The following is a 71,783-nucleotide window of genomic DNA, read 5'->3' as shown; positions in this document are numbered from 1 at the left end:
GAAAGTAAATACATATTTTCCCCACTTTACAGATGAACAAACTACTGTTGCAGTCACACTGAGTCACAAGCCACTGTAAAATCTCAGTGGCACATAGCCAGAAGCATTTATTTCTCGCTCAGGCACCTGTAGGTTGGCTGTGGTTCAGCTGATCTAGGCTGGACTCAGCTGGACCTGTTTGCAGGCTCTGGGGCACGTCCGGGCATGCTCAATTTGTCAATCTCATGGCAAAAGGCTCAAAAATCCAACTGTGCCAGCATATTTAAGGCTTTCATTCATATCATTTCTCCTAACTTCCCATTGGCTAAAGCAAGTCACATGGGTAAGCCATGTGGGCAGAGAAGCCAATGCTTCCTGCGGAGGAGGGTGGGGCATTACTTTGAACTTCTACTTGTCTGCTGCCAAAGCTAGAGAAGCTTTCTTGCAGCCTTTGTTAACCGCTCCCTCCTATGAATTCGTAGGTTTGTTGTCTTTACCACTCAACAAAGCAATTAATTGCATACTTTTGTCCTATCGTTCGGGTATTTGTTCTTTGACATTTGCCTTTGTCTCCCCAGGGGGATTGTTGAGGGGACCCAGGGACGCTTCTGGGTCGCCCCAGCCCTGCACAATGCTGATATATAGAAGGAGCACGGTAAGTAATTACAGAAGGACTGGTCAGGTACATCATTGTACCAAGAAGCCTGCAGTGAGTACCCCTTTGAGTATTCTGGCAGATTACATGAAAACAAGCCCAAAAGAGCCTGGTGTGTAACTGCAGCCCCCCAGTGCTGGGAGAATTTGACAACCCTTTGCTATTTCTGGGGATCTGCGATCAGCAGGTACCGCTGGATTAATCAGCACTGTGTCCTCCTTGCAGACTTAATTAGCAGCTCTTGTCGAAACCCAGCTTCTTGTTAAAACCAGACTTTAAAAAAGAAACTGTTCCAAGCTTATATCCTTACTTTCAGTTACGTGTCATCCAGATATGAGACTAAAATCTCGCTTTTTTAAAACTGAGTTATAATTGACACGTAACGTTGTGAAGTTTAAAGTATACAACGTGTTGATTTGATACACTTCTATGTTGCTATGTGATAGCTACCACGGTGTTAGCTAACACTTCCATCATATCACATAATTATCATTTCTTTTCTGTGGTGAGAACAAGTAAGATCTAGTCTCTTAGTCACTTCCAAGTATGTAATACAGTATTACTGAAAATTAACAATACAATATAATTTAAAATTAAAAACAGACCTACCGTATGATCCAGCAATCTCACTTCTGGGTATATATCCAAAGGAAGTGGAAATAGGATATAGAAAAGATGTCTGAACTCCCATGTTTATTGCAGCATTATTCACAATAGCCAAGATATAGAAACAATGTAAGTGTCCCTCAATGGGATGGATGAAGACATTGTGTGTGTGTGTGTGTGTGTGTGTGTGTGTGTATACATTCATAATGGAATATTATTCAGCCATGAGAAAGAAGGACATACAGCCATTTGCATCAGTATGGATAGACCTTGCAGGCATTATGCTGAGTGAGATACATCAGATAGACAAAAACAAAGAGTGTATGATATCACTTATATGTAGAATCTAAAAAGTCTGAACTCCGGGGCCCCTGGGTGGCTCAGTTGGTTAAGTATCCAACTCTTGGTTTCAACTCAGGTCATGATCTTACAGTTCGTGAGTTTGAGCCCCACATTGGGCTCTGCGCTGAGAGTGCAGAGCCTGCTTGGGATTCGCTCTCTCTGCCCCCCTCCACGCCCCCTCAAAATAAATAAATAAACTTAAAAAAAAAAAAAAAGACTGAACTCCTAGAAACAAAGAGTAGAAGAGTGATTACCAGGTACTTGCAGGTGGAGGAATTTGGGACGTGGGTCAAAGGACACAAATCTGCAGTTCAAAAATGTATATGTTCTGGGAATCTAATGCACACAATCTCATTTTCTTTTTTTTAACATTTTTTTTTTTAATTTTAGAAAGAGAGAGAGAGAGAGAGAGCACAATTGGGGGAGGGGGCAGAGGGAGAGAGAAGATCTTAAGCAGGCTCCATGATCATCGTGGATCCCATAACGGTGAGATCATGACCTGTGTGGAAATCAGGAGTTGGATGTTTAACCAACCGAGCCACCCAGGCACCCCTACAAAATTTCATTTTCAAAAGAGAGTCAGTTATTCAAGAATGCCCTTGCCCTAGTCAAATGGAGATGGTGATAATGTGAGTTAACACTTAACTAAGCACTTACTATGCACAAGGATCACGTATTTATCCCCTTGTTCAATCTTCATCTTACTTAATCTAATAGCTATTGTACTTATCCCTTATAGCTATCGTAATTATCCCTTATAACTATTATAATTATATAATTATTATAATTATCCCCCATTTTGCAGCTGGGTGAAACGAAGTTTAAAGAGATAATGGGACTTGCCCAGGGTCCCGGTGCTTACAAACAGTAGTGCTGGGAAATAAAACACTGACCAGAAAAAAAATCTGTGTTCTTTCATACTCACCACTAAATCCCTACTACATTCTTGTTTATGTTCATGAATTATTTCAAACATTATAAAAGTATAGGAAATAACACTAGTATACCTACCAACAAGTTTTGTAAAATGTTACCTTTTTCTTGTTTCTTTCAGTGATTTTTTTAAGTTTATTTATTTTGAAAGAGAGAGAGAGCAGGGCTCCTGGGTGGCTCCGTCGGTTAAGCGTCCAACTTCAGCTCAGGTCATGATCTCACAGTTCGTGGGTTTGAGCCCTGCGTCGGGCTCTGTGCTGACAGCTCAGAGTCTGGAGCCTGCTTCGAATTCTGTGTCTCCCTCTCTCTCTCTGCCCCTCACCTGCTCATTCTCCGTCTCTGTCTCTCAAAAAGAAATAAACATTAAAAAATATTTTTTAAATAAAAAGAGAGAGAGAGAAAGAGAGAGGGAAAGAGCACGTGAATAAGGGAGGAGTAGAGAGAAAGGGAGAGAGACAGAATCCCAAGCAGGCTCTGCACTGTCAGCACAGAGCCCAATGCAGGGCTAGAACCCATGAACTGTGAGATCATGACCTGAGCCTACATTAAGAGCCAGAATATGACCTACAAGCATCCCTCCTCTATACTCAGGGGTAACCATTACTTGAATTTAGTATTTTCAATTCCAGTGTATTTTTAATGTTTACTATATATATAAATACACACAAACATTATATAGAATTACTGTGAATTTTTAAAATTTTATTTACATAATATCCTTCCAAAATTTGCTTTTCATCCCACCTGATGTGTTTGAGCTTTATCCGTGTTGATACACATAGGAATATTGCAATATATTTTATTGTGTAATTATACCATTAGTTATCCATTTCCCTGTTAATTTTTGTTAGTGCAAACAGTACATCAATGGATATTTCCTGTCCATATTTCTTCATGCACATTTGCCAGAACTTTTCTGTGAAAAGTACCAAAAAGTGCGACTACTGTGTCGAAGGGTGTGCGTACTTTCTGTGTTGATTGCTGTGCGGTTCTCCAGTGTGGTGATACCCACTTAAACTGCCACCAGCGGGAGATGAGAGTTCCCCATATCTTAAATTCTCACCCACACTTGGGATTGTTAGAATTTTCCAACCTACTAGCGGTAAAATGGTAGCTCATTTTAATGTATAGTTTTCTGATTGTTAGAAGCGAATGTTAATATTCAATTGAGCAGGCCTGTTTCTTCTTCTGTTTTGGTGTCCATTTTCATATTGAATTGGTTGTCTTTTTCTTATTGACTTGGAACTCTGGATCCCAATCTTTAGGCAGTTACATGTGTTGAAAATATATTCATTCCTCCAGTATATGACTTATCTTTTCGCCTTTTTAATGATGCCTTTAATTGTATAGAAATTTTAAATTTTGGAGTGCCTGGGAGACTCAGTCGGTTGAGTGTCCAACTCTTGATTTCGGCTCAGGTCATGATCTCACAGTTCCTGGGATCGAGCCCTGTGTCAGGCCCCGTGCTGACAGCAAGGAGCCTGCTTGGGATTCTCTCTCTCCCTCTCTCTCTCTGCCCCTCCCCTGCTCTCTCTCTCTCTCTCTCTCAAAATAAATAAATCAACTTAAAAAATATTTTTGAATCTCAATGTACTTAATTTGGTAAATTTTAAATATATTAATCTTTTTTTAGGATAGTAATAATAATTATTATTTCATTATTTTTTTCTTCAAATTTTTATTTAAATTCTAGTTAGTTAACATATAAGTGTGGGACGCCTGGGTGGTTCAGTCGGTTGAGCATCCGACTTCGGCTCAGGTCAGGATCTCACGGTACGTGGGTTGGAGCCCAGCGTTGGTCTCTGTGCTGACAGCTCAGAGCCTGGAGCCTGAATTCTGTGTCTCCCTCTCTCTCTGCCCCTCCCCTGCTCATGCTCTGTCTCTCTCTGTCTCAAAAATAAATAAACATTAAAAAATTTCTTAAACAAAAAACTTAGAAGTGGAACAGTGGTGTCAGGAGTAGAATTTAGTGATCCATCACTTATATTTGATACCCCGTACTCATCCCAACAAGTGCCCTCCTCAGTGCCCACCACCAGTTAGCCCACCCCCCCACCTCTCTCCTTCAACCCTCAATTTGTTCTCTATCATTAAGAGCCTCTTATAGTTTGCTTCCCTCTCCTTTTTTTCCCCTTTCCCATATGTTCATCTGTTTTGTTCCTCAGATTCCACATAAATATATTAATATTTTACCTGAAAGACAATACATACATACAGCTTAAAATTCAAGAAGTACAAAGGGCCTATAGTGACAAGCCGCCTCTTGCTTTCTCAGTCACCCTGTTTCCCTTGGCATCCTTCCAAAATTATTTATGCACATAAAAGCAAAGTATAAACATTTTCACCTTTGAACCCCAATATCAACATACTGTATACACTGTTGTATGTGGTGGTTTTAAGGTTTTTTCACCCTTTATCTATACCTTGAAGATTATTCTGTATCAGCACTAAAGAGTTTACACTTTACAGCTCCAGTATTCCATAGAAAGAATGTACTATAATTAACATTTAACCAGTTCCTGATGAATATTTGGTAGTTTGCCAACTTTTGTGAATACAAACAATGTTGCACTGAGTAACCTTGTTCTTTTATCATTATTCACATGAGTGTATATATGTCTAGGGAACAAATCCTTAGATATGGAAATGCATGGTCGAAGGGTATATGCAACTGTACTTTTGACAGATATTGCCAAATTCCTTCCATAGGGTTGTAAAAATTTGCTCTCCACAGCCCTGTAAGAGGGTCTGTTTTCTAGACCACAGATGATATCATAAATCAGACTTCTGGATTTTTACCAACCTGATAGGTACAAAATACGATCTCAGTGTAGTAATGAAAATGTTGCCATTTACGTCTCCATTGCTGTTAGTGAGGTTGACATTTAAAAGTGTAGACTTTTTAAAGACCACTTGTATAAATTTTTCTGTGATCTGTTTGTTCATATCAAATTATTGGGACCGCATTGATTTGCAAGAAGGCTTATATTTCTTAGTGAAATTAGCTCTTTGTGATGTAAGCTATAAATTTTTTTTCCAGAAGGTTCCTTAATTTTTTGACTATAGTCATGGTTTTTGTCAGTTTGTTTGCTTTTAAGTAATCTATACACCCAACATGGAGCTTGGGCTTGAATTTAAAACCCAGAGATCAAGAGATCATGAGTCACACACTCTGCTGACTGAGCCACCTGGTGTGTGTATATATACACACGTATCACTTATTGAATAATCCTTTCTGTCCCAATAGATTAGTAATGGCACTCTTGAAGATAATAAAATTTCCATGTATATGAGGATCTATGTGAGCTCTTTCTAGTCTGCTTGTCTATTCCAGTGCTTCATAATCTTTTCACAACATGAATACATAAAAAAAGGTCATCTTTGATTTGCACATTGGTGGTCCCTCCCAGGGCTTCAGCGGCTCCAGGCCACCCCAGGCCTCCCCAGACCACCCCAAGAGTTGAGAGGATCAATATCCCAGGACATTTTTAACACCACGGAAGAGAGTCAAGTCTATTTATCTCATAGTCAAGCTGCTTTATGTCTATAATTACAGTTGACTCTTAAACAACACAGGTTTGAACGGTGCAAGTCCACTTATACATGGATTTTTTTTGATACAGTAGAGTATTGCACATGTATTTTCTCTTCATTATGATTTTCTTAATAACATTTTCTTTTCTGTAGATTTTTTTCTTCAAAATTGTCTTAAGTGACCCATTTCTGTCCCTTGCTTTTCTAAAAGAATTTTTAAAGGAGATAATTTACAGATTGGAGATCTTGAAATTTTGGAGACTTGAAATGGAGACTCGAAATACAAATTTATGCCAGTCAGTCTCCCTCTCCATGAACATGGTATACATCATTTATTCGTTATCATCTTCCTTTCAATGAAGGTTTATAATTTTTATTCAAAAGTTTTAGCAAATCTTTTGTTAGATCTCTTCTTTGGTATATTATTGTTTTGTGGATATTGTGTGTAAATTGTGCCTTTTTTCTCTTGCTTAAAGTATGAGGAGAATATGATAATGATAACAATAATATTAATACTACTACTACTTATACAGTAGTATATACCTCCTATATAGACAAGCATTATTCTAAGGACTTTACATATTTTAACTTACTCGGTCTTCAGAAAAGCCCTATTAAGTACTTTTACTATTATTCCCATTTTATAAATGAAGGGACCGAGGCATTGACAAATTATTTAACTTGCCCAAAGTCATCCAGTTGGTGGATGGCAGTCTTGCTTTGGGGGATGAATTTTGAAAGATTTGAAGACACCACACATTTACTTAAAACAAAGCCTCTGAGAGAGGTCAGGAGGGAAGGAGACATTTAAAAAACAAATGCTCTGAGACAGAGATTGGGGCACATGTTTTCCATCTCCCAGTAATCCTGTAAAATGCAGACACCAAGACCCAGATAGATGAATAATTCACCCAAGATCATCTCATCTTTTAGGTTGGACACAGAGCATAATATAAGTGTGCATCTGCCCGCCTCCAGACCCCCTGTTGTATGGTTGCTGTTTTCACATACTAGGGAGCCAATAGTGTCATGAGCTTTCAGGAGTAGGAGGCTTCATAACCCCAAGTCAGTGCCAGCTCCCTAATGCCAAGTATGAATATAAACGAAGCATAAAGAAAGAAAATGCCTCATCTTTATGAGTGCTTTCAAAGTATCATCAGACCTTCACTACTTGAAGCAGTTAATAAAAGTGGGGAGGTTATCAATAGATCTCCTTCCTGGTTATCAGAGGGACCTCTACAGGGGGTCAAGATGCTCTGTCAGTCAATGAACAAACATATAATAAATGGGAATTCTGTGCAAGGCACTAGATCCTTCCTACACGCACTGAGATGGCTGGTACCTGCTCTTTAGCTACTTAGGGGACATACCAACCACAAGAGCCTGATTCCATAGCAGGTAGCGGTCCTCAGAAAAGGAATGTCACAGCCAGAATACCATCCGCTCTCAGCTATCTAGACTGATGAGTGAGATAAACTAAATATATTTTTAAAATCACAAGTCTCATCCTCTGGAAAGCAAATTCTATTAGAGTAATGAGATCTTATGTTTTTCTCCAAACAAAGCTCTGAGATTCTGGCTCTATTTTAATTTTTGTTTAAATATATACTTTTTGGACCAATTACAAAAGTAACATGTAAACTACAAAAAAAAAAAAATCTGGAGAATATGAGAAAGTACAAAAATCTCCATAATTTCCTTAGCTGAGGACTCCCATTGTTAATAGGGCTTATATTTCGAGGCTTTGGAGGTAGATAGATGACAGCTAGATTAGCAGTCAGCACTGCTTTGTAAACCTTTTTGACTTAATTCTTGTTTTCACTTAACAAGACATTATTTTTCTCTACCATATTTTTAATGGCTGAATTGTATTACATTACGTGGATATATTGTATTTGGCTTATCCAATGCTGCCATATGGGATATTTAGGTCATCTCTGATTTTTGGTTATTACAAAAATTCTGAGAAAAAAAGTCCTTGTAGTCAAATCTGTAGCTTCCATGCTAATTTCCTTGGGGTAAATTCACAGAAGTAGAATTGTTAGATCATTGAGAGTATACAGTTTAAAACTTGCTGTCTACATCTGTCTCTGTTCGGCATCTCAGGTTGGGGCTGGCATGACCACTCTGCTTAAGATGTTTGGATTTCCAGCAGAAGTCACAGCAACTCTAGCCTCCGGGGTTAAAGCTGCACTGGAGAGCTCAGCAGCTGGCTTCTCACTGCTGGCCTGCTGTACTGGGACCCTTGGTAACCACTCTTCCCCCTGTGGTTCTGGCCCTGAAGAATTAACATCAGAAGCACACATGGTATCCTCTGAACTCTAGAGGTTCAGAACCTAAAACTTGGTAGAATCTAGAACTTCTAGAACTTGGAGTGAGAACTGTCAGCTCAAGGTTAGAAACAGCTCTGAAAATCTCTTGGGGATCTGGTCAGGGTTAGAAGGAAGATAAAACTGCCTTTTGACCTTGATTTTAGATAAAGGAGTCAAGTGACTCTCCAACAAGCACTGGAATTCTATAAAATAGAGTTCTGCTATAGTTTACTAAAGGCCCAAGTGATATTTCAGTTCCAGTGGCTAAAACATACGGAGGCAAACGAAGCTCCAGCTTATACTAATTGAGTCATTTTTAACTTGTTTTTATTTTTCATTGCAATTGAATTAAACTTTGTTTCCACTCTTTAAAAGAGAGTGTGTGGACTTTGAAGCCAGATGATCTGGGCTAAAATCCTGGCTTTTACATTTCTTAGAGATCTGCCTTGAGCAAGAGACCTAATTTCTTTTTGCCTCAGTTTTCACATTGGTAAAATGGGCATCAGAATAGCTACTTCATAGGCTATTGCAAGGATTAAATGAGAAGGCAAAGGTTGTGTGCATGAGTGCACTAGCATACAGAAAATACTTAGGAAACATGAATCCTATTTCCTTCTAAATTCCACAGGAGATCTGGTGTGGCATATACATTATAAATGAGTCCTTCTTCAGTGGTTTTATTTACAATTTCACATTCATTGACTATCTCAAATCAGAAGGAGGTCTTATTTCAGTCAAGCATTCGCTTACAATAACCAAGAGGTAGAAACAGCCCAAATCTCCATTGGCGGAGGAAAGGGTAAGCAATTTGTGGTATGTACGTACAGTGGAGGGTTATTCAGTCATAAGAAGGTAGTGTTACATATCACAATGTGGATGAACCTTGAAAACATGATACTAAGTGAAAAAAGTCAGCAACAAAAAGTCACATATTCCCCGAAGTTGTGGGAATGTTCTGGAACTAGATCGAGGCAGGTACTAAATGCCACTGAATTGTTCATTTTAAAATGGTTAATTTTATGTGATAGGAATTTCACCTGAATGAATTATTTTTAAAAAATCACGAGAAGACCAAAGCCATTCTTTAATGGACAAAGGAACAATCCAGCAGGAATAAAGAGCACACTCTCTAGAGGATGTGGGCACCTCTTCTCGTTTGTAAGGTAAGGATGACAGTAGTCTCTAACTCAGAGGGACTGGTGGGTAAGTAGATGAGGTAGTCCATGCAAAGAACTTAGAACAGGTCCATGCACACAGTGAACGCTCCATGTATGTTGTCCATCACCATTATTATTAATTCTTGCCCAAGAACCCACTAGAAAGCTTCCTCAAAAAGTCCTAACACAAGCCACTTTCTCCTTCATTCCTATTAAGATGACAAAAAATAAACTATGGACTCCACAACTGAAGACACTCACAGGTCTTGGTGCCTGGCCCAGCTTCTTTCAAAATGCTGTTCATGAAATTCGCTGCAAGCTCAGCTTTGACGGTGATCATTCCACGCTCCCAAGTGCATACAGGTTGGTCGAAGTGAACACCAGTTTTGATGCTGTGTTGCTCTGAACATTGAAATGGCCGTCAAGACCAAAGGTGTGGATGAGATCACCATTGTCAACATTTTGACCAGCTGCAGCAGTTAACAGAGATAGGATACTACCTTCACCTACCAGAGAAGGACCAAAAAGGAACTTGCATTTGCACTGAAGTCAGCCTTGTCTGGCCACCTGGAGACCATGATTTGGGGCCTATTGGAAACACCTGCTCAGTATGATGCTTCTGACTTGAAAGCCTTCATGTAGGGGCTGGGGACTGAGGAGGCCTCCTTTATTGAGATCATCTGCTCAAGGACCAACCAAGAGCTTCAAGAAATTAGCAAAGTCTACAAGGAAACGTACAAGACTGATCTGGAGAAGGACATCATTTCTGACACATCTGGTGACTTCTGCAAGCTGATGGTTGCCCTTGCAAAAGGTTGAAGAGCAGAGGATGGCTCTGTCATTGACTATGAACTGATTGACCAAGATGCCCAGGATCGCTATGATGCTGGAGTGAAGAGGAAAGGAACCGATGCGCCCGAGTGGATCAGTGTCATGACGGAGCAGAGTGTGTCCTCTCCAGAAAGTATTTGACAGGTACAGGAGCTACAGCCCTTATGACACGTTGGAGAGCCTCAAGAAGGAGGTCAAAGGAGAAACCTGGAAACTGCTTTTCTGAACCTGGTCCAGCGTATTTAGAACAAGCCCCTCTATTTTGCTGACCGACTGTACGACTCCATGAAGGGCAAGGGAACTCGCGAGAGAGTCCTGACTGGAATCATGGTCTCTCGAAGTGAAGTGGACGGTGTTGAAAACCAGGTCCTGTTTCAAGAAGTATGGCAAGTCCCTGTACTACTGCGACCAGCAAGACGCAAAGGGCAACTACCAGAAAGTGCTGCTGTCCCTGTGTGGTAGGGATGACTGAGCCCCAGGAGGGGTGCGACTTTGTTTCCAGCTGACAGTTCTAGAAAATAGCTTGTGACTAACAGTCCCCTTATGCCCATCCCTGAGAGGATGACGTTAGCATTGTCCCCTCCCATCCTTATTTCAGTTGCCAAACATTGCCTGCCTCTCGTGTCTACTCTCTCCTTTGAGCCAAAGAAATGAACATTCCAAGGAGTTGGAAGTGAAATCTATGATGTGAAACACTTTGCCTCTTATTCATACCCAGATGAATAAACTGAATATTTGCTTTATAAACAAAAAAATAAATAAATAAGCTGTGACTCATTTGAAAAAAAAAAAAGTGAGACAGAATTAACTTGAGTGTAACAAGTATCAGTGGAATCTCCCGTCAGGCGCTTTGCAAACACTAACACATTTATCCTTGCATCTTCTGGATACGTCAACATGGTCCCCACGTTGCAGCTGGGGAAACTGAGATTCAAAGAGGTTAAGTGACTTGACCAATACCTCATAGGTGATCAGTGGTAAATCCAGAATTCAAACCCGGTCTAGCATTTCCCCCAAGCTCATAAGCTCCTAGTCTACTGCGTAGCTTTCCTTCTGCAAAGTCACTCTCTGGGCCAAGCTCTTGAGAGGGACAAGGGTGAGAGGTAAAAGTTGTTGGTCAGTTGGTGGGGGGAGGGAGAAGAAGAGCCTCAGGGCAGATAGAAAGTCCTTGGGGTGTGAAATCCCTGCTGACTATTATCCCCACCACCACTGACTTTCTAATTGGTCTCTGGCCACATTCTTGATTTCTTTCATGATACATTAATCCCAAGCACCAGTCTGGGACCAGCCTGATGTGGCCTCGCTGTGCTACATTAACCCGCTGATTTGAAAGGAGTTCTAAAATACTGGCCAGGAAAGATGCATGGGAAATCTGAGACCTGTCTCTGCTCTCTTCCTCCACCCCACTCCCACTCCATACCCACTCTATCATCCAGTGCTGTAAGAGAAGCTTCTACTCATGCTGGAGGTGAGGGTTTCGTGTCAGAGGTTTCTGCCCCAATCACGCCCTGGTAGGATAATGCCTTATCCCTGCCCTCTGCCACCCTCCCAAACCCCAATATCCCACTCAGTGGATCCATGGTTGCCTGTGTAATCGGCGATCTATAGCTACTCAGGACATGGAGAATGCCCACAGCTAATCAGCACATATTTTAGTAGTTTAGGGCCAGGGCTAACCAAGAAGTCAAAGAGGGGGATTTCTCCCTTGCTGGAAGCTTGAGCTGGGGGTGGGAAAAGTATAGATCCACATTTTAATCCTGAAAGGCTGTGTGTTAGCCAGCCTGTGTCGACTCAGGGTTGATGACAGATCTCTGCACGCAGAGGACAGACTCCCACGGACTCTATCCAAGAGGCCGATGACTAATACCAGGCCCATTTATTCATTTATAGAGTTTGGGTATCTTAGGCAGTCGTAGATTACAGAAGGGAGGTGGAGAGAGGGTTGTAATAATACCAAACCCTTATTGAATTTCTACCACGCGCCGTGGAGTAAAGCAAAATGCTTCACTCAGTATCTCACGTAATCTCGGCTACAACCCCTTGAGGCAGATGTCTGAATGCGTTGTCTCCAGAGGAGGAAATAAGGACTTAGTAAGAGTAAAGGATTTGCTTGGGACCCCGTAGATTACCTACATTTAAGAATCCAGGTGTGACCAGTGGGGAGACCCGTGCAGTGCTCACTCCAGAGACCTGAGGCCAGAGATGCAAACAGTTTGAACTGCAAGGACAGAGGGAGCCGAGAAGGGACGAGATTTGATCAGTATTGGAAAGGGGAAACTGACAGGTCTGTCGCCCCTGGTTGTGGAGGGTGCATGGAGAAAGGGTTAGTTGCAGACAGCTCCCGGTTTCCTGGCTTTCACCATCAGGTAAGTGAAGGACCACTGACAGCCATAGCTTTTCAGGACAGTAGAAGCTGATAGCGGAAACAAAGTGCTCATTTCTGCCGAAATAAACTAACAGCTGCCATATGGGCTGCATTGTTTGAAAGCGCCCATGAGTGAATGAAGGCATGGGAGGGTGAGAGGTATTTTTGCAGATTTATCAGGCAACCTTGGTGCACCCAGCCTGTGGAGGCCCCTGCGCTGAGCCACCCTGAACGTTCTCGGAGATCTTCTTGGGCTGGAAATGGGAACGCGTGACTTCTCAGCAAGTTTCCTTATAGCCATCAGGATCAAGTCCAAACTCCTCAGAGAGCATGCACGTCCTCCTGTATCTTTATCTGAGCTGCCTTATCTATCTCTCCAGGCTCATCTTTTACAGCAGGCCAGCAGCAATTCCTTGAAGTTCTAAGGTCCCATTCTGATCCTGGCCTTTGTTCCCTTTTCCTGGAAAGCACCTCCCTTTCCTCCTCCCCCTTTCCTCAAGCCCTCTCTTGCTGTCCGTGTCCTGTGGCGGAGGGCTCAGCCTTTAGTGCTATTTCAGATATCACCCTGTTCTCTCCCCCACGCCCCACCTCCAAGACACGGGGTCCTCTCACCTCCTCAGAGTCCACAGAATTGTGTACGTTTAAGCCTTACTGCGCACCAAGCAACGTGCTAGAGGCTTTAATTATGAAGCTCAATATTGTCCTAAGTGTAGTATTTGTATCCCTGGGGGCACAGGAAATGTTTCTGACCCACAGGAACTTTAAAAATGTTAACAGCTGTGCATTTGCTTTTTCTTTTTTTACTTTTTTTTTTACTCTTAATTTTTTTTTTAAATATGAAATTTATCGTCAAATTGGTTTCCATACAACACCCAGTGCTCATCCCAACAGGTGCCCTCCTCAATGCCCATCACCCACTTTCCCCTCCCTCCCACCCCCCATCAACCCTCAGTTTGTTCTCAGTTTTTAGGAGTCTCTTATGCTTTGGGTCCCTCCCTCTCTAACTTTTTTTTCCTTCCCCTCCCCCATGGTCTTCTGTTAAATTTCTCAGGATCCACGTAAGAGTGAAAACATATGGTATCTGTCTTTCTCTGTATGACTTACTTCACTTAGCATCACACTCTCCAGCTCCATCCACGTTGCTACAAAAGGCCATATTTCGTTCTTTCTCATCGCCACCCTTGTGTATATAAACCACAATTTCTTTATCCATTCATCAGTTGATGGACATTTAGGCTCTTTCCATAATTTGGCTATTGTTGAGAGTGCTGCTATCAACATTGGGGTACAAGTGCCCCTATGCATCAGCACTCCTGTATCCCTCGGGTAAATTCCTAGCAGTGTTATTGCTGGGTCATAGGGTAGGTCTATTTTTAATCTTCTGAGGAACCTCCACACTGTTTTCCAGAGTGGCTGCACCAATTTGCATTCCCACCAACAGTGCGAGAGGGTTCCCGTTTCTCCACATCCTCGCCAGCATCTGTCGTCTCCTGATTTGTTCACTTTGGCCACTCTGACTGGCGTGAGGTGATATCTGAGTGTGGTTTTGATTTGTATTTCCCTGACGAGGAGCGACATAGAGCATCTTTTCCTGTGCCTGTTGGCCGTGTGCATTTGCTTTAGTGTCCATTAGGAAACCAAAAAATAGGACTCACACACCAAACCCGAGATTTCACAGATACTGCCACTTAGGAGGAAGCGAAAGTGGGTGGCGATGTGAATGAACTGACTGCCCAGGTTGCAGGGAGATGAAGCAAACATTTTAAAGGGGAGATGCCAATACCCGAGGTTTGGGGAAATCTCCTTTAATCCTTACAACAACCCTGTGAAAATGGCATCTTCCCATTCCTGAGATAGAAGCCCGTGGGTCACCACGGTTAAATAACTTGCCTCTGGTCACAGAGCCCTGAAGGAGGGGACAGGGTTAGCTCTCAGTCTGGACTGGCTCCTGCCGTAGCAAAGCTTCCGCGCTGACTTCGTCTCCCTCTCTGGATGGTTGAAGCTTCTTGGAAGTAGGAACACACGCCTGTCGGCTGCGCATCGGGTGCCCAAGGCGCCTCCCGATGCAGCAGAATTTCCTAAGGTTCTGTGGAAGGAAGAAATGACTGCCTGAACGACTGGCATATGGTTTGCAAGATACAGCATTTTCATTCACTTCTCCCAACGCTCCTGTGAAGAAAGGTTTATTAGCCCCCTTTCCTGCTTCCCAGGTGAGGGCACCATGATCAGAGTCACGCCTTCAAGCTGGAGTATCGGAGAGGGACCACACTCACCAGGGTGCCACAGAGGCCCCAGGCGCCCAGCGGGGCAAGAAGGTGGGAGGTGGAGAGGGAAAGAGGAAAAAAATGATCTAGGTCCTACCCTGCACATCCGAGGCAGGTGACCTCTCGCCTTGAGCACTTTTTCCCCTTTTCAAGCTCAGAGCTCAGCAGACCAGAGTCATAAGAACTTCCTGTCCTCGGTCAGCACTGACAGTCACTTGGGACTTAGATAAGGTATTAAGAGACGAAGCCTTGTGCTTGAGCAAGGGGACACTCCTGGGGCAAATTCAGTTTCCCAGTTGACACACTTCCCGGGGGTCATTTGAGGTTTCCTTTCGTTTATTGCATTTTCTTACTCGTGACCAAACAATGTAAATTTAAGGTCAAAAATTAGGCGGAGGGATAAATATACATGTATTTTATCGTGTTAACAAATTCTTATATGTGACTATATACTTATAAATACATAATAGAAATAAATATATAGCATATATAATTGCATATAATTTTCTTTATCTATATTTCTTTTCACCCAGAAATGACTAACATTGGTGTGTGTAGACAACGGAAGGAGGAGGAGGAAGAGGAGAGGAGGGAAGGGAGGGAGTGAAGGAAGGAAGATGAGAAGGTCTGGCAAGTTGTGTTAAAAAAGAGTCTTTATTTTTACACTTTGCTGGGGGCAGAGCTCTTATAAACTTTTTTTTTAAGTTTATTTATTTTGAGAGAGAGAGAGAGTACAAGCAGGGGAGAGGCAGAGAGAGAGAGAGAGAGAGAGAAGGAGGGAGGGAGAGAATCCCAAGCAGGCTCTGCACTGTCAGCACAGAGCCCGACGCGGGGCTTGAACGCGCAGACTGTGAGATCACGACCTGGGCCGAAATCAAGAGTCGGACTCTTAACTGACTGAGCCACCCAGGTCCCCCCGGCAGAGGTCTTATAAATATGATTTGAGGATCATCTGCAGAGTTACTTGGGGGATTTTCTAAACATGCAGATTCCAGGACTTCACCCCCACTGAATTGTCATCACGGGGATGGGGTCTGGCGCTATTTGGACTGGTCCTGCAGAGTTGAAAACATTCCTGCAGTAAGCAACCCACAGAAGTCATCCAAGAAATAGGGGACTGCAGGGGACCGCTTTCTGTGGAGAACAACATTATGTTTATGCCAAGGCCTAGCCTGGATACTGCAATGTTGAAAAAAGAGCTGCACCATTCTGCCCGGCGAAGGTCGAGCGTGCCCGCCTTGGCTTGCTAAGGTGTTCATTGATGGGGGGCTTCCTCTATGGACACCGGGGGCAGAGGGAGTTGGAGGTCCCTGGGTTTAGGGGGAAGGAGAGATGAATGGAGACTGAGATCTGCGAGGAAGGAGCTGGCTGAGCCCCAGGGGGGTAAGCCAAGGAGAAAGCCGGACCAGAAGGCCCTCCGGATGATCCCATGTGGTTCAGGGACTGAGTTGAGATTAAAGTTTTTCTTCTTTCACTGTCCACTCAGTGACATTTTCACATTTTCAGGAAAGTCTGGGACCTTAAACAGCTGGTCTTGGCGCTTTGGAGACATAAATGAAAGGGTAAGGTGGCACCAAATAAGTAAGCAGCGATGCGCTGACCAGGAGCTTTGGATAGGAGACAGAAGGTGCAGTTCAGGGAAAGACAAGGACGACCCATCACGACCAGAAGGTGCAAGCGCTCCAAGAGACCCTCGGAAGTTAACAGGAGCGGGGCGCCTAGGTGGCTCAGTCAGTGAAGCGTCCTACTCTTGATTTCAGCTCAGGGTACGATCTCATAGTTCGTGAGTTCAAGCCCTGCATCGGGCCGTGCACTGACAGTGCACAGCCTGCTTGGGATTCTCTTTCTCCCTCTCTCTCTTTGCCCCTCCCCCACTTGCACTCCTTCTTTCTCTCTCTGAAAATAAATAAACATTAAAAAAAAGAAAGAAGAAGAAGTTAACGGGAGTGAGCGAGAGTTCCTGTTACCCTAGACAGAGGGTGAATTTTATTCCATGGAAGTGAGACCCAAAAAAACCTTCCATGCTGTTCCGCCATCTGGGCTCCTCCCCCCAAAAGAGGGTGAATTTTAAAGGAAATGTCTGGAAAATGTAGTGACTTTTTGTATACACTCACACGCAAACGCACACACACACACACACACACACACACACACACACAAAATCTCTTTTTCCCTCTCTCCAAATTGACACTAGGAAACCAGAAGTAAAAAATAAAGTTGGCCAGAAGAGACTCATTCTTGCCCTGGGCTGGGACCAGGTGTCACTGAGAAAAGCTGGGCCATGAGAAGGCTTAGGGCCCAGAAGCCCATCGTCATGCTTTCTGGGATTGAGGACTTCACCCAGTTGGGAAAAATGTTATCGCACCGCATGCTGTCCTCTGCTTTTATAGCCGTCTAATTGCTGGTAGGTTTCAGCCTGACTCACTGAGGAATTTGATCTGCAATATACTGAGACACAGTCACATTCATCTCTGGATGAACAGAGACATATTCCAGGAAGTAGGATTTCCTAAGAACTCCTTGAAAGAGGAGGGTGTGCACCTTGGTTTCAAGTCATTCCTTTCCCAACATTCCCCTCCCGACACCACAAACTTCCCACAGTTCCTTCTCGGGCCCGCTCTCTCTCTCTCTAGGAACTTTTATCTTTGTGGTTATTTACCTTTTCCTGATTGTAAAATTTAGCTGCTGCTAAATCGAAAAGTTTAAGAAAATATTTAAAAAGTTGCTCACTGTCTCTACTAAAATTTAGTAAAGATTATATGGTATATATAATTTTGATTCCCGGGGCACCTGAGTGGCTCAGCCGATTAGGTGACCAACTCCAGGTCAGGTGATGATCTCGCAGTGCGTGGGTTCCAGCCCGCGTTGGGCTCTGTGCTGACAGCTCAGAGCCTGGAGCCTGCTTTGGATTCTGTATCTCCCAATCTCTCTGTCCCTCCCCTGCTCAGGTGCGCTGTCTCTCTACCTCTCTCTCTCTCAAAAATAAATAAACATTAATTTTGATTCCTTCTCTTTTCACATTTCTTCCTAGGTTTATTCCTGGATAGCTAGGAACGTTGGTACCATTATAAATGGGAATTTTTTCCTCTTGCATTATTTAGGAATGGCTAAAACTTCTGGAATAATGGTAAATGATTGTGGCAGTAACATGAATCTTTGTCTTTCTCCTGATTTTAATGGGAGTGTCTTTACTGTGTCACTTTTAAGTATGATGTCGACTCTTGTTTATACCAGTCAGATGTTGGGTGTTGAGACAGGGTTTTTACCATGAAAAAGAAAGCATATTGCTTTAATTTATTTTTTTTTAATTTTCTGACCATTTTAGGTTTTCCTTTTCTTTTCTTTTTAACTTACATCCAAATTAGTTAGCATATAGTGCAATAATGATTTCAGGAGTAGATTCCTTAGTGCCCCTTACCCATTTAGCCCATCCCCCCTCCCACAACCCCTCCAGTAACCCTCAGTTTGTTCTCCATATTTATGAGTCTCCTCTGTTTTGCCCCCCGCCCTGTTTTTGTATTATTTTTGTTTCCCTTCCCTTATGTTTATCTGTTTTGTCTCTTCAAGTCCTCATATGAGTGAAGTCATATGATTTTTGTTTTTCTCTGACTGACTAATTTCACTTAGCATAATACCCTCCAGTTCCATCCACATAGTTGCAAATGGCCAGATTTCATTCTTTTTGATTGCCGAGTAATACTCCATTGAATATATATACCACATCTTCTTTCTCCATTCATCCATCGATGGACATTTGGGCTCTTTCCATACTTTGGCTATTGTTGATAGTGCTGCTATAAACATGGGGGTGCATGTGTCCCTTCGAAACAGCACACCTGTATCGCTTGGATACATGCCTAGTAGTGCAATTCCTGGGTCGTAGGGTAGTTCTATTTTCAGTTTTTTGAGGAACCTCCATACTGCTTTCCAGAGTGGCTGCACCAGCTTGCATTCCCAAGAAAGCATATTTTTTAAAATCAAAGTTTACTATTCAAAAATAAATCAGAAATGGACATTGAAATCTATCAAATTTTTCAACAGTATCTTTCAAGAGGACAGATAGTGATGTGAATTTTATGAGTAGATTTTTCATATAAAACCTTCCTTATATTTCTGATGTAACATCACTTGATACTTCATTTACTACTGGGCTTATTTACTGGAATTTTTGTTTAAAATTTTTGTTTTAATAGACATAAGTAAAAGGCATCTATACTTTTTTTTTTTAACTTTGTTTCTGTAAGCCTTATAAGCTGAATTGTGACGCATATCCATAGTTGCCGGTCCCTTGTCCTAGAATAAGCTCTTTATCATGAGAATTATTCCTTGAAAGTCTTTTTTTAAAAGAGTTTTCTCTTGTAATCACAGCCCAGCATTTTTGTGAAGGCAATCAACTTTTCCTTCCTGGTTATTGGATTGTTTAGATTATTATCCATTTTTTAAAAGAATAAAAACATTATTGTCCATTTCTTGATTCAAGTTTGGTAATTTACATTTTACTGGAGAATCATAATTTTTGTAAGGATTTTCAAATGTGTTGCTGAGTTGCACACAGAATTTAAAAATTTTTGTATCTGTAATTTTCTCCACTTCTCAGTACAAATGGAGAAATTTAAAATGGCAGGACCTAAGGTCCAGTGGACCTGGGTTCAAATCTCCATTTTCCCTATGAGGAGCTTCCTTAGATAAGTTGTTGGCTCCTGACATGGAGAAAATGAAAAATAGAGATAATAGAACTTTGTACCTCACAAGGAAACAGGGAGGTGAAAGAGGGCAGGTAAGGTGCTTAGCATAATGGCTAGAACATGGAAATACTCAGTGAATGTGGGCTGTTTTTTTATGTATCTAATACTGGATGTTTGTGGGGTTTTTTCACATTTTTTCTTTATATTAGCAAAACATTACCTATTTTATTGTTTTTTAAAAATCTAAGACTGTTGGGGCACCTGGGTGGCTTAGTCAGTTGAGCGCCAACTTCGGCTCAGGTCATGATCTCACACTCCATGAGTTCGAGCCCTGCATCGGGCTCTGTGCTGACAGCTCAGAGACTGGAGCCTGCTTCAGATCCTGTGTCTCCCTCTCTGCCCCTTTCCCACTTGTGCTCTCTCTCTCTCTCTCTCTCTCTCTCTCAAAAATAAAAAAAATAATAATAATAAATAAAAATCTAAGACTGTTTACTTCTACTTTGCAATGAAAAAAATTTTTTCTGTTATTTTCATAGGGCTGAGTCTTGTTGATTATAGTTGTGGTATTAAATTAGAGAGTGCTCTGAATAATTTGTGCTTTGGGGAATTTATTGAAATTTTCTTTGTTGAACAATATATAATCACTTTCAAAGTGACCTATAAGTCCTAGAAAAGTGTTATGTTTGTAGAAAAAGGGAATACAATATTAATCTATTAAATTGACTTTATTGATTATATCATTCAGACTTTCTATCTCAATGCTATTCAATAGAAATATACTGCAGAAAACACATGGGATTTAAAATTTTCTAGTAGCCATGTTCAAAAGTAAAAAGAAATAGGTGAAATTAATTTTAATTAGCATATTTACGTAACTCCCTATATCCAAAATATTATCATTTCAGCATGTAGCCAATATAAAGTATCTTAATGAAATATTTTATATTTTTCTCGACTCAGTCTTCAAGTCAATGTATTTTTATATTTACGGCACATCTCAATTCAGATGCTAAGCTGTCATCAGGAACACTTGATCTATATTTAGATTCCATAAAATTTACAGTTGAAAAGGTAGATTCACATACTTGTGTTGTTCTCAACATCCTTAAAAATTTGCCAATACTGAATCAAGTATCATTTTTAAAAGTTACATTACAATTAAGTAAAATTAAATCCAATTAAAAATTCAGTTTCCCAGTTCCACTAGCCGCATTTCAAATACTCAGCAGCCACACACAGTTACATCTCTGCGATTCTGGGCAATGCAGTTTTATATCTTCATTCATTTCTGCCTGCTAGACCTGTCCAATAAAAATGTATTAAAATGTCCAACTACTTTTAAGGAATTCTTGTTAATTTTTTTTTTACATGTGATAATGGTATTTGGGTATTTTTTTTTTTTTAATTTTATTGAGATATAACTAACATAACATTATATCAGCTTCAGGTATACAACTTAATGATTTGCTAATGTATGTATTGTGAAACTATGATCACTATAAATCTGTTAACATTTGTCACCATGTGAGGATTTTTAAAATGGCTCTTAAATGTTTATTTTCGAGACAGAGAGAGACAGAGCATGAGCGGGGGAGGGGTAGAGAGACACAGAGAGACCCAGAATCCGAAGCAGGCTCCAGGCTCTGAGCTGTCAGCACAGAGCCCGATGTGGGGCTCAAACTCACGAGCCATGAGATCATGACATGAGCTGAAGCCGGACGCTCAACCGACCGAGCCACGCAGGCACCCCTTCCATGTGACTGTTTTTTAAAGCGTTCCTATCTTTTACAAAGACACGTTGAAATATTTAGAGAAGGCAGAAGTAGGTTTTGCTGTAAGTGAAAAACTGCTGGCCCTGAGTTGATAACTGTCGAAACTTAGGTGCACGGGTACATGGGGATTCATTATGCTTTTCTGTTTACTTTTTTATATGTTTGAAATTTTTCATAATAAAAAGATAAAATTCTTTTAAAATTTGGATGACACCGTTTCCACTTATCAATTCCTTCTATCAAAATTTCCAGTATGTTGTTTTATGTATTTCAATCCTATTATTTTGTTATTCTTATAACTGAAAAATTGAATTTATATGACTAGTTATATATAAACAGTATGCGACTTTATTTCTTTTCTCTCTGTTCTGTTTTTTTTTTTTTTAAATGTTTATTTTTGAGACAGAGGGAGACAGAGCATGAGCAGGGGAGGGGCAGAGAGAGAGAGAGGAAGGCACAGAATACGAAACAGGCCCCAGGCTCTGAGCTGTCAGCACAGAGCCCGATGCGGGGCTCAAACCCACGAACCGTGAGATCATGACCTGAGCCGAAGTTAGAAGCTTAACCGACTGTGCCGCCCGGGCGCCCCTTCTCTCTGGTCTATTAAAGTTTTTCAATGGGAAGTTATTTGCTTCCTCATAAAAACTCAGAATTTTTCTAGTCACTCTCAGGTGAAAAAAAAAAAAAAAAAAAAGCCTTAGGGTCACTTTAAGTCACAAATTTAGTGTGGTGGTTAAAGATGGCTACAAATTCTCTGCCATTCTTCCTGTGGAATGGCGGAGTCTATTCGTCCCCCCTTAATTGGGACGGCCCTTGCTTTGACCAATGGAATGTGGCAAACGTGATGCTGTGTAACTTAAGCTAAGCTTCAAGAGCCTCGCAGCCTCCTTCTCACTCTTGGTACACTCCCTTTTTTAATCCAGTCGCCATGCCCTGTGAAGCCTAAACTGCACGGAGAGGCCACATGAAAGAGAACCAAGGCGCCTGGTCGACAGCTCCAGCTGGGTTCCCAGCCGGCAGCTGTGTGAAGGGGCCATCTTGGACATCATTCAACTGGCTGTCAGAGTGGAGTGGACTTGTTTCTCAAATGCAGCCTTTTTCTCTGCTGCCACCGCCACTTTTTCTGAGACACAAGTCAGGTAGCACCTGATCATGTCCCCAGTTGCAGAGTACTCCCGTCTCACTCTCTGAGGGGCTCGTTGACGCTTCCTCACTAGACCTGAGTAAGAGAGGCAGCATGCCCACGTTGGATTGATGTTGAGACAGAAACAGGTTGAAGTGGCGGGGAGCAGGAGCCAACGGTCACAGCCAACATTCCATAGCATCAGCCTGGTCTGTCACCAACTAAGCCTGCTTCTGCCCAAACTTCCTGCTCTGTTTTGTTTGTTTGTTTTTAAAGAAAAGATGTCTTCCTTCCACCACACCTAGATTCTTAGTATCTTCCTTTTATCTTGGGGAGCAAAAGTGAGGGTGTTAGGAAGATCAAGGGCGGAACAAGCTTCCCTCTTTCCAGACAGAACGGCGGAGGCCACGGGTAAGATCACGGCAAGGGGTGCAAACGGTTCTCTGAGTAAAGCTTCCCTATTGGCTACTCGGGACTAAAACTTCAGAGGGAAGAAAAGTGAGACTTTCTCCCCCCCACCAGTAAATCTCAAGGTTCTCACCTGGTTCTGAAGTGGCGTGTGGTGAGAACATGTTGCTCTTTTTCCCTCGGCCCTGGATGTTTGGGCAGTGACTTGTTGGCTTTGATTTGCATTGTGTCCCACACATACTTCACTGGGTGGTGGGGAGCCAAACCCAGGGCACCTGTGAGGACGAGGGAGTTTGGCCTTGGGAGGTTGATACAGAAAGTGGTACATATTCAGCACATGTTTATCACACTGGATAAGACTTGAGTCTTATCCCCTTTATTCCTTGTCCCTAGACTGTCCCACCTCCTCTCTCTAAGCTTCTTCATTCCACAATGCCTTGATACTTCAACTCCAATATAACTATAACCTGTCTTATAATCTGGAGATCAGTGAGTCACAAGGCAGCATGGTTCATCAGATGGGACACTGGGGTCTGTATTCAAACCTATCATCCTGAACCACCAGCTAAGTTCTCTGAATCTGCTTCATTAAATGTCCACAAATAACTCTTGTCTCTTAAGGCTCCAGTGACAGTCAATGAGGTGATGCATAGGAAAACACCTATCTAGGGGTCTCAAGCGCTGTTAGTTGTGGAAGGTCGCCTTCCAACTCCATCTATGGTGTTAGTGGGGACCCTCAACTGCCCTGGAACCTCCATGGCAGTCACAATCTGGGCCTCCCAGTTATCTGATGGGTAAGTCTGGGAGAAGAAATGGACCATGCTCAGCTTTGGAACACACAGGGTCCCATTCAGTTTGGTCAGCTGTGGTAGTAATCTCAGGGCTCTCTTTGCCACATTGGGGAGGCCTGCAGTATTCTGCCTGTGATTGGCTAAGCAATTGGTTTAATTCAATAGTGGAATGTTAAGAAGCTTTCTCCCACCCCTGAAGAGATAAAAGCCTCCCTAGTAATAAAATGGATATTTTCACCTCCATTAGTTAGTCTTCTATGTCTTATTTTTCAATCGATTCCAAATTTTTCAATTGATTCCAAATTCTGTAAGGAAATTAAAAAATGTTATTTTATTATTTACTGACTCCCTAAGACTTCAGTCAAGCCTTCTTTAGAATGTAAAACTACAACCTCAACACGACCAGCAGATCCCAGATCCCCTTTGGAGCTTATGTAATTAAATTGAGCCAAATGCAAAGGCGTAATTTTACTAGCTGACAGGTGTAATTTATACTCTATTCACAGGCCGTACATTAGCCAGTACCTGAGGATGATTTTTTTCTGCTAATATGACACACCAGTGACATTAAGCTGAAACTAAAAATTAAATAATGCACCCTGGCGGACCTGTAGATCTGCTCCGACCACTCTAGGCAAGAGGAGATTTATTCTCTCAAGGAATTAAGCCAACGAAGTGATGATCAGAAGGACAGGTGGTAGGAAATGTGGTGCAGGAGAAAACATTAGACTTAAGTAAAATGCTGTGCTTTGAACAGTTGGTTCTGTATCAGTTATCTAGTGCTGTGTAACAAACAACATCAAAACTTAGTGCCTCATAAATGACCACCATTTTATTGCTCACACTATAGCCCAGTAATTTGGTATGGGCTTTCTTGGGCTGTGAGGATAAAGTAAACTTCCAAACATGCATGGACACAAAAATTTCATTTCCTTTGTACCCTTTCACGGGTAATTCATGCAAACTAGAGAGTAAAATAATAAAATATGAACTTGAGAAAACAGGGTTTCCATCCAAGGAGCATGGCAAACCAAAGATGACAGATAACTATTCAAAAAGCAGACAAAACGCTCTTCTATACTGGATCAAGAGGATAAGGGTTAAAAAAAAAAAATGAAAAAAAAAAAAGATAAAGATAAAGAAAGAAACCAAAAGGTTGTCACACGCTTTGAAGCAACTGGGAAAAAAATATTTATGACATCACTGATGAAAGAAATTAAAGAAAGAAAATAATGTTCTGCATCATCATAATACTGTAAATCATATTAATCGTAATAACATGAATATGGACTACTGATTTTGACAACAGGTGGTGGTGGGGGGAGTGTTAGATAAACATCATTTACTAAAGAACAGGTGAATAGATACATAAAGAAAACCCATTACAATCATCTGATGGTTATGGACCAAAATACCAGAAGAGAGCGTCTAAGGAGTGGGAAAGGTTGTTTCTGGAAAACCAGACGGGAGGAGTATGGGGAGGGCTGGAGCCAATGACAAGGGCAACTTGTGAACTCTTTACACCTATTGCATATTTAACATTAGACAAAAATAACATCAAACCCTTTTTAAAACGATGCTTGTCTCTGCATCCTAGGTTGGGACTAGGAAGGGAGCCTCTCCTTAGAAAACAGCAAACGGTTTCCGAAATGCTAAGTGCTCTTTGCATCCTGTCTCCTGGCTGCAGACTCTTAGTGTAGTCTTCCAAGTGGCTCAGGTCCATTCGGAAGTGAGTCACATGACACCTGTCCACCTCATCCTGATGATGAATCCAAGGCCCCTTCTGGCCTCTGTGTCTTGGGTCGATAGCAGCTTTGGGGGCTTGGCATTTCACTGTGGAAATACTCAGAGGAGGAAAATGCACACAAGCATCAGAAGTGGATCTGGTACAGCTATCATGTTACGTCCCTTATAGTTGGAGGCATGACTGTATATACCAAACACGGTAACCAACCCTGGGCTAAATGTTTACATACATTACCTAGTTTTAATCATCTTAAGAAGCCATGCGTTACCATCCCCATGGTCCGAGTGAGGACATTGACATTGAGGAATGTTCACAGTTTAGCTAGTAAATGACGTAGACAGGAGTGGGACCCAGCTCCCCACGCACTCCCAACCCTGAATTTATTGTCACTCTCTAGCACCAACTCAGCCCTCTGCCCGTGCTCCAGCTGTCCTAGAGAGATGCTACCAATTTATAGTCCTTCTGCACACATTTCTTAATTTAAATCAACTTTTTCCGAACACCGTGACTGGCACGGGGTGGTGAGCATGGCCAGCTTTGCGAGCATGCAGTCACACGGCACCCCACACTGAGAAGGGAAATACTCTGCCATCAGGGTCCTGAAAATCTTAATCTACATTTTGTAAGCGAAGTCCTATGGGGCAATGGAGCGCGGGAGTGAGCAGGATGGGCAGGACACGTGTCCACGGTCCCCCGCACCCCACTCACACAGAGTATTGGCCGTGCCCCAGGAAGACAGAATTCTGGCAGATCCACAACAAGCCTAAGGGCAGCAAGGCTCACTGTCAGCTACAGGTGCGTGATATCTGCAACCGAGTGCCCGGGGGTACTGACAGCCTCAGGAGGACCTGCTTCCCATTCAAACCAGAACTTTTCTTCGAACACAGCAAAAGAAAGGACTGAGGAACCCCATCTCCACCTTTTTCACTCGTGTTACTTGCCTGTGTTAGCCGCCCACTTAGGCTGGAGTGATGAGATAGAAGGAAAGGTCAGCCCCTCGTACCTCTCTTCTTTTCACTGCCTCCTTACTCATCAGTAAGGTACGGTATTGGCAGACTGTCCATCTGTCAAGAAGAGACAGGAAAAATGAGTTTTATGCATCATTCTTGCTGTTGTGGCAGGACAAACGATACGTGTATGTGCTACAAAATAGGAGTTGGGTAATTTCAGCAGTCCCACATGTGAGTTAGAAGCTCTTATGTTTACATTTAAAACTGACATTGCATAACGTAAAGATGAACCATAAAATTGATGCTAATAATTTAAATTTATTTAAACTCTAACTTAGCATAGCACTACACGAAACAGAACAAACTGAGGGTTGATGCGGTGGGGGGCAGGGGAGAGGCGAAAACGGGTGATGGGCATTGAGGAGGGCACTTGTTGGGATGAGCACTGGGTGTTGCATGTAAGTGATGAATCATGGGAATCTACCCCCAAGACCAAGAGCATGCTGTATACAATGTATGTTAGCCAACTTGACAATAAATTACATTAAAAAAAAAAAGGGAAGGAAATTCTGACATATGCTACAACATGGATGAACTTGAGGGCATTATGCTAAGTGAAATAAAGCAATTGCAAAAAGAAAAAAAAATAGCACTACACAGCAACATTTTTAAAAGCCCTAAGTCAAGAGAGAGACCACTGAAGGAAAGCTTTATATTTAGTACCTTATAATGGCACTTTCCCTCTGCTTCTTGAACAAGGGACCCTACAAATTACCTGGTGATGGGGAGGTGGGTAGTGATGTTAACTGAGGAAAGAGACCCCACATTTTCAGGAACTAGATCCAGGAAGCCTCTGTTTCTCTGTAATTGAAAACAGCGCACTCCTTTGGGGTTTGATTGTCTCCTTTATTGCTCTCTTCCCACAACCAGTAAAAAAAAAAAAATACAAATCAAGGCTGGTACAAGGATCCAATTAAAAAAAAAAAAAAATCGGTGTGCAAAGAGGGCCACAGCCCTGCCCAGGTTTAACTTACATATTTACAGGGGGTGTGGCATGGGCGCAGCTACAGAAACACGTTGAAAAGACGGCGGTACAAAATATACAAAGGTGCTCTTTCTTTATATTTCATAGTAGAACCCGGCCTCATTTCCCAGTGAGAGCACTATAAAACACAAATCACACTACTACCTATATAACTTATGAAAAATGCTGTGCACCTGTGCGACTATAAATATAGAGTATAAATGGTTCTGTCTCGGAACCAGTATCTACACGGGTAAGGGTCAGGGGAGGGCTCAGTCTGGTATCCCAACCTGCTAAGAGAAGGATAAGCCAAGATGGGGGCGAACCGGGTCTTGGAGTGTGGCTGCACTGAATCCCCTTCCCCAGACTCCGTTGAAGCTCTCTCCCTCTCCGGGGTGGCCTAGGATGTTTCAGGGTGAGAAGCAGCAGAGGGAGGAGGTATAAACACGAGAGGCCGCTCTGGAAGGCACAGAGAAGAGGCAAGAGAGAGGACACCCCTTGGACCCACAGCCACGCACGGACCTCTACCTCTACTTGATGACCACTGTTCTGTGGGAAGTCCAGCCACGCCCTGGTTTCTGCCCTCTGAGAAAAGTGGGGATCTCCACAGGCAGGGAGAGAGGGCAGAAAAGTCAAAGCTCACCTATCTATGGGAACGTGAGAGAAGTTTTGGAAAGTGTTTCTGGCTTGGATGGATGAATGGACTCAGGGACGAAGAGGGGCTGCCTTATCTTCCTCCAAAAGACTCATCAGGGATGATTTTATCGGACCAAGAGAGCGGCGCTAGGCTTTGGCCACAACTGTCAATTTGGCTTCCAAAGTAGCCAAATCAAGAAGAGCCCTAGGTCCTTTTAGCAGACAAACTGTCTCCCCACCCCAGCCCCTCCAGGTCTCGCCATTCCCTGGCTCATCCTCCAACTGCTCGGCTCAGGAACAGAACACTCTCTTCTCAGAAAGGGGGAGCCAACAGGTGGGCCAAAGTGCACCCCGAAGCTCTCTCTCGATAGCTCAGATGCGGCTCCCGCCCTAAAAACTCGGACAAGGACACAGCAGGGAAGCTCAGATCGGCCAGAACTGCCCAGGTGAGGTCCCCCTAACAAGGAGTTTGGGGAGCTCCGCGAAGGGGAAAGACCCACCCCTGTGGTCTTCAAGTCTCCAAACAATGACACTATTTCCCCCTCCAAATGGGTCCGGTCTGGGGCAAGGACCCCCGGGGGCGGCTGATCTTGGTTGAAGCAAGTCTTTGGTAAAAGAGAGAGCTGTCTGAGCTTTATCGCAATAACATACACTTAACATAGGCATCTTTGAGAACCTTCCGTCAATCCCTTCCCTCGAGGCTCTTCCTTTGGAAGAAGATGGTTTGAGTCTGAAAGTAGGTCGTGTGGACCCACCCTGCTGTTGCAGGGGGTGGGTGAGCGTGACCGTCTCCAGCCATTGTCTTTCATCGTCTTTTGGGGTTGCTCTGCCAGTTCCCGCGAGCGGGAGCCCAGTTTGGGGGGAGGCAGGTGCGGTGGGGAGGGCGGGAGGGGGGCGGACTGAGATGAAGCCACTGTGCGGGCTGATACACCGGGACAAAGGGGGTCAGGGTAGGGGCTGATGTCAACTCCACTTCTCAGCAGGGAAGGCGTCCCGGCCGGGCAGAGAAGGGCCCGCGGAGCCAGCGGGGAGGTGGCCCCCCTTCCCACCTCCGGGAAGCCCCTACAAGGCTGTGCTGCTGGAGGTGACCTCTGTGTCCGGGCCATCCACCTGAGACCTGGGGACCCCGTCCTGGGCCTCTGTGCTCATGGCCATGTTATCAAAGGCCTTGGGGGCCTTGATGGGCGTATCCTGCTCCTCCTCCAGGATCCGGCAGCACCCGCTGCAGCGGCAGCAGGCCGGGCAGCCGCACAGCAGGCAGCAGGCGCGGCAGCAGACCCGGCAGCAGAAGCAGCAGCGCGTCTGGCAACAGCCAGTGAGCAGGAAGATCAGTTCGTCCCAGGGCTTCAGCGAGTGCATCCACAGCGGCAGGAAGTCCCAGCTCTGGAGCTTTCTGGGCAGGATGCGCGGGTAGCGGGACTGCAGGAACCTGAGGACCACCACCAGGAGGATCACGAGGATGATGGGCGCCCCCACGCCCACCAGCACCGGCCAGCCCGCCAGCGAGAGGCCGAACACGGCCAGCGGGGTCAGGAAGAAGAAGAAGATCAGGTAGAAGATGGCAAACCAGCGGTACTCGGCAGAGATGTTGCCCAGCCCCTTGGCCAGGCGGATGGGCAGGCGGGTGAATGGGATTGGGTACCACAGCAGGATGCCCGAGATGTTGAAGAAAAAGTGGCACAGGGCGATCTGAAACACAAGAGGTTGGACAGGTGCATGAGTGTGGAGCACGGTGGAGTCGGGGGGGGGGGGTGGGGAGGGTCATCTAGCAGCCATCCTGAGTCAGGGGTCTTCCCTGTCTTCACAGGGCTATTCAGAAAGGGGCCGGCATTACCTGAGGACCGTGTGTGTGTGTGTGTGTGTGTGTGTGTGTGTGTGTGTGTGTCGGGGGAGCGCAAGGGAGGTGACCAAATGAATCAGTTTTCAGGACCTAAACTCCTGAAGGCCAAATCTAATAATGAACTTCATTAATATGCCTGCCGCTACCCAAGGTCTTGACCCTGCTGTTTCCAGCTGAGCAGGTAAGAGCTGGTGCGGCCAAAGGAGAGGCTTGCTGGAGAGCTGGCTTCCTTGGCTCAATGGCCCCATTCTATGGAGGGGAGAGAGATGATTACAGTTAATAAAAATAATAGCACCAGCAGCTGATTTTAGTGCCTCCTAAATGTAGGAGGCAACCGTTCTAAGCACTTGATGTGGATTACCACAATCCTCAAAAAAATAGCCTATGACATGGTAAATCATCATTATCTCTATTTGATGGAGGAGGCGATTGAGGAAGAGCTTTGACTCTTCCCAAAGTCACACAGGTAAGAGGTGGTAGACGTGGGATTCAAACCCAAGTAGCCTGGCTCCAGAGGCCACACACACTTGGCCACTTTCCTGTGTGCCCAGGCATCACACTAGGGGCTTCGGACCTGCCTGTCCAATACGTTAGCCACCAGCCACGTGTGGCAAATGAGCACTGGAGATGTGGCTCGCCCACGTTGAGATGTGCTGTGTGAAATACAGAGTTGATTTCAAAATCTTAATCAAAAAATATAAAACATCACTGATTTTTAAATCAATTACATGTGAAATGATAAGGAGTTAAATCAAATGTATTATTAACATTGATCTCCCCGTTTTACTTTTTAAAAATGCGGCCACTAAAAATTTCAAATTACGTGGGCAGCTCAAATTTATATTCTACACTCAGATTTCTGTTGGACAGCCTGGCTTTAGACAGAGCCTCATCATATCCTTAGAATCATCCTAGTGAGATCTGGTTCACAGTTTTCAGATGAGGGAATTGATGTTCAAAGTTCAGGTCACCTGTCTAAGGTCATTCAGCGTGTAAAGGCGGGACAAGAATTCAAATGCCAAAGGTCTTCTTGCCCAAGATCACTTAGTCGATCTGGGCAAGGCAGGTCCTCCTGATTCTTCTCAATTCCAGGTCCAGAACAGAGGTTACCTCCTAATATCCAGGCAGAGTCCCCCAAGAGGGGGGCGAGGAGATGGGAAGTGGTGTCTCTATGCTCCTTGAATACTCTTTCCATCTCCATCAAAGTGGTTACCGTGCCTCTGTTTAACAAGCACCAGTGATGGGGGTCTCTCACTGCCTCTCTCAGGAACAGAGAGACACTTCTCAGATCTGTCTTCCTGTGGCTTCTCCTCACATCACAGTTTTGAACACAGAGAAAAACTTGGCTCTTGTTCACAAACCGTCTGCTTGCAAGACCACGAATGGGGCTGCATCTCACCAGAGCCCCTGCCCCACAGAACATTTCCTAACCTGCAGTGAGCTCCTGAGAGTATTGCCTGGGCTGGCTAAGGCGGCCAGAATGGCGGTGGTGGTGGTGCCGATGTTGGACCCCAGCGTGAGTGGATACGCCCTCTCAATGGTGATCACACCAATACCTGGCAGGAAAATACAAAAACTATAGTATCAGCCTCAGGGGATGATGGGAGACGGTAATAGGGGAAAAGCCAGGGAGAAACTCACCAATCAGTGGGGTCATAGCAGATGTGAACACAGAGCTGCTCTGCACGATGAAAGTCATACCTGCCCCCACAAGGATGGCCAGGTAGCCAGTCAGCCAGGCAAAAGGAAAGGGAAAATCTAGAAGACAGAAGGAAAAGAGATCTGTCACAGGCCTGCTACAGAAGGCAGGGGCTGGAGGCCCAGCTGGCACCTCCACAGGACCTGGGGTGGGGGGAGGGGATGGTCTGAGCTAGCCTCCTCACCCCACACCACGGTCGGAAATTACAAACTGGATTATCGGAATCCTTTCACCTTGCATATTCGGATGGTGGAACCAAGGATGTTGGCATGTGTCACAGAAAAAACAAGCAAACACATATTCACTGAAATCCAGAAGTAGAAATGCTGAACCCACATGTTATGGAGTGGATGTCTTGTTTCCCCAAAATTAATGTTGAAACAGAAACCCCCAGTGTGAGTGTATTAGGAACGGGAGCCTTTGGGAGGTAATTGGATCATCAGGGTGGAGTCCTTGTGAATGACACTTAGTGCCCTTACACAAGAAGAGGGAGCATGTTTCCTCTGTACTCTTTCCGTGTGAGGGCACAGCGGCCACCCGAAAATCAGGGAGTGGGACGTCACCAAAGCCCAACTATGCTGGCATCCTAACGCCGGACTTCCCAGCCCCCAGGACTGTGAGATATAAATGTCTCTTGTTTAAGCCACCCCAGTCTAGGATAATTTGTTAGAGCAGCAGAACTAAGACACCGCCCAAACAACCACCTTCCTCCCACAAAGCATTTGAGCCTCCTTCCTTCTGCCTGTCCTGGTCTCCCCCAGGCTGCGGATCCTCCACCTTTGTGGCATGGCCTGGAGGCCGTGCCGCGGCTCAGAAGTCCCACACACCGGTCCCTCGGCACAGGATCAAGACCTGCACATCCAGCAGGCACCCAGAGTCACCCAGCTCGGCCGCATGACAACCTTGTGACAACCCTGCGAGGCAGACCGTCCTCGGCCCCATTTCCCTGAGGTTTCATGGGGAGGCAGCGTCCTCAGCTTTGCGCCCTCCCGGTGGCCAGGATGCCATCAGCAAGAGAACCGGCTGCCTCAAGATGCTGATGCATTATCCAGACCCACATTTTCTTCCCAAGAGTGGAGAGAAGTAGGGAGCAGGGAGGGCATCTGTTACCCTTTTCCTATGGGATCCTGACAAGACCCGAGAGTCCTGGGCATAGGAAACCTGCCAGGAAGGAAGGCCTATCTCACAGATCGCTGCATTTGAGCCGGCTCTTCCTCAGGACCTTGCAACTATGTGATAGAGGCTTGTCCCCAGCCTCCACCCAAGACACCAAGGGAGATTTCAAGGGCAAAGGCATCTTAACTTCTTCAGCTTGTCAGACCCAAGAGAGAAACTCCATGCAGGAGTTTATTTAACAAGAGGCCATTGCTAAATAAAAATATAAAGGAGCCCCCCCGCCCCGGGATGGCCACAGTGATGCCACACCCTAGAAAGCCCAGAATGAGGGGCAGCGTGCCTACCAGTGTTGAGGGTCTTCTTGATGACAACGGCTACCTGTCCCCGGAGCACGGAGCCCAGGAGCTTGACGATCATGATCAGGCAGCCACAGAGGACCAGCAGGGAGGCTAACAGCAGGATTATGCCAACAGCAACATCTGGGAGGCTGGAATTCACAAAGATGTGCTGGCCTGAAGAGACAATGGAAAGCCTTTGTTAGGAGGAAAATGGGTGCCCCTCCCCCCAAGGCCACAGACTGTTATTCATTCCCCAACATCTTTCTGTATCACAGTAACAGAATCTTGGTTGTTAGCTCGACGTATTGCAACCCGGAATAAAGACCACACTTCCCAGCTTCCCTTGCAGCTAAGTGTAAGCCTGAGGCTATGTTTTGGCCAGTGGGACCTCACGAAGCTAGAACATGATGATGTGAAATCATTACAGTCACAGAGCTAGTCAGGGGCTTCCTTCTACCTCTAAATCCCAGGCTGTGTTTTACTCACGATATTGAGGATACTTACAACGAAGAGTTTGAGGAGCCAAGTGGCATAGGATGGGTAAGTCAGAGTAGGAACTATTGCTAATTATAAACCTCCTTGTTTTTTAGAAGTCCCTGTGTGGTCCCATGATTATATGGTTTTGTTGATGGATGAAAAGCACCTAGAACATGGGAGGTGGCAAACTCATTGATTCTGTGAGGTAAACCACACTTGACTATTTTCTGCTCAGAATTAATGTGGGTGGTATGGAGAGGATGAAGAGAAGCAGAAATACACACATGGCTATATAAAGAATAGTTAGCAGAGTTAAGGATGTCTGGGCTGGAAGAGATTCCTGGGGCAACAGTCTAGCTTCTTAAAGACAGGGAGCATCATGTAGGCTCACTGCATTGTTTAGTGCTATAGCTCCAGGCCCTTGAATGGGGCCTGCCGTATAGCAGGGACTCGTGGCTTCAGGGTGAATGCATTTGTTCTGTTCTGTGTGGGACCCGCATCTCCTGCAAATATGGCTGGCATCTCCCTGGAGCCCAAGGGATACCAAAGCATATGGAGGGAGCACTCTGGAATCTGTTGACGAGTTCTGATGCAGTATGGAACTGCCAGAGAAGCTGGGCTTCAAGTCCTACTTCCTCCCCTTACCGGGGGACCTTGGGCATAGCACCTGTTCCTCTGCTGTGAAAGTTCATACTCAGTACTGGGTATGATACCAGTGCTCTGTGAATCCTAGTGCCCTTCTTTCCCTCACTTACTGAGCCTCACACAGATAATGAATGCCAACTGCAACCCCCAGACAGCCCAACCTGGTGGGCTGATGTTCTTTCGAGTTCCACTCACACTTGGCAATGTTCTCCTTGTAGGTCACGTTCTTGATGGTCCAGGTGTAGGAACCGTCCGACCAACAAAGGGAAGGGGAGGTGCAGTTCTCAGGCGAGGGGACAGTGACATTCATCTGAGTCTGGATGACAAACATTGGGAAATGGGATGCATAGTCCATAATACTCACTTTTGGTGGCACTGGCAGGCAATGTGGCAAGTAGGAGGGAGACACGCATGAATGTGTGTGTCTGTAAGGGTAATGCACTGTTTCCACAGGTCTCTCCATAAATGGGAACACAGGCAGCCAGAGGTGAGCCAAGAGGCATGAAAATAACGAGCCAGGAATAACATATCCATGGTGTGGAATGAAGCAAAATGGGGTCAGTCTGTCCTACTGCATTGTCTGTCCATCTGGCATTCAGAGACTTGCTTTCTTAATTTCTTAATTGGCTCACGGGCCAATTTTTCCTTCTCTGTACCCTTCATTTGCCCACAATGAATTAAAGGTTTTGCTTAAGGCACGGATGCTGGAGTCTGCCAACCCAGCAACATTCTTAGAAACTTACCACGTTGGTAAAAGTTTCACACCAAATCTTGATCAGACTCTTGTTTTTGGCTGCTTCATCATTCATTGCAATTTGGTTGATAACTTTCTTATCCAGCTGAGGAAAGCAACAGACAGGAGAGAGTCAGCACGTCCTCAGCACTGATGAGGGATGGACCGTAGGAGGTGCTGTTAAGGGGCTTCAAGAACTTGAACCCAACTGGGAGCTCCTGCAGGAGTGAGTCAGGACTCACTCCATCTGTACTCCCAGGATGGAGCACAGCACCTGGATGTTACTTAGCAGGTGCTTGACAAATAAACAAATGATTGTATAAACAACGGGCTGGTAACTAGGAAGCATGCAGTAGATAGTCATTGAGTGATAGTAAAAACCAGAAGATGAAGGTAATAAAGGACAAGGTCCAAGTTGACCCATTCTACCTAAGGTAAGAACCCCAAAACCTTTTTTCATTTATTTCAATAATATGGACAGACCCTAGTGAGCAGAGGGCTGAGATGGAAGGAAAGACAGTAACCTTCTTCTTTGGCTACAGGCAGGATAATATTTTATTAGTGAGCCCAAGGATGCTGAGGTCAGTGGGGGGAATACAATGGCTCCAAGCATCCAATGAAGTCTTTGAGTCTTGAGAAGCACTTGCCATTCCCTTGCTCCCACCCCAATAAAGAGGACACATGTTGAAGCCAAGGAAACAAAAAAAAGCCAATTGCTCTATCAGGTGTCCCTGAAGTCTTGCCTCCCTTGGCCTTTTTCAAAGGCAACCAAAGAACAGTGTTTATAGACCATCATCTTTCACCATCTCTTCCCAGTTGGGTGGGGTGTGGGGGGAAAGGGGAAGGAGTTAGTTCCTTCCTTTCCCTCTCTGAAGGAAGATGGGTTACCTGGATAATGAGTTTCGTGAAGGGATCTGTGATAACTTTCAGAAGTGCCGGGGCGTCTTCTCCATTCTTGAAGTTAAAGGTCTCTACCACCAAGTTGGTCAGGATCTCCAGGTAATGGGTAGCTGCCTCCAGGGGCAAGAGCACCAACACAGAGAGCCAGTTGAAGAAGTCATGGACAGTAGCCCCCGCAAAAGCCCTATAAGAAGGTAATCCCACCCCAAGCCAACAGTAAGATTGGTCAACAAGCAAGTGGGCACCAGTCTAGGCTGGTCATTGATTGCATTGGCTGCAAGGGAGTCACCTATCTATGCCCACACGTGTACAATCTCATTTACATGCTCACAGCAATGCCCAAGTGGGTGGGATTAATATCCCCATTTGATAGCTGAGGAAATTGGGGGCCACCAAACAGAGGGGAATTGACTGAAGACCACTGCATGGGTGTTGGGTCCAGGACCCTTGTCTCCCACTGCCCAGCAGAGCCTTTCCCACCAAGCCAGACAGCACTCAGTTCTTTCTGCTGAGCAAAAGGGAGGTAGACAGGTTATGGCTACAATAATTAGCTCAAGGACCACTGTTTGGAAGAATTGAATCAAGGCTACTTTTGAATCATGCACATTGAAGACAACCTTCCTTTGGAAAGGTGGAGGCCAGTAGTCTGATGGTAATCAAACCCCAGAACTGAATTCTTAACTTTTTGTGTTAAGATCTCGGGACTCTGATAAAACATCTGAACAACCTGCACAGAAAACAAGGCCAATATACACCACAGTTTATATCTGATAAGGTTTGCAGTTTCTCCTGAATTCCATCCTATCTCCACACTATGACACTTGAGATTTCTTTTTTGCTCAATGAAAAAGATTTTTCTTCAAAACACATCTGCATGGGGTTCTTGGGTGGCTCAGTCGGTTAAGTGTCAGACTCTTAGTTTCGGCTCATGGCTTGTGAGTTCAAGCCCCGAGTCGGGCTCTGAGCTGACAGTGTGGAACCTGCTTGGGATTCTCTCTCTCTCCCTCTCTCTCTCTCTGACCCTCCCTTGCTGGAGCGCTTGCTCTCTCTCTCTCTCTCTCTCTCTCTCAAAATAAATAAACTTTAAAAAAGTTCCCAGGTGATCCTAAAAAAATTAAAAATAATTAAAAAAAAAATCTGCATGTCAAAAAACACCTAAAACCCAAAGGGACATGGATAGAAGCTAATATACTTGTGGAGAAAATGCTTAACTTCACTTCACTACAGTTAAGGAAACTTATTTATAATTTATTTACTTGCAAGTACAAATTTTCACCTATGATATTAGCCAATGTTTTTTAAAGTAACTTATTTTTCCTAAAGAGAGTAATTTAAGACATCTTCATACACTTCTGATGTAAAGTGATGTAAATATTTCTTAGTAGTTTGGCAAAATGTTTTAGGAGCCTTATAGGGGTTGGATATAGTCATTATTTTCCTAGAAATCTAAGGAGGTATTCCAAATCACCAGGAAAGAATGATACACATCTCCAAAGATGTGACTGAAAGCAATCTATTTAAATAATCTGAACAAGGGGTGAGCTATATACTGCTATGTGCAGGCACTTTCATAGATCATGTTTATATTTCACAGGTAGCAGTGAAAAGAACCCAGAATCTGGAAGAAACCTAGATTGAGTCCAAGCTACGCCCCTGGGTGAAGTTACTTAACCTCTTTGTGCTTCTATATTAATAAAATGAGGCAAAGAAAGTCTACTCAGCTTCTTGAGAAGATCAAATTAACAACCTTCCCCCTGGATCATGTGTATTATTATTGCAAACCTCAGGACATTTCATCAGGGACCAAGGAAGGTTAGCCATGTCTGAGTGGAAATGAGCAGCTCTGAGGCCCTCTGCCACCTGCCAGTTCACCCACAGAAGAGGGATGACATTTGCTGACTCCCCAGCCAGCCTGTTTAATGCTGTCTGCCTGACCCACATGGTGATTACATCATGCAGACAAACTGCCTTCTCTATTTTATGAACTTCTGGGAAAAGCCCATCAGTTAGAAGACAGGCCAGAGAACGTGGTTAATTTTCACATTAACCTTTGCCTGTTTTAACCTGTCCCGTTTTCAGATCTTATGCATCCACAAAAGCTACAGTGTGCCTTTTACCGGCAAGTGAAGAACAAAGGAAAGGTAACTGGGGTTGAGCTCACCCAAAGAGGAAGCTTTAGGAGGTTATAATTATTTCTGACTAAGCGGGATGGTAAATCCTATCCTAACTGGCCTTGTTTTAACTACACCACACAGCAAGTAAGCTTCTAGCTAGGGCTTGCATTTAGGGAGCTCTGGTTATGTGCCAGGTACCTTGCTAAGCATTTACCTGTTTGGCTGGGTTTACTCCTTTGGACAACAGTGGTGATAGACACAATTATCCTGGCTTTGCATACCAGGGAGCTGAGTTAAATCAACTGGTAAGTATGTGATTCCAACCCCCAGCTGTACTCCACAATGGCTACTTCAAACTGCTCTAGGAATGACCAGAAGGTTCTCATTGGCTAGTTTAAGGTAGTTATGACAACCTGGCCGAAACCGATGAGCCTCATGGCAGCAAAGGCTGATTCTGGGCCTCCTACCTTCTGAACTCACTCCGGTCTCCTGCCTGCATGAGCGCCACAATGGTGTTGGTGACCGAGGTCCCAATGTTGGCCCCCATGATGATGGGGATGGCGGCACGCACAGTCAGCACTGGGGGGTGGAAAAGAGAAAGTTGGTGAGAGTTGGCAAGTTTAGGAAGGCAGCCTGGCCATGTTCCCGATGTGGCCCAAGGCAGGCAGACCTCATTCAAGCTGGTAAGTAACAAAGCAACATTTCCTAACCCATTTTGGGGTCTGCACCAGGCTATGAATCTGATTCAAGCTAGGATAGCCCACCACAGAAATATGCACATGTACCAAGCAAAAAGTCCCGGCACATAATTTCAGGGAATCCACACGCTCCATGAAGAAGCCCTTCTGTGGATTCCAGTTTCAAAGTGCCTTTCTAAATTTCTCTGTCCTCCATATTACAGATGCAAGGCCAGCTTACGGGAGAACAGGAAACAATGTGTAAGGACTTGCGTATTTATTATGGCAAATTCCCAGCAGTATAATTTCTCTAACAAAATTAGTACACTGCCACAGTGTTCTAACATGTGAAAGTAATTTTAAGGACTATCTTTTTCTAATTTAGCCCAAGAAAGTTCTAGTTAACTTTGCTAACATGCTGGTTTGTACTGAAAATTAATCTGTTCAATTTGGTCGCCCTTGGAGTATCTGTCCTGATTCAGCCAGAGCAAATATCAGCAGGTTCATGTTTGGAATGCCAGCTTCCCAAGCTTGGTTGTCCCCAAGCCAATGTGTGGATTTATTTATAATTTATTCTTAGTACTGAGCAGTGATGGAAATGTTCTTGAAAGGACCATGTAGATACGTGGCCCAATATGGCAGCCACAGGCCACGTGTGACTATTGATCCCCTGAAATACAGTCAGCGAAACCAAGCAACTAATTTTTATATGTTAAGTGAAAATAAATTAAGGTTAAATAAAATTAAATAGCCACATGGCTAGTGCCTGATGGACTGGGCAACACAGTTCTAGAGAATTCAGAGCTGGGTCTTCAAGCATCGGGGACGATTTTCAGACCCAGCCATGGCAATGGAAACAGGAGACTGCCTGGGATAAAGCAGAGCACATCACAGCTGCACAAGATAGGAAGACAATGGTGACAAGCCTGGACACATTCAGAGTAAATCCTGGGTTCCTCAGCCGGGCAGGGAAATGCGTGGAATGTCTGGGCCCACGGGTGCCTGGACTCACACGAGGAGGCCACCATGCTGACGATGATGGACGAGGAGGTGCTGGAACTCTGCACAAGGACAGTCACCAGCACTCCGATCACCAGCCCAGCCACGGGGTTGGACATAATAGAGTTGTTGCTGAAAAACTGCCCGGCCACCTTTCCTGAAAAACAAGCCCACAGCCACCAGATGGAAAGTTAGGTGGGCAACTGAATACACAGACATCTCGTCTCCAGCCACAACCAGCTGGCTGTGGGTCAGGGAGGCCAGCCTCCAGCCCAGCTGGTACCCCTGGGATCTTCCCAGTGCATCTGCCACGTGCTTCTTCCCAGTGCTGCCCTGGGGCCATGTCTCCACTTCTGTGACCTCGCTCCCCACTCATGCCGCACCCCTTGTTCCTCTTGTCCCTTCACCCTACAGCCTCCATACTACCACTACTCCTTCATCAGCAAGCCCTCCCCCAGCCTTCTCTGACCGCCAACCTGGCCTCAATTCCACACTTGGCCCAATAGGGGTTGGTGAGTCTCCAGATGCGTTAATTCCTGTCTCTGGGGATATATTCCTGACTCAGAAAATTTCCCCCCCAAGAATGGATATTCTCATTCTTCTCTATCACTCCTACCCAACCCCCATTCTCTAGGTCCAGCCTAGCCTCAGATGCCTGAGACCATCAATCCATTCCCCAACCCATTCACTGAAGATGACCAAGGCCCAAGAGGGTGGAAGCAATTCATCTGAGACACTTGGAGAGCAAAATCCCTTGCTTAGGCTGGGATTCCTGGGGGTGGCTTCCAGGAAGTCAGTCTGCCCTTCATACACCCTCACAAGTGCCCCCTCTCCCAATTCTCCCAGGTCACAACGATGAGTTCCCAAGAAGGCACCCAGGGGAATAGAAATCCATGGTCTTCTGTGTCTCTGGGATCCGAGTTTGGATCCCACCATGCCAACTCAAGGCTGTGAAACTAAGTGCTGACCTCTTTCAACTTTGAGTGCTCTCCATAAATGGGAAGGGTTTGGGGAAGAAACGTTTAGGACTTCAGGAGGCATTCAAAGTGCTGGCTATCACTGTTGTCACCCATCAGGGGAGCACAGGCAGCCAAGCACGTGGTGATTTAACTTCTGGGACCCCCTCACACTGCTTAGCTACTCTCAGTCCTGCAAGATGTGTAGGCAACTGCTAAGGATAAGGATCCACCAGCTCTGGGAACCTTGTCCTTCTCCAACAAAGGCCCAGCCCTGATTTTCTGTAGTTGCTTTAGCTTGAGAGCATTCCTATCTAATAATCTCTGCAGGTCGGGACGCCCAAAGACAGCAGGGATCCCTTAGATAAGTCCTTATATCAAACAGCTTCCTGCCTAGGGTCTGTGGACAAACACAGGAAGCTGACCTCTTGGAAATGGCCCCAGCCTGGGCTGCCGGCCTAAGCCATCTCAGCCAGCCATAGCTCCTTTAAAGACCTCAGTTTTCTCTTCTGTGAAACGGGGGCATGACTTCACGAGAAGGTGTGCGGTGGCCTTCTGTCCTAAAACACGCCGGGAGGCTGCAGCTGGAAAGGGCTTGCTGACTTGTGACCATCTGAACCAAACTGCATGAAAATACCCCACCCCAGATCTCTGTCCCTTTCATCCATACCTCCAACCAGCTGGAAGGCACTGCTGAGGACATCCAGCGAGCACACGAAGAAGTAGAGAAATGCCAGAAGCAAAATAAATTTCCCAATTCCTTGGAAGACACAGAGAATCTTCCCTTTGGTGTCTCTCTCTGGGGTAAGGGAGAAAGGACACAGGCTTTTAGTGCCCGAAACTCTGAGAAGTTTGGCAATGAGCTCAGAGCGCTCATCTCCCCTCCCCCACCAACCCTCCCCCCCACCCCGCCCCCCATCACCAGGTGGCTGTAAGCTCTTATGTATGGCAAGGCTTAGAGATGGGATGTATCCGTGACTAGAGTTTTCAAAGCAATTACCACTCTAGTCCATTTAGTTGAAATCTGTGGTGAAGCGTCTCTAAAGGACTGGCTTCAGGGAGGAGGGGTTTGGTGTGGTCTGGGGCACTGACAGGCAAACCAGACTCCATGCTCAGCTGAAGCAGTGTCGCTGAGGGAGGCAGTTAAGGGCACCTGACACCTGCTAAGTGCGGGGTCAGAGATAATGGCTCTCCTAAGCACCTTCAAAACAGCACAGACTATTTTCTAAAATGTGGCCACAAGGTAGCAATCACAGCCTCCATTTGGGGAGGGCTTGGGCGCTCATACATCCTGGAATGTTATGTCCTTGGATGCTATTTTCTCTGCTCGATTTTATAGTGGTTCTCACCTCCTCCCTCCCAGCTGTCTGATCTGCAGACAGACCTTACACCCTGCACCCGGAAAAGAAATGCAGCATTTGTTGGCACGCCAGCCATCCTGGCTGTATATTCTGTCTTCTGGAAGCTCTCCTCGATGCCCACATTTAGGTGAGGAGAGCCCTCCATCCAGGGGCTCTCGGAGCAGGGGTCTCGTCTGTTCAATGCTGTACCCACAGCACAGTCCCTGGGACCAGTCAGCACTCAGTGGGTTATAAGGAGCAGCATGGCGTCCGGCCTGGTTACTACCCCCATGCTGGCACATTTGTTGAATGCATGAGAGAACAAAAGATCCCCCAATTATCGCATTACGCTTTGACTCCAAGCCTCCAAGACTGCCGGCGGTATCCCTAGCCAGGACCTTTTTCTGAGAGGCATCAGAGGGGTGCTGGGTGGCTCAGGCGGTTCAGCCTCCGACTTCGGCTCAGACCATGATCTTGGGGTTTGTGAGTTCGAGCCCCGCTTCAGGCTCTGTGCTGACAGCTCAGAGCCTGGAGCCTGCTTGGGATTCTGTGTCTCCCTCTCTCTCTCTGCCCCTCTCCCACTCGTGCTCGCTCTCTCTCTCTCTCTCTCTCCCTCTCAAAAATAAACATTTAAAAATTAATAAAAAGAAAGAAAGACCTCAGAGCGATGGAACGGAAGAGGGTAACACAAAGGAGATGATCCTGTGGAGGCAGTGAACCCAATCCCTCACGCATGGGAAGTCCCTCCTGCCTGCTTTCACCTGACCACTTGATCCCCGTGTCCCGGAGCTCGGGCAGGTCCCAGGGGTCTTCCACTGCTGTGGGTTCCTCTATCAGTGCCACGGTGGAATAGGATGGCAGAAGCTCGATCTTGGTGACTGGGGTCCCGCTGTCATCTACTCAAACAAGCAACAGAGGCCATGAGGAATGAGGGTCAGACCCGAGCCACAGGAGGCCAGTCTGGGGCGGGATGATCGGCACTTACTTTGGCTAGTGTCCTTGCCTTTCCCGGGTGTGGCGGACTGCTGGCTAGTGTCCCCTTCCATGTATTTATTGGGGTCGGGCTGGGCATTTTCCAGCTCAGGCCAGGGAGCCATGATCTGCAGATGGAAAACAGAGCTTAAAGAAGCAGCCACTGAAGGGAGGCCCACTCAGGTGCTATGACGGGAAGAACCAGAGGTTGCAGAGATTCGGGAGAGAATCTACCTTCCAAGGGGGGGGCTCTTCCGTGCCATATTCCTCCTCTGGGTCTCCCTCAACCGCTCACCCAGGCTGTCACTAAATCAAACCACTTCTTACAGTGTTTTGTTTCCATTCTAGCCTCAAGTCTGTCCACCGAACTTCCTTTGATGTCTCCAACTTCCTTCTGGCTCAGCCTCTGTCTTGACTCTCTCCTGTAGTCAGAAAGGGGGTGCAAAGCCACCCCTCTTCATCAACTCACGGCACGCCACGTCCTCTCGGTCCTCCAATGGTTCCCTCCTGCTTTTATTCTAGACTGCACATCCGCACCAAACCTCACACAGCGGACTTAACGTATACGTAAATGCTAACACACGTTCTGCCTGCTTTACCTACCACCCAGTCTTCTGTGGGCAGCATGACACAATGAAGCTAGTTCGAATCCCAGTTGTGCCACTTATCAGCGGCTGTGTGCTTAGGCAAGTCCTTTTATACCTCTGAGCATAAAGGCATCAATGTTTCCCCATCTATAAAATGCGGACAAGTCCAGGTTATGTGTGCAGGGTTATGAGATTGACAGTGACCCCCAGAAAGTTCCTGGAACCAAGCAGCCATCCGCCAAATGGTAGCTATTATTCCTATGCCAGGCCGCCCGGCTTAATGACCCTTTGTCAGAGCCACATGCTTTCTAACCTTTGGTAGACACTTCCTCATAAGCCATTGTTTCAACAAAGCCTTTCTTGGTTACACAGAGAGAAAGTGTGGCTCTTGACACACTTGGAAGTCCCCTCCTTGTGGTGCTTGTCCGTTGACACACGTTAGTGCCGTACAAACAATTCACAGAAGAGGAAAATACAAGTGGCTAAAATAGTGCAAAGAATTGGGCCTCGTTAACAACCCCAGATGTGCAAATTAGAACAGTGAGATAAATTTCAACTATCAAATCAGCAGAAAAAAATACTTGTAAGTATAATATGCTGTGCTGGAGAGACTGCAGTGAGATGAGGACTGGTGGAAAACCACCGGCAACAGGTCTAAAGTCCTTTACATTTTCAATACATCTCTGACCCAGTCATTTCACTTCTAGGAATCCAGTAGCTAGGAACGTTTTCTCTCAGAAAATCCAAAGTACCTCCCTGTTCTGATCACTTCTTTGAAGAGGTTTTCCCAGAATCCGTGTCAATCTAACTCCTTTCCTATTTTTCTTCTTTCCCCCTTTCCTAATTTTCTTAAATGGATCTACTTCCTGCCTACCGAAATGCAAGCTCTACCCAAAAAAAGAGGCTTTGCCTGGTTCAACATGGCATCCTTAGGGTCTGCAGCTATGCCTGGCACACTGACAATGCCCAGTAAGTGGTGGCTGATGGAATGAATGGGACGCAAACCAAAGAAGATGTTGCCACGCTGTCGCTTAAAGCGTTGAATAGGAAAAATAGGAAAATTGTCGTACTAGCCATGGTACATCCATGCAATGCAATAGCATGCCATTAAAAAAGCTTATAAAGAATTAGAAAAGGGGCACCGGGGTGGCTCGGCCGGTTAAGTGGCTGACTCTCGATCTCCACGCAGGTCATGATCTCACGGTTCGTGAGTTCAAGCCCTACGTCAGCTCCACACTGACAGCACAGAGCCTGCTTGGGATTCCGTCTCTGTCCCTCCCTGACTCACTCTCTCTCTGTCTCTCCCAAAATAAATAAACCTTAAAAAAGGAATCAGAAGCAATGCCTTAGATAAATTGTGAATAAAAGGCACTATTTTTTGCCCTACTCACAGCACGTTCTCACGGGCTCTGGAAATGTCCCATGGGATTCACAGTGGGTGATGGGATTGTGGGTGACTTATTTTTCTACTCTATGAGATTTCCAAAATTCTTTTAAGAGCTGTAGCCCCACCCCAGACCCACAACGTAAGATGGTTCAGGGATACCCAGTGTTGTGACTGTTAGGCGTACCTGGAAAGCTAGGACTTAAGCTGATTCTGTGTCCCCATCACGAAGGGCTTTTCGTCGGTTTGTTTAGCCTAAGGAATTTCTTGACTTTGCCCAGGCAACTGCAGAACCCATGATCACAGGGGACATCCTGCAGTCATTGGCTTCCATCAAAGTACAAGCCATGCCTTTCATTTCAACTTAACAAGCATCCAGCACAGGGCCTGGCACACAACAGGCCTCACGTGCTTTCTGAGCAGGATGCCGGGGCCTGCCTGGCCAGCGAGAGCCAGTATTTAGTAAGCCAGGCTGTGCTCAAACCTTGCAGGGGGATGTTGTTATTCTCCCATTATACAGATGAAAACACTGAGGCATAAGGAGGCTAAGTAACTTGCCCAAGGCCCCAAGTGGTAGAGCCTTGAGCCCAGGTCAGCCTTTTCTGGCAGCTGCTCTAGGGCTGCGTGTTCTCTGTAAGCCACTCCGTTGGCTTCTGGGAGCGGGGCTGCTTCTAGGGTCCGGCCTCCTGGAGTTGCTATGCCTGTCACAGGCTGGACTCCTCCCTCGGGCTCAATGAAAAGCCTTCTTATAGCTGACAGTCAAAGGTGGGGCAAAGCCTGCTGCTCAAGGTGTGTTGGATTTGGGGGGGCCCCTTCTCAGGGTGTGCTGGGAGGCAGCTATAAGGTTGGGGCCCAGGCAGGGGAGGTGGGGCAGAGCTGAGCGGTTGGGGAGGAGACCAAGGCTGGCCTGGGACAGCCCCAAGTTCAACTCAAGGCCACCATGCAGGTGAACGGGCTCGGCTTGGAAACAGCACGGAGGTTAAAAAGAAAAGACAAGGCCAGGCCTATGGGTTTGGGGGAGTAAGCTCAAATGTCTACCTGGTGACTCTTCCAATGCAGGGATCCGTAGCCACAGTGTGTTGGGGGAAAGAAACGAACAATCTTGGAGCTCTTAATTTCACTCAGGCACGAGGCTGGGTACCTTACATAGCACAGAGGCTCAGAACCAAACTCCAGCTCTGCCCCAGATACACTGAGACCTGAGCAAATCACGTGACTGCTTTGTGCCTCAGTTTCCCATATGTAGAATCGAGTTTATAACAGTCTATATAGCCCATTGGGTTGTTAGACAGCTTCAATGAGTTAATTTCTGCAAAGTGCTTGGAACAGTAACCTGTCCAATTGGTTCGTGTTCTTCCTCTGAGCAACCCTGAGGGGTTAGTGTTCTCCCCATTTTACAGATGAGAAAACCAAAGCATTTCAGAGGGGTAAAGCCACTCGGCCCAAGGCCGCAGTGCGACTTGAGAGTCTCTGACTCCAGAATCTGTGTTTGCCTCAACTACAACATGACTGGAACACTCCTAGAAGGGATGAGTCATGTAATAATAGCATCAGAAGTGCAACGTATCTGATTAAAGGCCCGTTGCTGGGCAAATGGAGAAGATGCCTTAAGACCCGAGTGGCAGAAGCCAGCGCCTCACTTCCGCACGCAGCGTCCTGGGAGGAAGCGAGGGCTCCATGAACTGGGTCTTGGGAGCACCTGCCGCCCGGGTATTGGCACAAAAGCATTCCCCCTGCCTTGGAACATCAACCTTCCGTTGTCACTGCCACAGGCCGCTTAACAGCAGTCCACGTTTCGACCTCACCCCGACTGAAGTCCAACTTACTTCCCCATCACCCCGGACGCTCCCCTCCGTGGAAGTTTGCTGTTTGTCATTCCTGCTACCATCCGCAAGAACCGCAAGGTCATCTCCCACAGCCCCCCAACCCAGCACCTCTGCTCTTGCCTAGGTAGCACACCCCCCCCCAGAAGACCCACTTCTCATCTGTGGGCCCCCCCGGGTCCTCTCTCCTCCCCTGCCACAGTTCCGCAGGCCTCTCTGATCCGCCCTTGCCCACGCGCCCGACATACAGCACATATACACCTGGCACTCCACCACATATGGTGTAATTGACTCTAATAACAATAACTACCATTTAATGAGCACCAGCGAGGTGCCAGGTGCTGTGCTGGGCCCTGACACATATTATCTGATTCAATATTTATGCAGGAGAGGGGTCATGCTCATCCCCACTGGCAGATAGAAAAACCTGGAGTGCCAAGAGACGAAGCAACTTGTGCAAACTCACCCAGCAGGGGAGGGACAGAGACGGTTTTTAAACACAGCTCAACCCGTCAGTGAGGTTGGGACCCTTATTGACAACATCCTTGGTCAGGACATAAACTTATTTTCCTGGAGCACTGATTTCACTCACCTAACTGGGGAGAGGGGATGTTAAATAGAGTGACTGGTAGATGATTTACGCTGGAGAGGTGATATTTACACGGAGCACATTGTTTCTCAGCCTTGGCACTGTTGACACTTGGGGCCAGATAATGCTTTGTTGGGTGAGTTGTCCCGCGTATTGCAGGATATTTAGCAAGATCCCTGGTCTCTACTCACTACGTCCCAGGAGCACCCCCTCCCCCTTAGTTTTGACAACCAAAAACATCTCCAGACATTGACAGATATCCCTCGGGGGCTGAGAACCACCGGTCTACAGGTTAAGAGACCAGACCTTCGATCCCACCTGCCTGGGTTCAAGTCTCAGCCAAGCCATCTGCTGTGTGACTTTGGACTAATTCCTTTGCTCCTCTGTTTCCCCTACATGTCAAACTGAGATAATACCCCGGACGAAGAATTCTTATGATGAAGCGCGTTATGTTTTAAAAGTTCTCAGAATGGCATTTGACACATCGTAAACCCTGTGCGGTTTTCAGCTATCACACTAAAACAAGCAGGGACGTGTAGCATAGAGTGCAAGACTTACATGAAGTTTGAGCTCGCGGTGGGTTGCTCTGGGCTAGTCACGGACAACTGGAATTTAAGTTTTAGAGGGCAAGACCCGTATATTATGCGTTTCCTCCCAAAGCTCAGTAGACTATACCTAGTAGGCCCTTCGTATTTGTGAAGGGAAGAGTCAACATACGGGGTTTGCTGAAGGAATGAACTGGACCCACGCCTAGGAAACAAATCAAGCCCGAATCTTACTAATGAGTGGCTGCCCCTCCTCGTGATAAGCAGGTTGGGTTGGACAAGATCTGTTAGATGGGGCAAGTGTACCAAGAAACTGCGCCCTCAATGTCACAACAGCCCCACTTGGGCTCTCATCAGCAGTAAGGTGTAAGAAGGGTGATTGTTTGCCTATTCAAATTATGTTTTCGGTGACTGGATTTCTCTGGCTGATCGGGATAATTGCCTGGAGTGAACACAAAGTAGGTAGCAAGTACAGAAACGGACGCTTCCGTGGGCCGATGTGCAGGTGGCTTAGGACACTGCCGGCAATAGAACAGGAGGACGCTCGTTTGCACTGACCCGAGCGGAAAGGAATAGCATATCGTGGCGGGGAGCCCAATGCGCTAAACTGTCTTGAATACTTACTCTGTGTGAGGCCAGTGCTGGCTTCACTCACCTGCAGGCCCTCATTGCACTGTCAGTACCACCGATAGCAAAAGAAAATTTCTATGGAATGTCTCCACTCCTCCTTCTTGGAAGTCCTTTCTTCCCTATTCCAAGTCCAGCCATGTGGCCAAGCCCATGCCTTCTTTACAAACACTTCCCTGATGAAGCAATTACTTCCCCTCATGCAATACTTCATTTTCTGGTACATGCATGTGCTCCACCATCGTTGGGGGAAGTTCACTGTGCTAGACCCCTGGCAGGTAAGAAAAGCAGGCTCAGGTACTGAGCGAGCCCCGGGGCAGGCAGCCAGGAGAGCCATCTGGTCAAGCCCGGAGCACTCTGCAACTGCCGGCCACTCCCCTCCTGGCCCTCTCCACCCCCACAGCTCCGGCTGCTCCTCTCAGGACCTGGGAAGTGGGGAAATGCAGGGCACCTGGGACACAGTCACTGTCCTCAGCAGCGTGGGTACACAGGCCCCACTCGCCTGGCCTTCCCAGGCAGCAGAGCCCCAGCTCTTGTGCAGGTGGACCCCACGGATCTGGAGTAAAGGGATGACTCGGAGCAAACCCCCCATGATCGGCCCCGGGCAGATGCTCAGGCGCTCCTCGAGACCCCTGGATCTTCCAAGGCTGCTGACATCATAGCCCCTGACACACAGCGCCGAGAGAGAACCACACAGCGCGTGCCCCCGAACCTCAGTTTCAACATCTCAAAAGTGGGGATAATACCATCTCCCTCACTCATCGTGGTAGGACTGAATGACTGATGAGCAAAGGTGAGGCCCCGCGCAGAGTGCCTGGCAGAGTAAGCACACAGAATTTTGTGGAATGAATTGCATCGCAAACAATGCACAGCCCAAACTCCACTGTGCCCTAGACCACCAGTTCCTTATCTCAGTGCTCAGCACAGCCGGGGATTCTCTGTAAATATTTGTGCGCTAAAGGAACCCAAAGCACAGGAGAGAAAGGCACTAACGTGTGTGCATATGTGTGTGTGTGTGTGTGTGTGTGTGTGTGTGTGTATGTGTGTGTGTCTTGAGGGGAGTGCCCTATGGGATCCATGACTTCATTAAATTTTACAGCAACGAAGTTCTTTCCGGTTTACAAAGAAACTGAGACCCAGAGAAATTAACGAAGTCCCACAGCTACCTGTAGACAGAGTCAGGATTTGAACCCAGAAATGCTAGTTCCAAAGCTGGGGGCCCTTCCATAGACCTTTCGGCCAGATGCTGAGACAGAGGGAGGAGGAATCCTCTGGGCCCCATCAAAGCAGCATGGAAACCAAGGGGCCAAGGGCCCCCATCCGGTCCAGGCTCAGTGGGAACTCTAGCGGCTTCTGGGAGAGCTGGCGGGGCTTGTCCCTCTGCAGGGGTCTGCAGACTCACTCAAGCAGCTAGAAGAACCAGCCAAGAACACCGTGATGACAGGCTACCCGGTTCCCACAAAGGCTCTGGCATACCAGAGATTTGGATTTGGCATATGTCAGGCCTTTTTAGGAGTCTCAGCTAAGCAGGAGAGGCAGACACTGAATGAGCCGGACAGAGGCCCCAACCCGAATCTGACGCCACTTTCCCAGTGGCAGCCACACACTGGCCTGTCTGGAACTCGCTTCTCCAGAAACGGGCTTTGGGGATCAGCAGAGGCCTTCGGGGCCTTTGAGTCCCTCCATAGGCATTCTCCCCAGAGCATCCTCTGACCTACTGTTCCCTCTCCCCACCTTCCCAAGGGCGCACTCCGGCACACTCTTGCCACCTGCCAGAAAAAAGCAGAGAAGAAAGGATAAAGTCATCCATTTTGACCGTTTGGTACTAACACCCACAAAGATTTTTTTTTTTTTTTAATGCCTAGGTATGAGGTTCGTGGCTATGATCACACATTTGCTTCCTTGCTCCCCTCCACTCATCCCTACAACTGACCCGGCTATGTCAATAACCCTTTTGGCTCGACTTCCTGCATCCATATGTGTATCCCACGCCAGCAGGAACTCTTATAGGCCAACGAGAGGAGACTTCTCAGCTCTTCTCAGACCCGGGAACAGGAAAATGTAGGGCACCTGGCGGTCGCCCAACCCTTACGCTCTGCATTGTTTGAGCTTCTCCAACCAGGACCTGTGCCGGGGCCACCTGTACTCTGAACAGCAGCAGCCATCTGACGACGGGGGCAGAGGAGGCGGGGGACAGGCACACGTTCTGGCCTCCTGGGCCCAGGGAGGATGACCTGTGCGGCCCCAGCACGCACGACAGTGTTTGGCACACAGGCGCCACCCAAATGGTTCTTGAGCATTTCGAATCAGGTACTGAGCGAGCCCCGGACACAAATTAACCCGTTTAACCTCACAAGCACTTTATTTCTGTGAGTTTACTTTTCAGTATTCATGCCTCAGTACTAATCCTACCGCGGAGGAAACCAAGGCACAAAGAAATTCATGGCTTCAAGTTATAAAGACACTGCACCTTCAGAAACAATTCGAACTCAGGTAGTCTGATGTCGAAGTTCAAGACACGTAAGAAATCTTTTCCTACTCTGAAAGAATGCCCAAGACTTCAAAAATTCCCAAGAGGGGAATTAACCCCAAGAGGGCTACTTAATTTTCCATCTTCCTTCAACCACCACAAGGCAAACTAATCCCCCCAAGGACATGGCAATGGCAGGAAGGGGGCGCGCGGGGCAGGACACAAAAGCAGTTGGCCTGGGTTTTGCATTGATGAGTGGCTTCAGTTTAGACTTTTGACTATATGTACTGACAGTCTTTTAAAAAGACATTTTACTCTCTCTTTAAACTAGGGCCATATTACCAAACCACGCCCTCATGGTGCACTTTTAATTTACACTTATGATATTTTAAAATTAAATCCTGCAGTTAACTTATATCTGTATCAATTATTTTGCATCGTGTTGGGTGGTTAAAAGAGCCAATTCACAAAAACACTTTGGACATATTGCAGTCTGTTTGCAGCCCTCTTTTTACACTCTTGTGTATTTTTAAGTTCAGTGGGATATCCTGACTACTTCCTGCTGATGTTGCCATTCTGTCTCTAGAGTGGTGGTTGGGTGGGCAGGAGAGGGTGGGGAGAAGGAGGGAAGGCCGGGAGGAAGGTGGCAAAAAATGGTATTAAAAGTTTATTCCAAATCACTGATCCCAAGAAGCTGTTTTCTTCATTAAACTGAATTCAGGCTATTTATATGTCAGCTTTGTGCCTAACAGCTCTAATCCAGACGTCCGTCCTCCCACCAAGGGGGACTTGTTTCAATCTGACGGTTGAGTGATTTGGGGGTGGACTTTGGAGGGGGCAATTTGTTAAACATCCAAACCTTGTACAAGCATGATCTTCTTACCACCAGTCCCCAAAGTTACAAAAACAGAGATCCTTATCAGCTGGTTGGCTGGCAGAAGCAGAGAGATTCAAACACTCCTACCAACCAGAAACAATCGTTGTTCCTATGAGGCACAACTTTTTCAAGAACACCGGGCCCAGAACAACTTAAAAAACTCCGGCTCGGGAGAGGGGGAAGCAAGACAAACGGGACTGTCGCAAGCAGGGCGAACACAAAAATCACTTGTGAATAGAAACAGGGAGGGAGAGGGGATTCTAAGTGCAGAAATCCACAAGCTGCCTCCAGGAAATCGACACGGTTCAGACAGCTGCCATCTCCTTATGGAAAATGAGTGCTTCTAACTCTCTCCAGCTCCGTGCCAGCTACCCACCGCAGGCAACTGCCTCTGGGGATCTGAGGACTGAATGTAAGCCCATTCCATGTGCCACCCCCTCTCTGGCCTGGAATGCTGGGTGCTCCCACCCCGCCCCCACCTGAGCACATTTCCTTGCAAGCCATTCCCGCCCCCCCCCCGCCCCCCGACTGCTCACCTGGTACCCTCTGACTCTGTTCCCCCCGGGGCAAGCTGAAAGACCAGCCCTGTGCAGACCCCCACCAGCAAACTAGACTGTACCCTGCAGTCACTTTAGATAAATAACTCGGCAAACAAGAATGGCAGCACGTGGAAGTCACACTCGTGGGCACTGCGTTACTGGACAGCCACGCACACCTAGAATTTTCAGCGCAGGAAAGCCTGTGGGAGGGTTCCCTTCCCCCTCTTACAAAGAGGGGTAAACTGAGGCCCAGGGGCTCACAGCAACCTGCTTTAGGTCACACAGCTAGTTCGTGACCAAAAAAGAGAGCCCAGTCGTCCCAGTCCCTATGTGGCCCCTCTTATTCCCCCGTCTTTCCTCCCTGACCTACGAATGCCAGAACATCCACAGTTTCAGAACCCCCAACAGTGGCTCATTAATAACATGGCCAGGGGTAAACAGTGTAGTCACGGGAATTGTAATAACAGCCACGGCAGCAGCATCGAAAAAAATATAATCTGAAAGTTTAGAGAAGGTTTATTTTTTTGTCTTCCGCAGTCCAAAGCCAGCCAAGCTCCTTGAGGTCAACATCGAGGGATGTCTAAAAGAATTAAGTGAATTAAAAGTAAATGAAGCTTCTTTGGAGAGCGAGAGGGGAGAAGGAAGAGCCCTCGCCCCGGCGGCGGTACTCACCAGCGCTCCCAGCGCAGGTAATGGACCCAAGGAGGAACCAGGTAGAGTTCAGCCGCTGGGGTATATATAGTGAAGGTGTTGCGCAAAGACCCGGCGGCAGCTGCTGTCATCACGCCCCTCGCACATTCCAGGACCGCCTGCCGCCGCCGCCGGGGCACTGCCTACCTGCCGACTTAATGAGCCCATCGTGACCTCGCCGGCTGCGGAGGGAAGACAGGCGGCCCTGGCTGCTGCGGGAGATCCCCACACGGTCCCCGAGCCCCAAAGGCACCGCCCGTCCCGCGCCCTGCGCGCCCTGCGCGCCCTCCCACGAGACATCAGGGCCAAGTGGGGGACCAGCCCGGCTCCCCCCCCTCCCCATTCTCTCCTCCCCAAGACAGTTTAGCGCCTGTGAGGCTGAAGAGGTCAGAGACGCTGAGACACAGATAAAAGCCAACTGGAAACTCAGGGACAAATCCTTCCAAAACAAAGCCGGGATTGTTTGGCCTTATCAGGCGTTGGGGTGCTTTCTGCCCCAGAAGCCTGGACTCTGCAGTTAAAACCACTGCAGCTGGAGCCCTGCGTCGGCCAAGGGATGGGGCTGGATTAGCCCGGCTGAGCATGGGGAGAGGGGCTGCTCTTCTCTCCAGAAGGGCACCCCTGCCAGCTCGTCCAGCTCTAGCAGACCGTGTCCCTTATTTCACCGGCTGCCCTGCCCTGTGTGTTCCTTGTGAAACCACCACACATCTTTCTCCTTCCACACCTGTCCCAGGGAGAGCCCATGGTCACACTTATCCTTAAGAGCTGCGGGGTTATGGGCGGGCAGTCATTCTCCAAAGCCCACACGCACACCTTCCCACGGGTACAGCGGCTTCCATTTAAGCTGAGACTTCTGGAAGGGTTAGGGGGCATGGCATAGGATTACTCGGGATTTGCTAAGCAGGGATCAAACTTCGATCTTATTCCAAATCCCAGGCCCTTCCCTCCACCGCATGGTCCTGTTTTACAGTGGAGGAAAAGTTTTACTGCGCACGACGGGAGAGTAGAAGGACCCATAGGAACTAGGCTGGTTTCATCCCCAAGCCAAGACCTCTCTCCTCCATCAGGGGGAAGATGTCAGGAGTGCTGCTTCCTAGAAGCTACTGAGCAGGGCTCTCCCTGGGGCTGAGAAGTCAGTGGCTACACACGCTAGCTCTGGGCCAAACCACTTAAACTCAGTTCCCTGTTTTAACCCTTGCTTTGCCTGCCTTCATTTGCTCCTGTATAAAATGGGAATAATGGTCCCTATCAGAGTAAGTGAGCTCAACTATGTACAGCACACAGCATGGTACCTGATGTGCACATGAGTACTCAGTCCATATCAACCATTGTAGTTTTCACTGGGAACATCCGGTGTTGGGACAAGATTGAGTGGGAAGATTTGATTAGTCTCATCTGGAACCTTGGGGCCCTGAGGTCACTACTCCACAGCTCAGATGCTGGGCACATCAGTCCAAGGGTCAGGACATATTGCTTGGAGAGTGGACATGGAAATCAAATCAGCCCAGGCTGTTTTTATTAGAGGGACAATGGTTTTGCTAAGTGCGTCCCAGACTTCAAAGCCAGCCCTTGGAGATAGTGATCAGCCAGCACCTTTCCTCGGAGTGACCTCCAAAGCGGAACACCTGGTGTTGGGAACCCTTGGCACCTATTCATTGAGCTCAGCCACACCTCTGTCCCTGGGCATGTGGGCTGCGGACATTATCTCAGGGGCAGACAGGAACAGCCTCACTTGGACATTCATCCCGACAAGCCTCCCCCCAGTAACGGTGGGCTTTGATGTGGGGCACAGAGCAAACCGCTCGCACTTCCTATCACTCCCAACAAGGAGCTAATAGATCAAAATTTCAAAAACATTGGAAAGGGAAAGTTCACTGCTGAGAACTTAACACATAATTTAAACAGCCTACGTTTACACACAAACATCGAAAGTACTTTCAGCTCACTTGTTGGGTGCCTACAGTTGGCCTGTAAGTTAAAACCGATTGGATTCATGGCATCATTAATGCAAATTCATGGCCCACGTAGAGTCTGGCCCAAGGCTACAAAGCTTTGAGCTAATATCAGCCCACAACCGTTACCGAGCCTCTGGGGCCAGATGTGTTTCAGAATGTAGAACTTTCCAGTTTTAGAAAATAAGATGTGAGACACTATAGTGGGACCTAGACAGCACCCTATAATCAAACCTACGGATATTGTTTGCTGTAAAAATGTACGAATATTATACCAAACGGCAAAACTTTTAATTTTATATATCAATTCAGTTTAGGGTTTGGCGCTAAGGGAGTTTTTAAATTGCAGATTAAGGATCATGACTGCTATTTATTGAGTGCTTCACGTGTACTAACCATTTTACATATATCAAGTCATTAATCCTTGTAGTACTAACAGCTAGGTATAAAATCCAGGAAACGAGGCCCCAGAGAAGTTAAACAGCTTATCCCAATGTTGCAGGACTAGTTGGTGGCAGAGTTAAAATCTTAGCCCAGTTACTGATTTCACCCACATAATCACGAAGAAATTTTCGCCGATTTCTTCCCTCCTTTTCCTTATAGGGATATTTGGTTACCCAAAGAATGTGTCTGAGTAGAGAGAAGAATAGAGAGCTCAGAAACATATATGGACTCTTGATTTGTGGCCAAATTATGGCCGAGCAGCAGGGTAAACACAAACAGCAATAAATGGATATCCAAATGACAAGTGAAACTTGACCATCTACCTAACACGCTGCATAAAAGAATGCACCTAAATGTAGAAGTCAAAATAATAGGACTGCTAGAAAACAATATAGACAAATATTCATGAACTCCAGGTGGGGACAGACTTCTTCAATAGCATACAAGATGCATTAACCATAAAGGAAACAGAATTTGCATGAGAGGTGGAGGCCAGGGGGGAGCAAGAGGGTTGGAACACTCAGAACTGACCAAGAACGGACTTCCGAATACATAAAGAATGTTCATATATCAAGAAAAAAATCCAATTAAAAAATGGTCAAGGGACTAGAACAGGCACTTCACAAAGAGGATAATTAATAAACACATTAAAAGATGCTCTATATCACAACTGAAGGAAATGCAAATTAGAGCACAGTTAGATTTAAACCCGGTGTATACATCTCCCGGTGTAAGCCCAAGAGAAATGTACCCTCTGTTCAACAAAAGACATACACAAAGTTAACCATGGCAACACAGCCCACACAATCACTCAGATGTCCATTTCCATAGAATGAAACATTAACCACAAAGCACGCAGACCAGGAAACACTATTTTGAAATCCCAGTTTGGGGAGTCAAAAGTGGCCAGATAACATGTGACGACAAGGAACACTTTATTGTTACGTGGAACAATTTATTGTTACGTGGAACAAAATGGATAGGTGTTATCTCACAAACATAATGCTAAGTTAAAGAAGCGTTCGTACTCTTTGATTTCCCTTGTATAAAATTCCCGATCCAGCCCAAACTAAATCTTGGTGTTCAGGAATGCACGCTTAAGTGGTAAAACTATGAAGAAAAGAAGCAAGGACTTCCCAGAGAAGTCATGTGGAGGTCCCTGTGTTGGGAAGCAAGTGGGTAAGACTGAGGGAACGTGCAGGGATTCCTGAGGGGTTGACAGTGTCCTCCTTTTGGGTTGTGGTCATTTGCTGTGTGATAAATCCTTGAGCTGTACTAATCCCACGTATTTTGTTTTTCCTATGAATATCTCACAATTAAAAAGTTAAACTAAACAAACCTAGTGGTCCTGGAGAAGGGTACAGGGAAGAGAGGAGGCGCTGGGTTATATCACTGATTTTGAAATCCTTTGAAGCCAGTAGGTTTGAGCCATTTACTGGCTGAGTCACATAATGTTTACCATAATCTTCGGCATAGCTAGCACTTGTATACATGGCTTGCTGTGTCCCAGATGTTTAACCAATTATGTGACACACTTTTAAAATAGAACACACAGAGGGGCGCCTGGGTGGCTCAGTCGGTTGAATGTGTGATTTCAGCTCAGGTCATGATCTCGTGGTTCATGAGTTCGAGCCCCGTGTTGGGCTCTGTGCTGACAGCTCAGAGCCTGGATCCTGCTTCGGATTCTGTGTCTCCCTCTCTCTCTCTCTCTCTCTGCCCCTCCCCAGCTCGTGCTTTGTCTCTCTCTCTCTTTCAAAAATAAACATTAAAACACACACACACACACACACACAAAACCGCAGACTTTTCCTGCCAGGAGCAAACCGAATCTTAACAACTTCCGATGACTTATGATCATTTTACAGAATCCAGTGACAATCTCATAATTTCTTAAGCATCTCAGAGCTGTTTTTCTACCGTAAATAGGCCCAGACAGCTAAGTATTAAGTTTTTTTCTGGGTGTGCACACGTGTGTATTATGTGTGCATGTGCGTGTATGAGTGTGTGTGTATATGTTTGGGGAGGTTTTTGGTGATTTTTTCTGCTTCTTTCCTTGCTGCATAGTATTAGCAGTCAGGCCATTACAGGCTCTTTCTGACATGTCATGATAAGTATATGTAGCAATAACCTCCCTGCTTTATCATCAGCAGCCATCATTATATTGCTATTTCTAACCTGTTGTGGATTAAGCAAATAGCTCACCTCATTCATTTTAATTAACAGTCTCATTAAACTTGTGTGTAAAACAGGACTAAGGAACCCTGAAAGGCCTAATGGTTCTATTCACGTGCATCTTTACTGCCCAGACTTAACGTTTACTTTAGATCATCAGAAATCATTTTCTTACTACGCAGTACTGAGCTAGATCCTAAACAGTTGAGGCCACCAACACTAAAATCCTGTTTTAAAAGGACATACCATAAAGGAATAAGAGTAACAAGTCAGTGCCATACAGAAGGCCTGGGGTAACCAGTGCAGATTGGGTCATCGGGCCCCACAGCCTGGATGGTGGCCAGGAGTTCAGTGCAGAGAAAGAGGCAGTTTCCCTGCCCTTCTGGTGTTCTTTTTGCTTCTATCACTCATTCCCATCCCAGGGCTGATGCTCTGGCCATCCCCGCTGCCCAGAACATTTTTCTAGATTTTCGCAGGGACATTCCTCCTGATCATTCATGTCTCAGAGATTTTCACTGAGCATTTCCTTTGTCCACAGCCATTGTCACCCTCATTTTCTTTCATTCACAGATTGTCATATGGCCTCTTTTCCCCAACAATAGATCTCCAAAGAAACGGTCTGGGTTGAGGGACTGGAATTTGAGGTTCAAATTGCATCCCGAACATTTCACTTGGCTTAAATTTTTAAAGGGGACCTAAAGTTATGATGATGTATAACTTTTGATTGAATTATTTAAAATTAATTTTTGATTAATTACAATAAAAAAGATAAAATAATAAAGTTAAGGAGGAACTCACAGCTCTGAACTTAAGTCTGAACGCCATCCTGGAGGCTCGAATCTCCCTTTTGTTCTCTGTTGAGTCTGGATCCCACAGGCCTGGTTGGAGATGCCAGAGGAAGAGAAGTAAATGATTCCTGAGCACCCGCTCACACAGAAAGATCTCCCACAGTCTGTTAGGGCATCTCATATTCCCACTATGTGCATCTACCAAAAAAAAGTGAAAGTTCTAGAACCCAGTGTGGGTGGAGCTAGAGGAAAAAAAAGGGATGTGTGTATTATCTTAGGAGATGATGGTGTTTTAAAATGGTCTTGGGGCACCTGGGTGGCTCAGTCTGTTAGGTGTCTGACTCCTGATTTCGGCTCAAGTCATGATCTTACAATTCACAAGTTCGAGCCCCACATTGGGACTGACGGTGTGGAGCCTGCTTGGTATTTTCTCTCTCTCTCTGTCCACCCCCTGCCCCCACAGTGCTCTCTCTCTCAGAATAAGTAAATAAACTTTAAAAAATAAAAAGAAATGGTCTTTATGCTGCAATACTCCTAGATTGTCTAATGACCCTCCCCCGGAAGTATTTTGTTTTTAGGTGTCCCTAGAGGTAATGCTTATGGTGGGCAAAACAATTGGAAACCACATAAATGAATGTATCACATTTTTTTCACATTGGCACATTATAATGATGCAATGTAGGCAAAAAAATATATTTATTGCTATGGCTTAATGCAGAAGTAACAGAACTCCCTGTTAAGCCAGCCATGAACCAATGGGGTACCGCTGAAAAATAGCTATGGAAAGAAAAAGATTGAAAGCTATATACCAACCTTAACAGGGATAATCTGAGGGTACGATCAAGTAATTTCCTGTCATGGATAGAACTATCCATACATACTAATTTAAAAACTAGAAAAAAAATTAAATTTTGTATCCATCCATCCATCCATCCATCCATCAGGAGAAGTCACCTAATCTGGGCCACCATTTTCTTACCCTTTATATGTGAGATACATTTAAACCTACCCTCCCTAACTCAGAATGAAGTTTTAGTAAGATTACGTAAGGAAAGGGCTTTACAGAGGTAAAGAGTTACGCAGATATATGATAGCTGGGCTGCTATTGACATACTATGCATACACACACATCGTCATGTTACACATGTGGAAAACAAGATGGTCCATCCATATCCCCACTACCTTCTACCAAACTGTATGTGTGCATTGGCAAAGATTAGAATTGCATGTAAACATCTTTATCAGTTATATATATGTCCATTCACTTTGCCTGAAAAGCCGCCAAAATGCAGAGTAAATTTAAAATAACGCAAACTCTAGCTCTTTGGCTACCTATTGTCGCACAAATAACAATCTAGAAGGAATAGGCTTGAGGTGAGGTTCCGGGGAGGCTGGGCCTCTACCAGGATGACTGTCCTCTCTCTTTCTCCCCAAGTGCTTCCTGCATGAACCCACCCAATTACCCACCCCACCCACACTCTAAGACTTCTTGCCCATAAAAATGTCTTCTCACTTTTTCCTTCGTGAAAGATCTATTTCCTGGATATCCAACAGCCTGAGAGAGCCTCCCCTAGGGTCCCCGCCTTCTTACCACCTCCGGCCCCGCGTTGCTGCCTTTGGAGTGATAAGACACACTATGGCGGGGGGAGGAAAACATCTTCTCTTTACACAGGGCTGTTGCTTCTAGAGCCCATCAGCCCTGCTTAGCAGATGAGGAAACAGATAAAGTGCCTGAAGAGCGGGGCAGGAGTCACTCGTCAAGGGCAGGTTGCAAGCAGGAAGTGCACGCGGGGAAGCCAGGCAAGTAGAAGACAGGTGGGTTCTGAGTTGGTCCGGAGGACGCGCCCTGTCCAGGGCTCTGCTTCGGGTATTGCAAGAGAAGACCTGAGCGATGCTGCCAGATCTTTGGACTTTTCTGGAGAAGCCTGATAACCGGTTTTGTGAAAGTTACCACTAAAAACAAAACAAACAAACAAAAAAAAACCCCAAAATTGGACAGGCCAAACAAAGCAGGGCGGTGCACTGCTGATTTTCATCCTGACACCAGAATACATTCTCAGGTGTGCAGGCAGTGGCCCAGTGCCCTTTTGACCAGCACACATAGCTTGTCCTCTGGACCCCCTGGTGCTTCCTTCCACCAGTCTCCTAATGCACTCGGTGAGGCTAGCACTCTTTGCAAAGCAGAAGAGACAGAGAGACGCCAGAGGGAAGGATGGCACTTGTCCCAGGGAGATGGCTGTGTGGGGAGAGAAGGGCATTCGGGAGCCTGGCTCTCATTACTCCTCCTCAGCTCAGTGCTCTGCCCAGAGTCACCAGGCCTGGGAAAACCAAGGTACCCAGACTGATGGGAAAAGCCCCAGCCTTGCCCCGGCCATTCTAAACTCTTCAGCAGCAAGAAGCGCTCAGTGACTGGAGCAAGAAAAGGGGAGAGCCTGCTGGACTCTGAGCTGTCCAGGCAGGGCCTAGAGAGGCGGCAGGTGTTCAGGCCCCCACCCCGGGGCCAGCGGGCAGCAGCTTGGCCCTCTCCTGAAGGCAGCCGCTACTGAGGTGGATTGTACCATAAAAGCCCGAAAAAGTGGCTCCAAAAATAGCACCTGCACAAAACCACTTTGAACTTTCGCATTCATTAGGAGCTTCTTTGAGGGCCCTCTGACAGTGCTGATAATTTTAGAATTGTTCAGTCAGGCCCGCTGACAGGGAGTCTATCCCCGTGGAGGCTGCCAGAATTCGGGAAATGTCAAATAATGTGTTACATGGCTGTGAGAAAGCACTAAACTTCAAAGGATCAGATTTAAGTGGAGAACTGCTAACGAAACACGGGCTGGCATAATTACAGGCTGTTTTCAGCCTTGCTTAAATATGCACATAAATGTGCAGAGAAAAACCTCTGGAAACTGATACACAAAAATCTTCCTAGCGGTTATCTCTGATGGTGGGGATAGGTGACTTTATTGTCTATTTAAGATTTTTTTTTTAAATTTTTTTAATGTTTTATTTATTTTTGACAGAGAGAGAGAGACAGAGCATGAGCGGGGGAGGGGCAGAGAGAGAGGGAGACACAGAATCCGAAGCAGGCTCCAGGCTCTGAGCTGTCAGCACAGAGCCCGACGTGGGGCTCAAACTCACAGACCGCGAGATCATGACCTGAGCCAAAGTCGGATGCTCAACCGACTGAGCCACCCAGGAGCCCCTCTGTTTAAGATTTAAGGCAGCTTATGAACAGACAAAGGAAGCTTGTTTCAAAATAAGTGAAAAAAGAGGCAGCAGTTACATAGGAAGTTGAACTGTATGAAATTGACGTTTTGTAGGCCAATGTCATGTGGCTGAACTTCATACGCAACGCAGATCGACACTTGCTGGAGCTAAGACTACTTCTCTGTTGTCTGGGCACCAACTGGAAGAAGGAAAAAGCTCCAGGTAAAAACCTTCAGTGTCCGTGAGGTGAAAACTGGCTGCTCACGCCTTTCCTTCTGTTTCCTAAGACCATAGTCTCCCTTTGTAACCAGAGATTGTTTAAATAAATACTTTTTAAAGAAGTTATGAGTCCCCTACCCCCGAGTCCTCAGATTTGGGACAATTGCACCCCATTTCTCAAACAAGAAGAAAATCTCTGCTCAACCCACCTCCAAATGTGGCTTTGAATACTGAAATTAGACGATGGTTTGTGAAGTTAACTAGACTTACAACGGCACCGTTTACTAAGTGTGTACAATAGTCAAACAGTGTGCTGGTGTCCGGTAACAAATAAGCCACAGAAGGTCACAGTCACAGATATAACAAACTCACGTATGAAACCGGTAAGTCTGAACGTTGTAGGTCAAGTGCCTTTCGTGATGTCTGACACCTAGGAGATCAATCACAGTAACGCTCGTTAATACTAGAGTAAGAGATATGAATGCTTTGCCCAAGTCAAAATTAATAGATTCTAGGGGCGCCTGGGTGACTCAGTCGGTTAAGCATCCGACTTTGGCTCAGGTGGTGATCTCGCGGTTCGTGGTTTCGAGCCCCGCGTCGGGCTTGCTGCTGACAGCCTATCATCACGGAACCTGCTTCGGATCCTCTGTCCTCCTCTCTCTCTGACCCTCCCCTGCTCACACTCTCTCTCAAAATAAATAGATAAAAACATTTAAAAAAATTAAAAAACTAATAGATCCTAATTAAGTTTGCAAAACTTTGTAAATATCATCAGTAATTTACTAAGTCGACGAATATAAAGTATTATAGTGCCTGGCATATAGTAAGGACTCAGTAAATAGCTCTAATGCCATCTATTCCTTTTGTTTTGGGCCTGTTATAATTAGAGGCACAGCCAGGATCTCAAACCCTGGCTTCTCTGGCTCTCAAACCTTTCCCACCACACTACATACATATTTTGAACACATAGTAGGGATAATATGTAATTATCAATTTAATGAATCAGGCCTCAGAACCCTGAACTTTTTTTTTTACCGGTGCGAAATATAAGGCTCGACACATAGTAGGTACCCAGTTGTGGATCTGACCACTAGTTCTGGGTCAGGATCCTCTCTGCTCCCAGCACTAACTCTTAGCTCCTCAGGCATTACCTCACTTCATCCTCTGTGACTCGTGAAAATGACTCGATTATTGTTTACGTTCCAGACACAAGAAATCCAGACCACAGAGGTCACGACTTCCCCAGCCCGTTGGGACTCACTCAAGCCTGCCTAACTCCAAAGCTTATGCTTCTGTTCAGATCCAGGCACAGGCTCGGGCAAGAGGCACCCAAAGTGCAAACCTCAAAATGTTCACGCTCCATTTCCTGCAGGACCCCCAAAATTAGCTGATACTGCATCATTTCCCACCTGGCAAATATTCTAGCTCAGAGGTTTTCTGTTAAACATATCCTTTCCCCTGCCTGTATACTCTTTCATATTTTTTCCTGCCCCAACCCAGCTCAGAGCTCCAAAACCATAGCAGGGTGGTCCCTCCATTCCTGGCTTCCTGGGGGCACAAATCTCCGGGCCAGTGACCCCCAAGGAGAAAGTATGCTCTGTGTGTTGGCATAATTTGCCAGGTAACCTGAACTGAAATCATGGCCGAGCGGTCTAGCAGGACTGGACCAGCTCAAATGGCCAAGGATGTTTTGTACTTGCCCAGGCACTTGTCCAGCCGTCCAAGCCAAGCCAGGAGCTGAGAGGGAAAGCCAGAGAACAGCTCTTCGACCTCTAAATAGCAGCTCCTAGTGTGGTTCCCAGACCAGTAGCACCAGTAACACTCGCCCAGGACATTGTTGGCAACACAGCTTCCTTGCCCACCCCACCCACCCCCGATCTTCTGAACGGAAAGTCTAGAGATGTGGCCCAGCAACCATGCAGGGGATGCTGGTGTGCACTTAACTTTGAGACCTGCTGACCTGTGTAACGTAGAATCCCAGCTCTGCTCTAGCAGAGCCCCCGTGGCCTCTGTCCACGCCTCCAGCCTCGTCTCTCCCCTCTCCCTGCATCACCTCCTCCAGGAAGCCCTCCCCGGGGCCTTATTAATCTTCTTGTCCCGGGTTCTCAGGAGCTGCTCAGTCAATGTTTGTTGAATCGCAATGAAACCAAGCAGGACGTTTGAAAGTGGGGCTCAGGGCGTGGTTACCATGGAGAAGGGCAACCCCCACCGGAACCAGAATTCTGGCTGATAGCCTCCGGCCGCAGTCACAAGTCTTTGAGTGACAAAGGGCCAGGTGCCACAGAAGGTCTCGGAAGAGTGAACCGACCCACTTACCTCCCCCTAAAAGGGGCAGTCACTACTCGGTTTCAGCCGGCTCTTACTGCGGGGTGGGCAGCAAGGTTGCTTTTTTCACTCACATTTCAGAAGCCAAGATCAGGACCTTCAGGCAAAATGTCAGGACCTTTAGATGTTGGCTCAAAGCAAACAAATAAAAAACAAAGAAAACAGAATTCCCGAAACCCAGCTCTAGGAGCCAAACAAAGCACATTTCGAACGACACGCAGCGTACTCTCTGTTTGCAACCTTGCTACCTCTGCCTGGCACCAATTTCACTCTTCCTAGAACTCGAGTTCTCGGCCACAATAGAGCACGTGCCGCTCGAAGGCCCGGGGTCTGTCTCGTACTCGATACTGTGCTCCCCAGACCTAGGAGGGTGCCGGGCTCAGAGCAGAGCCCATTGGCATTTGAGGAATGACTTAATGACAGAGGATAGCCTTCCACCATTGACATCACGGCCCCTCTTTGTACCAGATCCCCCCTTATCCGAACTTGGCTCATCTAAGGAAGGAAGGCCCCCAGGAGCCCACCTGCTGTCACTCTCCAGAACACCCCGTGCTGTCCCACTGCTAATGACAATGCGGTGGCCTCTTTGGCTCCCTCCCACGACAGAATGCAGAAACAGAGGGAGGGAGGGACTCCTTGCCCCTACGATGTATCCATGTTTACACTGAGCAGGTATCCAGAGGGCTGTACAGTGGGAACCACAGATGGTTACCAGGAACGCTACAAGCTCTTTGTCCTCACAGGAACCCATTAGAATTAAGATATTTTCCCCCTCCATGGCTAGAGGCTTTATAATCCCTGAGAAAGGGCAAGGAGGTTTGTCATTCTTCACTGCTACCCATAACTTCTTTCATTCTTTCTGATCTGCAGGGGGTAGAAGCCCTGAATGTGACTCAGAAAGCAGTGAACAGCCCCAGTGGGGCAATTCCAACCTGGGTTCATCTTATTTCAGGAAGTGGGCCTTTCCCAACCCAGGGTCACTGCACAAGTCACATCGTGTCTCTCCTTTATGGTATGTCTGGCCAAATTTCTCTTCTTTCCCAGAAGCTTCCAGAGTAACCTTCTGATCCAGGCACTGTGGTATCCACTGACCCCCTCTCACCTGTCAGAACACGCTCCCCTTTCCCCGAAATTGAAGGGACCGTCCTGTGTATAATTCCGTGGAAAACTCTGCTCAGATAAAATCACATTGCTGCTATCACCTGAACTTACAAGGAAGAGAAGCACAGAATGTTTAAGTTGGAATAAACCTTAGAAAGCATCTCAGCCCAGTGATGTTTCAGGGCAAACAGATAAGACAGATAACAGGATTGATTGTTTGATCTGATCCTCCCCCCACCCCGCCCCCCCAGTCCCCCCTGCTGTGTCCTCTTTCCCATCTCCTTCCAGTCTCAGGATAACCCCGGGGGCAGGGTGTGCACTAAGGGGGAGCTCGTGTAGTCCCGAGTTGCAGTTTGAAAACCTGACCCCCCCAGGGGGGAAAGAAGAAAAATTTACCAAAGATCTCTATTGTAAAAAGAATCTATAGTTACTGTGGAAATCGTGAAATTTCCAAAAAGAGGGGTGAGGGGCAATTTACTATTGATGAATAGCCACCATGGCAATTTGGGTCCGTTCGTTTCCTTTCACTTCTTTATTTTTCTACACACAGGAGTTTGTCTTGCTTTTGGTTTTCACCTAGGGCTTGCGTCCAGCCAGAGAGGGCACCTTTCCCCGATTCATACAAAAGTGTGAACCGGGCAGGGGACTTCGGCTCATACCAGGCTGACTCCAAGGACCTGACTTCGTTCTGTTCAGAACCACAGTTGCCCTTTCTGGTGACCTCACTCTTCAGCGTAGATGAGCACAGTGGCAGATGCAGGGCCTTGGGGAGATATTTTGACAGGCAAGTGGGTAGACTTAGCCCCAAGTGAGGCCGGAGTTCAGCCACCACGTGGACACCCAAGCATTCTGCAGCAGGTCAGAGGGAGGAAGGAGGGCAGGCAGGAGTGCTCCAGGGTCAGGCTGCACACCGCTGGAGGTCTTAAGGATTAACGTTGAGCAGTAAGCAGGGGTCACTACCTCCCCGTTCCCCGCCCTCAGCGGATGAACTGTTTCTAATCTTGCCCAGAGAACAGAAGTCCTTAGAAGAGACTGTCCCCCCTCCTTCCCCCAAATTAACTGGACTTCCTGACTTTGTACTCATAGATAGCCTCTGCATTCCTTCTTAGTACCTGGGTCCTCTCAAAAACATTCCTTCCTGGGGCGCCTGAGTGGCTCAGTCGGTTAAGCTAAGCGTCCGACTTCGGCTCAGGTCATGATCTCATGGTTCGTGAGTTCCAGCCCCGCGTTGGGCTCTGGGCTGACAGCTTGGCGCCTGGAGCCCGTTTCGGGTTCTGTGTCTCCCTCTCTCTGCCCCTCCGCCGCTTGCACTCTGTCTCTTGCGTTGTCTCAAAAATAAAGAAACGTTTAAAAAAAATTAAAAAAAGAAGAACACTCCTTCCTGGATCCTCTTCCCTCTCACCTGCTCCAGGACAACTTCCCTCCCCTTCTCTCTCTTGCATCATTTAGTTCTCCCTTCAGTGGGAATTTTTCCCACTGGCTTACAAATGCCAGGTTTCCACCGTCTTTAGAAACCACTCCTCGTCCTTGACCTCACAGCCCCCTCTTAGCTACTTTGTCTTTATAGCAATACTCCTTGAAAGAATCACCCACATTCCACCTCCCCCTCTTTCCTCCATTTCATTCTCTCTTGAACCTGTTCTTATCAGGGTTTTGCCCCGAATATGCCGCCACTAAGAGTTCTTATCAAGGTCACTGATGCCCTCCATGTTGCTAACCCACAGTCAGTACTCAGTTATCTTTCTCAACCTTGTGCATGCTCGCTCTCCTGACCTGAAATGGTTTCATCACTCAGCTTCTCTCTTGATATTCCTCCTACATCATGAGCCAGCCACTCCTCGCCTCGCTTGTTGGAGTCCCTTCCTGACTTCTAGACACCCCAGTGTCTCATACCAGCACTCAGTCCATAGCTGTCTTCCACTCACTCCTTAGGTCAATGACATTCAAACTCTGATTATGACCCACAGTAAGAAACACATTTTACATCCTATCTCAGGATGTCTATGCCCATACACAAACACAGCTGAAATAAAATGTTTTCTCAGAACAATGACCTTACTATGTACAACACACTAAAGTTTTCTATTTTCTTTTTTTTTTTTTTTTTTTTTTTTTTACATGCTGCTCAGGACCACCATTGGGTCATGACCTAGTCTTTTTTTTTTAATTTTTTTTTTTTTAACGTTTATTCATTTCTGAGACAGAGAGAGACAGAGCATGAACAGGGGAGGGGCAGAGAGAGAGGGAGACACAGAATCTGAAACAGGCTCCAGGCTCTGAGCTGTCAGCACAGAGCCCGACGCAGGGCTCGAACTCACAGACTGCAAGATCATGACCTGAGCCAAAGTCGGACACTTAAGCGACCAAGCCACCCAGGTGCCCCCATGACCTAGTCTTTAAATGCCATCTATATGCTGAAAATTCCCAAGTGTATCATCTTCAGCTGAACCTGACCTTCAGACATGAATTTCCAACTGCTTACACAACAGTCCCCTCATAGGTACGTCCCACCAGCCTTTCAAACTTGACATGCCCTAACCCTAACCCTTCCCCAGCTGAGGAATGACTTACCCAGTTGCTTAGATCGAAAACTTTAGAGCCTGCATTTGTGCCCTTTTGACTTCTTCCTTTCTCACCCTACATCCAATATATCAGAAAATCCTTCTAAATGGATCTGCCTTCAAAATACATCCCAGTGCAATCGCTTCTCACAAACTGTTGCCATGCTAGTCTAGCTACCACCTCTTGCCTGGATTATTTTTAGTGTCTTAACTGTTCTGTCCACTGCCACTCCGATCCCTCTACAGTCTATTCTTCAAACTATCAGCCAAGGGGATCGTCGGTATAAACTAACTCATGTTCTTTACTCAAGCCTTCCCACAGGTCCCCATCCCACTTACAACATGATCTCTAAAGTCTTTCCAGACCCTCAACAGATGGCTGGTCTAACCTTATTTCCTTCCACTCCAGCCACATCAGCCTTCCTGCTATTGTTCAAACCTGACAAGTATATTCCTAACCCAGGGTCATTGGCTTCATTGGTCCCTCCTGGATGGCACAGGTATTAAACAACTTGCTTCCTTCCTTCACTCAAAAAAGAATTCTGAAAGGTCTATTTAGCCCCTTACTGTGTCTTGTTTTCCTGTTCCTGACACTCATCATCACATAACATTGTTACATATTTTTTACTTTTTCCATTGTCTGTAGACCTTAAGTTCCATGAGGGAGGGTTTATTTTGTTCACTGGGCCTAGTAGGTGCCTGATACACAATGGGTATTCAGTAAATATTTGTTGAATTAATAAATGCTATTCAAATGTCTTCATTTCAAGCAGGTCAATGCAAGAATAACCAGACAGAGATAAGGGGCAGTGGGGCTTGAGGCAAAAACGGATAGAGCATGACCTACCCTAAAGCATTCAGATTCACATGCAAAACAAACCTAATCTAAATGTGATGAGGAGACTTTGACTTTAAAAATTCAGAACACTAGAATTGGAATCTTCAAGTTATTTGAGACCTTCCTTATTAAACAAGTTGCCAACGTGAGCTTTAGTGACTTCTCAGGGGTAACTCCACAGCTTGGAGCAAAGCCAAGGTAGGTCAAGGGTCTTCTGAATGCAGTATAGGGGTCATCTTTCTACCTGAAATGAGAATTCTCTGAGGCATTACAGAGGCCACAGGGACTAGCTGAATTGTTGAAACACAGAAAAGTAGTTGGCAGTCCATCCTGTCAAGGAGTACTTGCCAGTCGGGGGACTATGGAGAAGATCAGATCTAGAGGAAACTTCAGTCATGAATGACAAGGTTATGGAACTTGGCTTACCTACCCCACCCCAACCAGATGGCACGCTAGTATAAATTCTCTACTTTGAACCAAACTGACTTTTGCTAATATTTATGTACTCAAAGGTAAGTCGATTTTATAACTCCAGATTCAAGGAGGCTTCCTGTTCTCAGGCTGCCCTCTGTAAACTGGGAGAATCTGAGCTGATAAATAACTTAAGGCACTGGACTAGGAGACCTCGCAAACAAAGGTTACTTGGGCACCACTGGCACGGAAATGAGATAGCTTAAGGAAGCATTGATAGAATTGTTATTCTATATGTAAGGTTTGATTTCCTTATTTCCCCCCTATTGTCTTGTGACCATTTTTATTTGACATTAAATTTTCTTGAAGTTACTGAGTCCACATTGCAAACATCTCTTCCCAATTCTAGTGAGAGCTGTTCCAAGAGAAATGGGCGGGCAACTTCGCCCTCGTCCTTCTCCGCCCGTCCTACATATTGCAAAGATAGCTGTTTATAGGGACTTCTGAACTAGGTGGTTCCCTCCTGCATTCATAAGGTCCTGTGGGTACTTGCCTAAGGAGGAGGTGGCCCCATCCACCCTCAGGGGTACTACCCTCCCCTCTCACCCTAAATTCCCCAGAAGCAAGAGAGAAAAGTAAGTCCACATAATTTAGCCTGAAAGCAATACCAGGGGTATTCTCAAGGCCCCAACTCCCCTTCCCCAGTTTTCCCAGGTAGGCGGTGGAGCAGGAACCTCTGATGAGTAAGTAATGGATTACTGCCGGGGCTCTACAAGTCGTCATATGTCATATTTGCCGTTGCCCGGAGTGGAGTGACATGATAGTCCATGGCTAAACCTTTATGGGTTTGGGTTTATCTCATTTAATCCTCATCAACGCTTCATAAGCTTGATCCCACCATTATCCACATTCCGCAGATTACCCAATATCTCACAGCTAGTAAGTGGCAAACCATGGCGAACCTACTGTACCAAAAGCTATTGCTTTTCACTTCTAAACTTGTGTTGCGAACCACAAGAGTCATTGCTTAATTCTCACAAGAAACCTAAGCCAACTGCTCATTTAATCTCCGTGTTACAGATGAAGAGCTTAGGCTCAGAGAAGTTTCCATATTTTGCCCAAAGGCCCCAAGTTAGTTTCTGATCCAATCAGCACTCAAACCCAGATTAACTACCACTCCACACAACCCCTTACACGCCTATGCGTGAATCTGTGAACCCAAACTCTCCAACAGGGGTCCCCCAGTGGGGAGCTCAGTGACACACAAGAACACCACTGTTACTCAGGCACAGCCATTCACCCCCACCCCCACTCCCAACACCGAACCTGTTGCAACTGGAAAATGGAGACCTCTTGATGGATCACTCAGACTTCTGTTGTCACTCCCTGCCAATCAGGAGCATGTGACAGCCCACATTCCACCACCTTCCCAGAGACCAGCTCTGTTCACCCAGAGGAAAACGAATATAATGTGGCAAAGACTCCAGGTCCTTCACACCCCAATCTTCATACCTGGGAAGGATTCAGTCAGGAAGAGCTGGAAACCACTGCTGCTGAAAGAGGAAGACACCAGACTTTATCCAGGGTAAGCCAAGGTACAGCCTTTCACTCTCGAGATATAGCCTACTGCCTCCCTTAATCTCATCTACCCAGTTTAGGGTGGAACAGCCCCATCCCTGCCAGCTCCCTCCCTAAACCCATTCATTGCTGCTTCCTCTCTAGGATTGGTTTCATCCTCTCTTGTTCAGCTTAGAGACCCAGTTTTGGGCCTGGCTCCTTGGTTCTGCTCATACTCACCACAGGCCTCTTGTTCTGATGACCTGTCTGGGCAGCCTAGTCTGGTTGTGCTATGGGAGCATTAGAAACACAGGACACTTGGGCCAACCCATGCTGACATCCCCGCTGGGAAAGAAGGTATAAACATTGGCAAGAGAATTCTAAAACTCATCTGGAAGAACAGAAAAGGAAAGACGATGGAAGAACATTCAGAAGTAAAGAAATGACATGAAAATGCCTTATAAGATATCAAAACATGTTAAAAGACTACAGTTATCAAACAGACTGGTAATAGCTTAGGCAATGGATTAAATTGAATAAAAAGGCCTAGAAACAAATCCCTGCCAAGATCTGATAAAGGAGGCATTTCAAATTAACTTAAAAGTCAAGGCATATTAGTAAATTTTCTATAGTAACTATTAGTAAATTGAAAAGAAAAGTTAACTCAGGCACACCCATACCAAAATTAATTCCAGAGAGACCATAAAACTCAGACCACAGAAAAATGATGAATGAGACAGACAGAAAGAGTTATAGATGTAACTGAATAGATGAAAAGTACAGTGAGAAAAAATATCCCTGCTCAATAATAAGCATTGATTCATACCTTTTTTATTGTTCAAGTTCATTCATATTAGTAAACCAAACACTGAGACTTCCATAAATAAATAAAAGTAAGCAGAACATCTACCAGAAAAGATAGAGATCTACTAATCCAAAAAAAGTGCTAGTAATCTTTTGAAGTATATATTAAGACTAAAAAGCAAAAAAAAAGGAAAAGAAAAAGAAAGAAAAAAGGAAAAAAAAGACTAAAGAGCACTTTTCCCTACTTGTATGATTTGTTTGAAACATTAATTCTGTCATGGTGAACAATGGCATAGATATTCTCCTGTTTGACTCGTAATTCAAGTTGATATAGCCTCTAGGGGAAAGTTGGAAACATGTGTTAA

General features: G+C 46.1%; 1 protein-coding gene and 1 pseudogene across 2 annotated transcripts; one reads left to right on the top strand and one right to left on the bottom strand.

Annotated features, from left to right (window-relative positions):
* The first annotated feature begins 9,154 nt into the window (after positions 1-9,154).
* LOC132692637 (putative annexin A2-like protein) lies at positions 9,155-10,863 on the top strand (annotated as a pseudogene). Its single transcript, XR_013555321.2, has 2 exons — positions 9,155-9,524; positions 9,736-10,863. The product of XR_013555321.2 is annotated as a putative annexin A2-like protein (transcript).
* Positions 10,864-27,339: 16,476 nt separating this feature from the next.
* SLC34A2 (solute carrier family 34 member 2) lies at positions 27,340-53,166 on the bottom strand. The gene is made up of 13 exons (XM_078446228.2): positions 53,034-53,166; positions 42,934-43,048; positions 42,710-42,844; positions 41,279-41,407; positions 39,666-39,809; positions 38,444-38,555; positions 35,851-36,046; positions 34,973-35,068; positions 34,425-34,545; positions 33,114-33,281; positions 31,596-31,712; positions 31,386-31,510; positions 27,340-29,803 (listed from the first exon to the last, which is right to left on the bottom strand). The coding sequence occupies exons 2-13, from the start codon at positions 43,043-43,045 to the stop codon at positions 29,177-29,179; spliced, it is 2,082 nt and encodes a 693-aa protein (XP_078302354.1). The 5' UTR covers positions 43,046-43,048; positions 53,034-53,166; the 3' UTR covers positions 27,340-29,176.
* Between the last annotated feature and the right edge of the window lie 18,617 nt (positions 53,167-71,783).

Source organism: Panthera onca, chromosome B1 (assembly GCF_046562875.1).
Source record: "Panthera onca isolate mPanOnc1 chromosome B1, mPanOnc1 haplotype 2, whole genome shotgun sequence".
Lineage (NCBI taxonomy): Eukaryota > Metazoa > Chordata > Mammalia > Carnivora > Felidae > Panthera > Panthera onca.
Note: the sequence above shows the minus strand (reverse complement) of the source record. Positions and strands in the feature narration are given on the sequence as shown.

Excerpts from the sequence above, each read along its gene's own strand:
- SLC34A2 (XM_078446228.2), bottom strand. The coding sequence starts at position 43,045 with ATGGCTCCCTGGCCTGAGCTGGAAAATGCCCAGCCCGACCCCAATAAA. Across the intron at positions 42,845-42,933 it reads AGGCAAGGACACTAGCCAAA|ATGACAGCGGGACCCCAGTC; the intron begins GTAAGTGCCGAT and ends TTGTTTGAGTAG. Across the intron at positions 41,408-42,709 it reads CACGGGGATCAAGTGGTCAG|AGAGAGACACCAAAGGGAAG; the intron begins GTGAAAGCAGGC and ends CCCTTACCCCAG.